Genomic DNA, 72,089 nt, shown 5'->3' on the forward strand with positions numbered 1-72,089 from the left:
TTTCAGTGTGCCTTTCCCACTTCCAAAAGTAGCCACAGGACCAGCTCGCTCACCCCTTGAAGCTGACTGAAGTTTCTTTCTTTGGGGCTGCCTGGGTTTTGCCTTTGAAGTTTAAACCTGGGAGCAGTTATCTGCCAGCCAAGATAAGCACTCCTGGGGCTTCCACAGGCAGCCGGTCCTAACAAAGAAGGGATAAGACCTCTGAGTGTGCTTTGCCATCTACCAACTCACAGCGGAAAAGAGAGTAATCAGGGTTCTTTCCACAGGGTGCTCCAAGAGTGAATCCAATCAAATTAAACGAAAGTCAAAGAGAAAAGATAAAATAGCTTCAAAAGAGAACCCACAGCTGTGGACTTGCCTGTCAATCAGCAGGAGCCACAAGCCAATCAGAGGTGAACTAAAAAATTGTTTGAAAGAAAATGCATTAGAATCAGTTGCATTCCACCAGAGTAAGAAAAAGAAGAAAAAGCTTGCCAACTGGTACAAGGTGCAGAAAAAGCTGATAATCAATCCGTACATCCAAGCTTATTAATAATTAAGACTACACATGCAATCTGAATTGGTAGGTTTTCCTGTGTCCAGCCATGATTTTAACATCTTTGTTACTATTCATGATCTCACAAAGCTAGTACATCTGAGACAATGAATGAAACTCTTAAATAATACGTATATTAATGACTTGGGTTGGCAAATTGAGTAACCAGCATGATTTTTTCCCCTGGATTGGTGTAAGATTATGCTTGCCCATCTTAAGAAGACAACTCAATCCTTGGGTCCCTACATAGAGTTTTATTTATGTTTTTTTTTTTTATTTTTTTAAATAGTGCCCGAAGTAGAATTTTCCATGCAATACGAGTCTTTATGTTAAAAAAAAAACAAAAAAAAAAAACAAAAAAAACAAAAAACTGACTCATTTCAGCAATGGAGCTGGGTAACCTATAAGCAGGAGGGAAAAGAAGGCGGGGAAAAGCCAGGAGTGGCTGCTAACCAGACGAAGTTGATTACTTTTGTGAAATGGGAAGATGATGAAGTTTGGGGAGTTTATGTGTCAGGAACCTGTGATCTACTTGCATGCAACATCATTGGTAGGGAAATGGTAACAGGAAGGATGCTTGCTAAGCACATGTCGAGGTGTTCACAATGCTTCCAAGTGGTTTATGGCTAGGTTTGCAGTTGGTGGGGAAGACAACCCTGTGGGGAATCTGTACCACTTGGAGTACCATAACCTGCCCTAAGGAGCAACAGTAAAGACAGAGATCATCAAGGACCCAAACTAGGCCAACGTCCTTTTTTTCTGGCATTGTGGCAGGCAAAGTATTAACCCTACAAAGATGCCCATATTCTTAATTCCAGATTCTGTAAATATGTCACCTTATGTGGCAAAAATGACTTTGCAGATGCGATTAAATTGAAGTTCTTGACGGGGGCAGATTATCCTGGATTATCTAGGTAGGCCCAACATAATCTCAAAGGTTGTTAAAAGTGGGAGAAGGAGTGTCAGAGTTTAAAAAGGTGATATGATGATAGAAACAGAGGTCAGAGAGGGAGAGAGGGATTTGAAAATGCTATGCTGCTGGATTTGAAGAAAGAAGAAGGGAGCACAAACCAGGGAATGCTATCTTAAAGCTAGAAAAGGCAGAGAGAAACAGAAACTCTGGAAGGAATACAGCCATGCCAACTCATTTTGGACTTCTGAACTCTAGAACTATAAGATAATATAATTGTGCTGTTTTAAGCCACTAAGTTTGGGCCTATTCATTACTGCAACAGTAGAAACTAATACTAGCATCTTTTGAAATAGGTATTCTTTTTTTTTTAATTTTTTTTTAACATTTATTTATTTTTGAGACAGAGAGAGACAGAGCATGAGCAGGGAACGGGAAGAGAGAGAGGGAGACACAGAATCTGAAACAGGCTCCAGGCTCTGAGCAGTCAGCACAGAGCCCGACGCGGGGCTCGAACCCACAGACAGTGAAATCGTGACCTGAGCCGAAGTCGGACGCTTAACCGACTGAGCCACCCAGGCACCTCAAAGGTGTATTTTAAAAAGCACAATAATAATCAGAGAAAGAAAATATCCTACAGATAATATCTGAGTTGTAACTGTTAAATATAAAACTAAAAGAAACCTTGCCCTACTGAGGAAAAAAAAAAGAATCTAGGTTTAAAAATCTTTTTTTAAGATAATAATTATATTTTGCAGGGAGACAAAAGCTAGGTGAGACTCTGGACATCTGATTTTAAGACTAATTCATTTTCTGTTTATTTTTGTGTAATTCAACTGAAAGCAATCTTCACGTTTGTGTGTACATGTTTGCTTTATTCTCTTAATGTTGATTTTAAGGTTGACTATAAAAGGGTCTCTAAAGGAAAGAGCGTCAGATTTCCCAAAGAAAAGTCAGTTTTTTTCCCCAAATATTGCCCGAGGATTATGGATGGTATCAATAACATTTTGGAAATAATGTTTCCTAATTTTAAGAGAAAATAGATGATTTCCCTGAAAAATAGGTGTAACTTGCAAATCCCTTAGCAGAGATTTGGAAACTTTAAATACAAAATGGATCAGGGTGATGAGTCAGCTTTTCCGAGGCATGATAGTGTGATATGGCAAGTATTGTGTCATTTTTCTTTCATCTTTTATAGCTAGAATGTCGCCCTTCCACCCCCCACCAAAAAAAGAAAAGCTGACACATTCTACCTAAGACTGAAAGTACAGAGAGGTTTCCTTCTGTGCTAGAAAGTGATTCCTGAAGCTGCACAAATACACACCTCCAAGTAGAAAATGAAAAGACATATAACTTGTTTTCCTTCCATCAATTTCCTAAGCAACTAAAACATAAAGTTTTATAACCTTGATTAGCATTGAAAATAGGTAAATCCTAGGAGAGCAATGGGTATATTATGCTCAACATTGAGGGCTCTTTATTCCTCAGTGGAGTCACAATAATTTCTTACAACTTTTTACAGAATGTGATTGCCTTTTAGAAAGGTAAATTAATTTCCCAGTGTAAGCTGTTTTTTTTTTTCCTCTGGTGAAGAAGATTCTCCTCAAATAAAATGAATCAAATTGCTCAAGTATAAAAAATACTTACAAAAACATTCTGACAAAGAGAGAGATATATTTCAAATACTACCAGTCACTCTCCTGCCCAGAGAAGTGGCCTCAAGTATGCTCGAGAAGTAACTGGAAAAGAAAACTCCTTTGAAATGTCTTTTATTATTGCAAAACCTAGATAATAGACTGCTTTATTTCTTTGTTTGGGCCAGCAGTACAGCTGGATATGATTCCCTACTACACAGATTCTATTTCTTCACGGTCAAAATTCAAACCCGCACTCTCTAGCCTCTTACAATGGGGATCAACCCATGGTGGTGGTATATATACGCTTGAATTCTTTCTAGAATGTAGCCAAATGACCTTAATACCTCATTTGAATTTATGTTTTTTTTTCTGCAAATGGGGCTCTTGCCTTGATAATAAACTACTATATTTCAATTTCTTCTAAGTAATTCCCAACGAATTTAAAGAAAAATCCCAGAAAATCATAGTGTACAGTGTAATCAAAATGATATAAAAATAAGGTTTAGTGACTTTTCTCAGGTGATTATGGTGCCTTGGTAAGACAATTGATTTTAACGTGTATGAGTTGAATGAATATTTTACTAGGGTAGAATTTTATGCTGTCAACATCTGCTGACAGATCAGAACTGGGGAGTGTTTAGAATCCAGTATATGAAAGATGTCATCTCTTGCTTTGCCATTTACTTTGACCAACCGAATTAAAAATAATAAGCATAGGGGCACCTCGGTGGCCCAGTCAGTTAAGTGACAGACTTTGGTGCAGGTCAAGATCTTGCCGTCTGTGAGTTTCAGTTCGGGCCCTGTGTCAGGGTTTGTGCTGACAGCTCGGAGCCTGAAACCTGCTTCAGATTCTGTGTCTCGGCCTCTCTCTGCCCCACCACCTCCCCTGCTCATGCTCTCTTTCTCTCTCTCTCAAAAATAAATAAACATTTAAAAAAATAATAATAAGCATAGGAGAACAAAGCATTATTTTAGCAAACATACAAATGTGTGTAATTATTACGTGGAACAAGTATTTCTTAAAATAGTCAGGAAGCATTATTTTTTTCCCTCTCATTGTCTCTTTAAATCTGTTGTGTAGGTTGATGCTTCCTGGTTTTATCTAGGTAGCTAAACTTTAAGTCATACAAAACAGTCTCAGTTAGTGAATAAGTTTCCAATCTCAAAATATAATCCAATTGAAATTCAATTTTGTTGTAAAGTTTGGTTTCTATCCCTTCTACAGCCTGTGTCCTTTGCAGTCTGAATTCTTTCATGTCCACTTTATTTGCCACAGAGAAACTCAGAATAAATCTGTAGTCACACTACTGATCTTCACATAATCGAAGACAATGGCCAGGTTTTTGGTCTTCTATTTTTCATATTAAAAGTTCTAAGGCCTTCAAATAGGGTGCAAGACCTTTTGAATACCGAGTTCCCTTTTCTTCATTTGTTCTAAGTGTGGTTGACATTTTAAAATCTACTGTGCAGGGGCACCTGGTTGGCTCAGTTGACTGAACAGCCAACTCTTGATTTTGGCTCACATCATGATTCCAGGACCATGGGATTGAGCTCTGCATCAGGCTGAGCATGGAGCCTGCTTAGGATTCTCTCTCTCTGCCTCTGTCCCTCGCCCTTGCTCGTGTGAGCTCTCTAAAATAAAATAAAATAAAATAAAATAAAATAAATAAAAATTTAAAAACCTACTGTCCAGAACTCAACATAATTACTCCAGATGAGGATGTATCCAGAGCAGAAGTTAAACATTCTGTCCAATATCCATTAACTTGATGCTATCTATTCAAATCCTTGGGGCTCCTCATTGATTCTTCCAAACATTAAAGAGTTCTGCTTTTAGTCTTTGAGGCAAAATTGTCGTATGTTTCTCTAAGTCTATGTCGTTGTACATTATTCATTTCTCCTTTTCCATTTGTTTTATAAATAACACAATAGCCATACACTGACTTACATGATGATCATACCCTGCCTTTTAAATTATCTATACATTTTAATAACATAGTAAGATAAAATTTACTCCCTGTGGGGAGGATTAAGGAGGAAAGTGGTGATGTGAAAAGTTGGGGGCAGGGGCGCCTGGGTGGCACAGTCGGTTAAGCATCCGACTTCAGCCAGGTCATGATCTCGCGGTCCGTGAGTTCGAGCCCCGCGTCGGGCTCTGGGCTGATGGCTCAGAGCCTGGAGCCTGTTTCCGATTCTGTGTCTCCCTCTCTCTCTGCCCCTCCCCCGTTCATGCTCTGTCTCTCTCTGTCCCAAAAATAAATAAACGTTGAAAAAAAAAAAATTAAAAAAAAAAAAAAAAGTTGGGGGCAGATGGAAGATACATGTTCATGAAGTTTCTTACTATCACCTCTGAACAGCACTGTACTCCCACTTTCTGGTTCTCCTTAGTGTCTCATTATTTCCCTCATTTCTGCCTTGGACAGATCTATCAGGTTTTTTTTTGTTTTGTTTTTATATTTGTTTTTTTATTTAGAGAGAGAGACAGAGAGAGCAGGGGAGAGGCAGAAAGAGAATCCTAAACACAGAGAGAATCCTAAGCAGGCTCCGTGCTGTGAGCACAGAGTCTGACATAGGGCTCGAACTCATGAACCCTGAGATCAAGACTTGAGCTGAAATTAAGAGTTGGCCGCTTAACCCCCTGAGCCACCCAGGCGCCCTTCTCGGTTTTAATGACTGAAAGTCTGCCACCTGCAAGCTCAGGTCTGCCCAGTTCTTAGTGAGGCTTGTGTCAGCCTCTGAATGTCTGGAATTGGTCAAGCTGACAATCATTTGAAACTCTAGAAACCCTATTTCCCACTGAGCTTCAATAGGAATCGTTTTTTTTCTAACTGGGTAACCAGGTCTAAACTGTAGGTTACTGACTTTACTCCAGTTCCTTGCTGAGCTTGAATCCTCGTCCTGGCCCTTACCCTTAGTCTGCTGGTTTGAGCTACGAAAAATTTTCTAGCTCTTGCCAATTTCTTCTCTCTTATTGCAACAAGATCCCACTCCCTAAACATTAGCTAAGATGTAGCTCTAATTCACATGGACTATCTGGGCTGTTAAGAAACCCTCTTCTTAACCATAGCTATTGCAATTTTATCAGCTCTCTGTTAGGAACTCCAAAACATAGTGGCGTAACGACACATTTACTTAGCTCACAATTCTGGGGTTAAGAAATTTAGGCTAGGCTTAGCTCGTTCTCAGCTGGTCACTCATCTACAATCAGCTGCAAATCAGGTTCTAGAGTGGGTGTACCTAAATTCTCCTCCCGCAGGTTGCTCAGGGCTTGTTCTTAACAGAAAAGGCAAACATTCCAGAGAAATAAGGGAAGTTCAAGGCCTTTTGAGGGATAGACTCAGCACTGATACACCATCAGTTCTTTTTAGCACAAACCATTCATTTTAGCGTGCCACATTCTTTTCAGCTAAATAAGTTAGCCGACATCAAGGAGTAGGAAAATAGATGCTACCTTTTCATGGGAGCAATTACAACCTTCACTGAAAATTATGTGCCTACTAGGAGGGTTGAAAATCTTGGAAAATTTTCATAATTAGTACACTATTGTTATTCAGGAACATTACTGGATTCTTACTCATCATGGACTGCTTTAGATATTAGTGGTGCTGTGATTCCACCTAATTTAACAGCGCTATTTTGGATACTATATTTGGACTTGTTTCTCCTACTTTTTAGGAGAATAGATGGAAAAAATCTGTACCATCACTGACTTATCGAGTTTTTATACTTTTAATCCAACTCACTCCTGGATTTATTATTTTCCCCAGTGCACCTTTCCTTGCAAAGTGCTACAAGGTAACTGTCAAACAGTAATTAAACATGTTTATATTAATATTTGGAGGGTTTTTTTTTCTCTCCTTTGGAATATCACCTTAGGGAAATTAGATCAAAATGCTTATAAAAAAATGAGTCAGTCAAGACAGCTATTTACCAGAACTTAAGATGCTAAGTAATTAAAATAGTAGTCCTATGGCCCATCTAAAGCATTCTGACATTCTATTCCTCCTCTACCAATATCATTTCTGAGGAATATTTGAAAGCTGTTATGTCTAAATATTAAAGATCAAGGTGGACAATCAATAGTGGTTCCTTATCTTTAGCAAACAGAAAAAAAACATTTTCCCTAAAGACATGGAATAAGATTCATCATCACTTAAACAAAACCAATAAAAAGAAAAAAGAAAAAAAGAAAGAAAAGAGAAGAAAGTTGTTTTTATTAATTGATGTTCCATCAATAATCTAATTAAATGTCTACACACTTAATGAGTACCTGGACATACTTGAGCAAATCTAAATATTAATATAAAATAGAATTAATTAATCAAAATTGGGTAACTAATTTATTTTACTAATAGCTATAGTTTTTGAGTAATACTTTGATCATTAATGTAATTTTTATCACTTAACTTTACAACCTTAAGAAGTAGGTGGTATTATAAACAATGACAGATCAGGAAACTGAGTTTCTAATAACTCAAGTAATAAGATAGCCATGATAGATAATAAGTGGGTGATCTGGGATTGGAAATCTAGGCTACTTATGTCTTGGAGCCTGTGCTCTTAACCATTGTGTAATAATTCTGGGTCCCTGTGAATTACTTAAAAACAAAGTCTTTTTTTTTTTTAACATTTATTCATTTTTGAGAGACACACAGAGAGAGAGAGAGAGAGAGAGAGAGAGAGAGAAAGAGCATGAGCAGGGAAGTGTCAGAGAGAGGGAGACACAGAATCTGAAGCAGGCTCCAGGCTATGAGCTGTCAGCATGAGCCCGACGGGGGGCTCAAACTCACAGACCTCAAGATCATGACCTGAGCCAAAGTGGGACGCTCAACCAACTGAGCCACCCATGCGCCCCAACAAAAATTTTAATCAAAGGTATATTAAGAAATGAAAGAGCCTTTAAATTAGTTACAATGGAACTGCTCTTGTTTTGAAATCTGTACTTTCCCATCTCCATGAAACTCAAATCCTACTTTTTTTTTTTTTTTAAATTTTTTTTTCAACATTTATTTATTTTTGGGACAGAGAGAGACAGAGCATGAACGAGGGAGGGGCAGAGAGAGAGGGAGACACAGAATCAGAAACAGGCTCCAGGCTCTGAGCCATCAGCCCAGAGCCCGACGTGGGGCTCGAACTCACGGACTGTGAGATCGTGACCTGGCTGAAGTCGGACGCTTAACCGACTGCGCCACCCAGGCGCCCCTCAAATCCTACTTTTTTAAAGAAATTTCTGTGTTGTGGTCACAGAGATTTTTCAGCCATAAATATAAGTGAAAATTCCCTTTCCTAGGCTTCTCACTTCTCATACTCATATTTCCAATACCTTCTTTCAGATTCTGTTCTGGCTCATATTGAAATTACTACCAAACTCTAAAGTTTCTAGAAAATGGGGAGCTTACATGGAATCCAGCCTTACCTGTCATAGAAAGTAATATATTCACATAGTGTGCACATACATGTTGAAATATGGCCTTTTGTAGCAACGTGGTTGGAACTGGAGAGTGTTATGCTAAGTGAAATAAGTCATACAAAGACAGATACCATATGTTTCCACTCTTAGGTGGATCCTTTTGTAGCAACATGGATGGAACTGAAGAGTGTTATGCTAAGTGAAATAAGTCATACAGAGAAGGACAGATTCCATATGTTTTCACTCCTATGTGGATCCTGAGAAACTTAACAGAAGACCATGGGGGAGGGGAAGAAAAAATTGGTTAGAGAGGGAGGGATCCAAAACATAAAAGACTTCTAAAAACTGAGAACAAACTGAGGGTTTATGGGGGGTGGGAGGGAGAGATGGGTGGGTGATGGGTATTGAGGTCACCTGTTGGGATGAGCGCTGGGTGTTGTATGGAAACCAATTTGACAATAAATTTCATAATAAAAAAAAAAAAAGAGAGGGAGAGAGCCAAACCATAAGAGACTCTTAAAAACAGAATAAACTGAGGGTTGATGGGGAGTTGGAGGGAGGGGAGGGTGGGTGTTGGGCATTGAGGAGGGCACCTGTTGGGAGGAGCACTGGGTGTTGTATGGAAACCGATTTGACAATAAATTCCATATTAATTTTTTTAATTAAAATAAATGTCTACATATACATGCATCTAGGGCATTTTCATTCTTGATTCTCATTTGCAGCCATTCTAGAATCCGTGAATTTCTAGTGCTATTGCTAATTCACACAGCTTTTAAGAAGAGGTAATTTTTTAAAAAACTGTTTATATAAAGAAATCATGGCTATTTAGAAATTATATAGAAATAAATTTCAGTTTCTAATAAAAAATACTAGTTGTAGAGAGTTCTTTTGTTAAATATTAAAAGCCTACCAGAAATGAAGGGCGATGATGAAAGTGTTTTTCACCTAGAAACAAGCCATTGGCTAAATGAGTGCATCATATGACATTCTTTTAATTAACACACTAAAATACTGTATAAACTAGTAGTGGTAACATATAGGTGGTGACATTCAGGGATAAACCCTATTCTAAGGGATTAATTAGCATTTATTCAAGTACATAATATAATGGAGTTTTAAAGTAAAATGGGCCCACTGGGCTTGTTTACCCACTTTTTAACATATAGAGGGCATTTTAATTAACTCCGTTGCTTTTAGTGCATTTCCCAGGTGCTAGAAAAAACATTCTAGTGCCTGGGAACATAAGATATGATAAACCAATATATTTTCTTAATCATTTTTTGTTGTTTCCCATTCTTTTAAAATATAACCATAATCTTATTTATTTTATTCAGTACAAACTAAATGAGTATGAGAGCATACACACAGTATACTTATGGAAATCCTCTCCATGGAGACAACTATTGTTAACAGTTTCTTAAAAAAATATTTCGGAAATATTCTTTGTGCCTTTAAAACAAAAAAAACATATACTTTTTTTAAAACTTTTTAAGCAAAGGTAGATTTTGTTTACATTTATTCTGCATATTGCTTTTTATAGTGAGTTATATATAAAGTGAATATTGTTCCATATCACTACAAAAAGAGTGGATTTTTTTGTGTGTTTAGTTGGTTGTGTAGTATTCCATTGCACAGACAGATGTAACACTTACTTGGTTCTATATATTGGTTTATTGTATCTTATGTTCAGGCACTAGAACTCCCTCTGATTCTGCCCCTCCCCAGCTCTTGCTCTGTCTCTCTCTGTCTCTCAAAAAATAAATAAACGTTAAAAAATTATTGTCATTTGTTAATAGAATTTCATTAAAATATTGATACTTTAAATTTAATCCTGCAAAATTCCTCAAGTGTGTGTCATCCTTCTTCCACTCTGAGAACCAGGTTCCCAACCAGATTTCCTCATTCGCTAAATCCCATAATACATCCAATTAGTCTCAAAATTCCTATAGCTATGCTACTTCAAAAGTAAAATTCAAAAGCAGAGTGCAATACTTATTTGCAGTTTGTTTCCTTTAAGCTGATGTATATGTGTTTAACTGCATCGTGAAGTCCATTTACATTTAATGTACTTAGTCATAGACCTGTGTGCATCTACCATATTACTATTTTCTATTTGATCCTGTTTTCCTTTCTTTTCTTGGTTTTCTTTTAATTAACCTGAACTTACAGATTTTAAAATGTTTTCTTAGTTGATACTCAAGAGATTACAGGATTTATCCTTGGTTATTTATAATGTAATAAAAACAACATTTGCCACTTCTCCGATAATGCTAGAACCTTAGCACATTCATCTCTCCTAACTCTACCCCTGACTTTCGATTTCTTTCATCATGTATTTTAATTGTACACATGCCGGTCTCATCATTATAGCTTTGTATACTCCATATTCACTTATAGTTATGTACATATTTACCTTTCCTTTGTACCTTATTTATTTTTGTATTTGCTGTATTGTTACATAGATTCAACATTCACTGAAAGACCTATTACACTTGATTCTAAGTGATCCTTCAGTCGTTTTGCCAAAAGCCTCATAGACAAAATATCCCTGAACTCTTACAGTTTTAAAATTGATTGCCCCTCTCATGTTTGAATGGTATTTGGCTTCACATACTAGTCTAGTCATAGGTTTTTTTCTTGCTGATCTCCAAAGTTTTATTCCATGCTTTTCAACACTGAATGGTGTTATGGAAAAGTCTGAGGTCAGCTTGATTTTTTTTTCATAAATAAATGAATTGATCTTTCACCTGATTATCGAAACCATTCCTTGTTTATCTTAAAAGTTAAAAATTACTTTTAGTATTTCCTGGAACTTAGTGTGCCATTTCAGTCTGTACATTTAAAATGTTTTATTTCTATTTCTGCAAACATTTCTAGTTTTCTTTCTTTTTTTTTTTTAAATTTGACTATACTCCTTACTCCATGAAGTCTGTTTCCTACATTGGGAATTCTATACATATATTAGATCTCATTTCCCCCCCCCCCCGATCTATATTTTTCTTTTTAGTCATTTCAAATTATTTCTGTTCACTTTTATTTCTATATCACTCTTTTTTTACTCTATGTCCCTTACTGTGTTTTCTGCATTAATTATAATTTATCCAATTTGCTGTGATTTTTTTGAAGTTTTCATTTTTGTTTCCACTTCATGTCTCAGTTTGCCAGCATATATTTTATTCCTTCTGTTTTCTCACCATTTACTACTTGAATCCTTGTATATATACTTTATACTCTTGTTTTACAGAGGTAATTACTTAAGTTTTTAATTCATGAGAAAATATAATGCTTTTCACCTGACTTATGGCAAATTTTTCTTCTGAGTAATTTTCCGATGTCACTTGTTTTCCACTTGTTTTTATAAGTGTTTTGACAGTATGTTTGTATTGATCCTGCATTGAACACATCCTCCAACGCATCTTTCAATAAGGTGAATTTTCCTGGACCAGCTATTAGCAGAAGGCTGTTGTACTGAACAGCCTGGAACTGTGGTTTTGGCCAACAAGAAATTTGTGAGTTAGTTTCATCTTTTCTTCACATTAACAATAGTGAAAGGCAGACAACTTTGAAACTTCAATACTTTCAGTACTTTCAAAAGTACTGACTTTCAAAAGTACTTAAAGTCCTGACAAAACTTCAAAACTTCAGTACTTTCTCTACTTCCCTAACCTTCAACATAAGCTCAGTTATTCCTGAAACTTTGGCCTCTTTTAAACAAAAAAATTCTTTGTTCAACTCATTTTTTTCTGCTTTTTGGAAGCAAACTGGTAAAGAAGATCCATAATTCAGCCCCATGCATCTAGTACCGGCTTCTGCAAATAGAACTTTCTGCTTTTCACTTGGTATATGAGCTTCACTTTCGAAGAATTGCAAAAATGTTTGTTCTTCCTGAGATATGCACTCATGCCTATCTTCTCTCTGTTTTGCCCACTGTTTTATCTTCAATTGTTATAATAGAATTTCCACCTATTTTTTCCCCTAACTTCAACAAAGATGGAATTTGTGTTTCCATTTTTTCATTACCCTTGCCGTGTGGGTAGTTTCTAAGGAAAGCAAAAGAAATACAGATTTTACTTACTTTCGTAAATTTGCATTTAATCCAACAATTATTTGTGTTTCCACCTGTATTTTTTAATATTGCTGTTTTTAGAATAAATACATCAAATGAGAATAATGATGCCACCTTGACAAGAAAATTTTCATTTGACTAATAAACATGAAAATATTCCAACTCATTCTAATGAAGTAAATAAGAATTAAAATGATGAGGCAACAGTTTTTTCCTATGAGATTAGTAATGCTAAACAAAGAAATTATGGTCAGATTAAGGAAAGGGGTTTCCACATAAGGTATAATTCAGAATGTAAATTGTCATAGGCATAACCTCTGACCTTTTTTTAAAATTAATTTTTTTGGCCACTTTAACTCAGAAATTAAATTTCTGGAGATTTATGCTCAGAAAAAGTGTGTAGAAGAATATTAATCACAATCTTGTCTATTTTAGTGAAGAATATCCTAAAGGTCTAACAATCAAGAACTGGCTAAATAAATAATGCTTTATTGATGCAATGAATGTTACATGGCCACTAAAAATACAACAGAGATGGTAGCTACAATTCTGGTGAACACAGCATGATATATGGAGCAGGAGATAACTTGTTGAATCACTTTGTTGATTGTTGTACATTAAGATATAATGTAAGTGTAAAATGAACTCCGAATTTCAAGGATGTAGCATAACAAAATGAATCTAAAATATGCTATCAATAATTCTTATATTGATTGCGTGGTGAAAGCATAATATTTCAGATATATATTAAGTAAAGTATGTTATTTTTTTAAGTTTATTTATTTTGAGAGAGAGAGTGAGAGGGGGAGAGGCAGAGAGAGAGAGAGAGAGAGAGAGAATCCAAAGCAGGCTCTGTGCTTACAGCGGGGCTGGGACCCACGAACCCTGAAGTCATGACCCCAGCTGAAACCAACAGTCAGAGGCTCAACCAACTGAGCCACTCAGGCACCCCAAACTCATTATTTATATTAAATATACCTGTTTCTTTTTACTTCCTCTAATGTGGCTACCAAAGAAGTTAAAATTACATATGTAGCTCATGTTATACTTCTAATAAAAAGTGCTGCCCTAAAGAATAAAGGGGTGACTTAATGCAGAAGCCATAAACTGGTTGAGAATGCTTAACCCACAGACTTCTATTGTTGGTCCATGCAGTGTTTTAAATTTTTCTCACATAATTGCCAACTATATATATATATATATATATATTCATACATATATGTATGTATACATATGTGTATATATAAAATATATTCATCTATATACACATATAGATGTACATATGTAATTTTTATGTTTTATATTATACATAATTTTTGAAATATTGTCACATCTGGCTTCTCTTGACAAATTAGAAAATTTGACAAAACTGCATTCATGGATTTATTTTTGAATAGCAAGAATTCTCTGGAACTGACAGTGGCTACCCTTAGCTAGCTCAGAGCTCTTTATTTTGCACAGCTCAGCTGCCAATAAAAAGTAAAATCACTCTTCCAGACCTCTGAAGACATTTGAGTTTGAAATCCTTGGGGCACATGATAGGATGATGTAAAAGAAGTGGGGATTTTACCCACTAAATTTGTTCCAGCAAATGTTCTCTACATTGAGTAGTTTCCCTTATTCTAGCTACAAAAATTGATAAACATTCTACAAGATGAAAATCCTATTGAACATTTTAACAGTGGCTCATAAATTGGGTAACACAACCAGAAAGAAGCAACATCTTGCATTGTGGTACAGAAAATCCTAGTAATGTTTAATGCAGATCTGCCCCTTTAAATTTTAGGAACCTCCCAGGTCCTCTCTGCACTATTGGCCTATATGACAGGCTTTAATTAGCACAGATTTTTCACGTTCATGGATAGATTAGAAATTTGGAAGTACTTAATGAAAAAGGTCTGTTACCTTGACCAGTCTGAAATTGCAGTTAAAGGACATTTGCTTGCTCCAAAGGCTGACTGCATACAAATATATGAATATTAACACTGTGCATACAAAAAATGAAGTTTTAGGCTTTTTACTAAAGGAATATTCATTTTGATCCACTGTTAATACCCCTGAAGAATGTGAGTGGCATCTTTATGTAATACCTATCAATTAAATATAACTAGATTTTTCTGACACTCATTTGGTCATCATAGCTTTCTTTTTGCACATTGAATTAAAGAAAATGGGGGGTGGGGTGGGGAATGAGCCTATTTCCCTTCTGTAGCTCACTCTCCACATGCAGTTTATGGTCTAATAGGATACAGAGACTAACAAATAAATAGAAAGACAAATAGAGACACATATATGCCTGTATGTGTGTATAGCACATATATACGTAAGTAAATGAGTAGAGTGGTTGCAAGTTATTGTGCAATGAAGAAACATGAGCTGAAGTAAAGAATGATACTAGAAGATAAAGAAGTGGTCAGGAAAGACCTCTTTGAAGAGGTGAAGTTTTCGGTGAGAGCTGAAGAAGGAGAAGTCGAGAGATGAAAAGCAGAAGAATATTCCAAGCAAAAGGAAGAGAGTCTGCAAAAGCCTCAAGGCGGGCATGTGTATTCCAGAGCTGAAAGAAGGACAGTAGGGATGTGATAAAGGCGACCTGGCCGCCCAGCCTGGGGGCCATCAAGTCCCCGGACACCATCTCGACTCTGGCATGGTAGCATCGTAGCAGAAGCAGCTAGACATCGGCAACCCCGGGAGACTCTCCACACGCTGAGCATAAACCACATAGCCCACAGCAGTCGCCTAAACCAGCAGGACTACACCAGCTATCCAGCCTGCAGTACCAGAGACTTTGTTCACTTGGCCCTGAAATGTTCCTTCTCTTCTTTTTGGCTTTATAAGATCTACCTTTTCTCCCCTTGTCCAACCTCCTCATCCAGAGCTTAGACTCTGCTAAACTGGGCTTCTTATTGGGCACTGAAATTTTCCACTCTAAGAGTCATTCTGTAGACTCTCAGCCTGTAGTTTTTCTTTAATGTTTAAATAGAATGATTTAGGTAGAAAGCAGTAGAGATGAATTGGGAATGTGGGAGCTATAGAACATAGGATTGAAAAAAAGTTTGGGTTTCATTTTAAGTATAAATTCAGATTACTGAAGGGCATTAGAGAATGTGACAAATACTATTTCTACTTTGAGATGATTATTCTCACTGTTACAAAAAGTGTTTGAGGGTGGGTAACAGTGGGAGCACAGGGAAGTTAGGAAGAGAGGTGGGTATGGGTGTAGGAGTCAGTGTGCTTCGAATGGATATGAGATCAACATGTTGAATTGATAGAATCATGCTAACAATAAATGTTGGCAATTTCAACAATGATAAGAAAAAAATCAATATTTATTAAAATTTTTTTCAATGTTTATTCATTTTAGAGAGAGAGAGAGAGAGAGAGAGAGAGAGAAAGAGCACGTGCAGGGGAGGGGCACAGAGGGAAAGGAAGACAGAATCCCAAGCAGGCTCCAGGCTCTGAACTGTCACCACAGAGCCCAACGTGGGGCTCGAACTCACAAACCATGAGATCATGACTGGAGCCGAAGTTGAAGCTTAACGTACTGAGCCACCCAAGTGCCCCCAAAGCCAATATTTATTGAATGCAAGCTACTTTATATTGTTTCCTACATCAGATCTTTACCCAAGCCTGTGAGTATGCGAGATTGAGCTCATTTTACAGTTAAAAAAAAAAAAAATGCAGACTCCAAACAGTTTGCCGAAAGTCACCCAACAAGTAGCTGAGAGCCAAACCAGATAGTAGGATTACTGACTTTGTACTCTCACATATATAAATTTAATTAATTAGCAAGCGTTGCTGAGAGCCTGTTGTTGGCAAGGTTATGCACTATTACTCAAAAAGAGAAAAGAAATGACTGAACAAAATCTTAAGTCTTCATTTCTTATGTAATAAAACAGGAATATGATTTTTTTCTGTAAAAATACAGAACGTAAAGTGATAACTCAAATATCCCAAGTTTTTAATTTCTCTTATTATCAATAAGACTTACTGGTAGATAGATAGATATAGTTCAGTTCTATATCTTAACGATAGCTTTACGTAAAATAAGAAGAAAACCACATTAAATCAAGCATGTTTGTTTGTTTTAAATCCCTACCTAGGTAATTCAGCTTCGTCAAAGATAGAAATGGGTAGGAGATAGTGGAAGAAATCAAGCCATGATCTAAATAAAGTACTATTGATTGGTCAGTAGCTTTGCTACAGCAACTTTTTCTTTTTTCTTTTTCTTTTTTTTTTTTTTGTAACTAAATAACATGAGCACTAGTCAGGAAGATGGATTACTATCCTCACAGTTACACAAGCAAGTCACATTTGGACCCGCATCGGGAACATTCACTACTTGATTACCCAGTCACATTGTTCTTTACTATTATTCCTCACTTGTTGGGTATGAGTGAGGAAGGAGAATTCATTTTGTGTACTAATCACATCCTGTTAGCACATCTTTTATTCCACCTGTCTTTGCTTTTTTCTTGCCTGTTTGATTTTTTTATTTCAGAACCAAGTTTTTGATACTTGTATCCTTTTAGTTCAAGGGAGTCATTTAACAAGGCAAGTTATTCTCAGCATTGGAATGGAGAGCACATTTTGCATTCTCAACCCCCACCCCCAACACACACTCAATTGCTGTGCTCTGGGCAATTGGCTACAAAAGTATCACTGTCACAAGGTGCCTTGGAGCATGCAAACCCACTTGCTCAAAAACAAAGAAGCTTTCAGTAACACTGAAACACTCATCTTCCTTTTTCCCTACCTCCTGCCCCTACTTCAAACCCCATTCTGGCAAGATAGCCCCAATGGAAATGTTTTCTTTCTGCCTCAACCCCCCACTTCCATGAAATTAATTAAATGATGTCATGCTTCATTTTATCTGATTTGGAAGCAATTCATCACCCTTTTGCTGGTTGTATTAGTCCAAGTGATCAGCATATTAATTCATTTGTGAGAATAAGCTCAAGGGTAATTACAGTGAGGAGGTTTAATGCCTAAACGTGTTAATGTCTGTAATCAGAAGTATTTTCTCAGTACGGAACAATTGTTAGACAATTACTGTTGGATATGATTGCCCTGGTAGACAACAGACATGTTGTCAAGAGGGAAATAGCAAAGGCTTGTTTTGCAAGTACTGTATTATCAGCAAGTTCTCTCTTTTTCCCCCCAACAGTATTTTCTACTATGTTCTGCTCATGTATAGTCATCCTAATACTTACTCTCTACATTGTTGATTAAGTAAAAAAGTTGTATTTGTTATGTAAAAGAATCACAGGAGACAGCTTGGCACTTCTTGAAAGTCTTACCCTTTTCTTATTCTTTCTCTTCTGGTGCTTTGATTTCTTTCTGCATAAAATTACCAACTTAATAGCTTCCTTTTATTTCCCAATATGCCCCAGAGTCTCCATTACCTATTTTTTTTTTCCTGTAGTGAGAAGATTCTTATGTCTGACTGAATATCAAGACCCAAACATTCTTAACAGGGAGCAATCCCTCTCAATTAGCAAGTTGCAGTGAATTGGATAAACACAGTGGAAGAACTTGATTATTGATTATCACTCATTACTCAGCTGGAGTGATTCTGAATGTGAATTTGGATTTAGTCTCCATTACTTTTTATTCCTTTTTCTTCTCCTCAAAGCTTTATGATATAATTAAAAATGGAAACGCAGTCATAGCTTCTTCACTATATGGTTTTTTGCTTTCCTAAACCTCTTCTCGGCACCTATGGTATAGGATTGCTTTGAGGGGGAGCAGAATTTGTGACCCCAAGATATGCCACTTTGGCACAGATTATTTTGAGCTGAAGGCAGTCAAGACCTAGCTGGCTCAAGAAAATCTTTAACTTTTTTTACTCAAAAAAATTTTTTTTTCAGGCCTCTGGCTGCAACTGCCTCTATAAAATAATGACCTTTCCTTCTCTTTCACCTTCCAAATATCACTGAGGAGTCTCTCATTGGCATGTTCTAACCAGGAACTGAAAGGCGGGAGATTGCTTCTGTTGTGCAATACCTTGTAATGGAGTGGTGGCAACACTGAATTGAATTGACACAGACAATCCAACACACTTGACATCTTTAATGAGTCTTTAAAAAAAACAAAACTTATTGGGATGCAATTTACATAGCACAAAAGTCACCCACTTAAGGACTACAATTCAGTATGTGTATATATACATATCCAATCACCACCCAAATCTAATTTTTAAACACTTTCATCCCCTTAAAAAATAAATCCTATTTCTATTAGTAGTCATTCTCCAATTTCCACTATCTCCCACATCCCAGGAGTAGGCAACCCACAATTTTTCTGTCTCTATATGTTTGCTTATTCTGTACATTTCATATAAATAGAATTATTACAGTATCTGATCTTTCGTGACTGGTTTCTTTTACTTAGTATAATGTTCTCAAGTTTTATTCATGTGCAGCATGTACCAGTACTGCTTTTTATGGCTGAATCATACTCCATTTTACAGATACACTGTCAAACCTTGGTTTGTGAGAATAATTTGTTCCAGAAACATGCTCGTAATCCCAAGCACTTGTATATCAGAGCAAATTTCCCCATAAGAAGTAATGGAAACTCAGATGCTTCTTTCCACAACCCCAAAATATTCATATAAAAATGATTATAGGACTATAATATAATACAAAACCATAAAGAAAATACAAAATATAAAGAAAAATAATCAAATTAACCGGCACTTGCCTTTGAAAACCTTTGTGACTGTTGTGAGGGAGACAGGAGAGAGGAAGGACTTTCATTATCACTAACGGAATCACTGCTATCTGTTGGCTCAGTGGAATCTTTCTGCATGGGGGCCATTGTATGAACTCACATGGATGTTGACTACAGCACAGTATTAATAAACTCTTGTCATATACTGTATTAATATACATGTATGCAAGTTAATTAATATAATATATAATTAATATATAATATATTATATTATTATAAATAATATATTAATATATTATTATATATTATATTATATATTATTATATTATATTATAATTATATACATTATAATATGTATATGTTATATACATGTATATACAGGTATATATACAGGTATATAATATGTATATTATATGTATTACATGTATATACAGGTATATATACATTATATATTATATATACATTATACATGTATTACATGTATATACAGGTATATATACAGGTATATAATATGTATATAATATATAATATGTATATAATTATAATATAATATATTATATTATATACATTATATTATAATATAATATAATGTAATATATGCCAGTTAATATAACTGGCAATAAAGAGCAGAGGAGAGTCTATATCTTCAGGCAGCCTGACCTAGAATGAAGCAAAACATTCCTAAGTTTACTCTTGTATGGAAAAGCAAAGGACTGTCCAGAGGTGCTTTGATGTGACAAAAAATACACTGGTGCCAGTTGTGGGCACCTTCCAATGTTCTGAAAAATCCCTGATTTCTGCCAAACACCAAGGCCTGAGGCCAAGCATCGGAGCATGGGAGACTATCACCCACAATTCCACAGTGAGAGAGAGAGAGAGAGAGAAACCACCGGCTTAGTTGTAATCATGTGGCATTCGGCATCACATACTACTCCTATTGCAAGACATCGCTCGTTTATGTTAAATTTTTTTGGAAATGTTGGCTCATCCTACAGAACACTCACAGAACAAGTTATTCACAATCCAAGGTTTTACTGTACCACATTTTGTTTATCCATCCTTCAGCTGATAGACATTTCAGTTGTTCTCATTTTTTGTTTATTATGAACAATTCTGTTATGAACATGCAAAACGTACACATTTTTGCATGGTCATACACTTTTATTTCTCTTTGCTAATGATGCATTATATTTTTTAAGTAATTTCTGTTGTGAGGGAGTCCTGCATGGGCCTTTTGTGCTCCAAAAATTTATACTGATTGCATCAAAATTAAAAGACCCCGACTTCTCTTTCAGTTCAGCCATTTTCCAGGATGGTTTATGTAACTGGCTTGCTTATGCTTTCTATAAAAGCAGGGATTCCTTGAGACCCAGATTTCTCAGCAGCGTTAATCCACCACATGTGGCTTCCATCAAGGTCCCTTGTGCTGTCCTGTCAACTTGGGGGTAAGGCAACTGGAAGGATCATGTGAATGCTATTGCATTGTTGCAGTAGTTTTCCTCTGATTCCTTATGTCTCTTGTCTACATTCAGTGCTTGTGGCAAATTATCGCAGGTTAACTACCTGCCATGCTCTATGAGGTTGGAGGTATTGACTACTTCATATCAGTTTTTTCACCACAAGCTTATTAGATGGAAAGTTGAGTAAAGAAGTCAGGTCTCTTGCCCTAGGTCCCAAACAAATTGGATCACACCTATACCTACTGTTTCCTTCATGTAGTCCCTAATTAGAAATAAAGAGGAACCTCAAGAAGACTAGGTCCAGATAACCAAACCCTACAGACTAACTTTTACTTAAGAAGGGATTATAAAAAGAATTCAGAGGGCAAAAGTCACCACCCTAGAAATAGGCATATGGAGATTATTCGAAATTTTTTTTATATCTCTGGACTCCTGGCTTTGTCCATTTGATCTGTGTGTTTATTATTCTCCACCTCATGGAATCCTTAGATTTTATTTGACTTACTTTTATGGAGAATAAATATGTACATTTCTGAACTATGCCTCCATTTTTTGATTATAAGACCTGTGGCTTTTACCTATCCCCAACATTTGCCAAACCTCTCTTGATCCAATACCCCCAAAAGGAATAGCATTCTATATAGAGTTATGATTACCTGGCTTACAAAATCATTAAAGTAATGAACCAATAACCAAAAACAACTTCCACGTGTCTCTATTACTATACAAATCCTTTCATATCAATATTTATGGAAGAACATTTTCTTGTGAGAAAGATTTAAATTATTCGAGGAGATTTCTTATTTTAGTTTGAATTCTTCAGCCTTCGGGGATTTTTGTGGGACAAGGGGCCTCCCATTTGGCTGCATGACACCAGCTCTGTACTGCTGTTGTATAATCATGTTGCTTTGCTTTAGATCAACTAATGTGAAAAACATTTGCACAGAAGGATATGCAAAACAAAATACAGGTCTTAGTGGGATCTTTATTTAAGCTGGAAATTTTAATGGCTCATACTTAGATTCTTTGAAAATATTAAATTCACATGGCAGTTCTAAGAATGTAAACCCATGGCTAAAGTATAACATAGTTGACAATGAGCTTTATTTAGCTATCAAAAGGTGTGTCATTTTTGTGGCTTTGAGTAAATCATTTAACCACTCCAGGAGCTTCATTTCCTTATTTGTCAAATAGATATTCATTCATTCATTCATTCATTTGACACATATTTATTCATGTTTAATAGGGCAAGACTCTGTTGAGGTGACAAATATAACAGTATGTACATGATGACTAGCTTAAGAATTCATTACATAGTAAGAGACAAGTTCTATAAATAAATAATTCAATACAATATGATGACAGCAATCAATATATGAAAAAGTGCTTTGGAAATATGAAATTAAGAAAGGGAGTGAGATAGCACAAATTCATAGAAGAGTTTAGTCTTTTTTTTTTTTTTAATGTTCATTTTTAGGAGAGAGAGAGAGAGAGAGAGAGTGTGTGAGCCAGGGAGGGGTAGAGAGAGAGGAACATAGAATCTGAAGCAGGTTCCAGGCTCTAGCCCCTGACACAGGGCTTGAACTCATGAACCATGAGATCGTGAATTGAGCGGAAGTCAGAGGCTTAACCAACTGAGCCACCAGGCACCCTATAGTTTTAAATGCACGTTACTAATTTGCAAAGAAAGGAGAGACTTCAAAGAGTTATTGTGACAGTTAAATGAGCCAACAAATATGTCACTACTTTAAATTTTAAAAACTTTAAACAGAGATTAACATAAATTAAAAACAATTGCATGTGAAATGAACTCTGATCAGCCTTAAAAACATAACTTATCACTTTGTATATCCCTACCCCACTTCCCCCCAAATTTCTTTCTATAAAGTTCTTTGTGCTCAGGGTCTTTGCCACAACTATTTAAATAATGAATGGATTTGAATATTGTCTGAGCTCCTCCTGTTATGTTTTGGGTATAGTTAGGGCTGGGGTTTAGCAATTTGTAAATTGTTTCTACTATCATATAGCATAATTTTAAAGAAAAGAGATAAATATGAAAAAGGAAGGAAGGAAGGAAAGAAGGAAGGAAGAGAGGAAGGTAGGGAGGGAGAGAGGAAAGAAGGAAGGAAGGGGAGAGGAATCATATAATTACCAAATCACACTTAGGCAAGAACTAAAAAGAAAATAAATTATATTAAGTATAAAAAAAATCAAAACAAGAAATAATATTCGAATGGAATCATCAGGAAAGTACTCTGATAAAATGACATTTGAGAAGAGATTCCCATAAAGAGAGAAAGCAAATGCAATGGTTTTGGAAAGATAACGTAGCACATGACAAGTCTTTCATCTTTGCCAGCATCTGCAATTCCCTGTCAATGTATTAAAACTCCAACCGCAAGTTTCGTCAGTAGTTTGTCTCCATTCCTACACTGAGCTACTGAGAGCTACTGGAGAATATTAAATGACCAAGGAGCTAGGTCTTCCACTATCAATCCAGTCTTTTATTCAGTTGATCCTGGACACTCCCTATCACTTGTTTTAAGTTCTACAGAGTTCTTCCAAACTCTGTGCCCCCATCTCCTCCTCTCTTTCCTCCCTTTTCTATTTTTTTTTCAGAAAAAAAATATAGGATTTATTATTATGTATTATTGCAAATTCTTGTAATAACCTAGCAAAATTCTTACATCTGCAATCCAACTTTCTTTCTTCTCTATTTCTAATGGAAAATTTGTTATGTCTCCAGTGTCAGCCCAATCCTCAAATTTATGCTTTTATTGGGAGCTTTGCTCTTCCTTGTATCTTTAAGCTTTTCCTCTCTGCTGGCTTTTTTCTATAAACACATGCACACTTGAATTTTTGAATTTTAAATCAAACACTTCCTTAGCCCCCATTTGTATCTTCCATCTAGGCACGTATTCGTCATTCCTTGCATTTAATTCAGTTAAGTAATTTAATGTATTTAACATGTGATGGCATTGTGCTAGGCTCTGGAGATACACTGATAAGTAAAATATCAAATAAAATAAGGACATGATATACACCAAGAAAATAATAACACTAATAGATATCCAATTTAAACTGTGATAAGTGTTTGAAAGAAAAACAAAACAGTGTTACAAAAAGAATCTCTCTCCTTTAAGACCCGACATGCTTTAGAAATTCAGAGAAGTTTCCCTAAAGGAACAATACGTTTTGAAGCAATGGATTTTTGAGGGACGGTTTTTCAGATGCAGGGAGCAGCATACATGGAGTCCACAGCATCGGAAAATTCTACAGCAATGTAGCTGAGAAAGCAAAGACAACTATATATTTTATTATCCAAAATTGGACTCTTTAGACAGTAAAATGGGGTCATGAAAATATTTTTAAACATATAGTTAAACTATATATTAAAGAGCAAGTTGACCTTAGTTTATTTGTAGACTTGTAAATTCTAAAAAATGTAAAAATAACATAATGCTGTAAACATTAACACAAAAGTCTCATTAATGGTGTATGCTATTAATTTTTAATTAACAGGGTTTGCTCTTTAGCACTTGATTAAACGTGAAAGGTAACCAGCAATAGGCCATCTCTCTTTGCCCACCATGTTCCAGATGAAACATAACACCTTTCTTCAAAGACAGTGTGCAAGATGCCCACTCGTAAGCATCCCTGGGTACACGCAGCGGAGAATACCTAACCCATTCCAATCTAAGGCAGTGAAGGTAGAAGTATTTAAAGCTGCTTGCCTTCCTGGCCTCTTGTTGCACCACTTACACCCACCATACCCTTAGAAACGCACACGCTATTAAAGCACCAATCAGTGAGAAACTCAAAAAATTATAGTTTACAGGTAGATGAAATATGTGTGGGAAATAGAGGATGAGCAATCCTTTAGAGTGTATTGAAAGTAGTTTACATGTCCTTGCTGTAGTGGATTGTTTTTTATTGTATTACATATTTTGTACCTCTTTATTTAATTGTCCCTTAATGCTCTTTTATTTTATAGTAATTCCTTTTGGCAACAATGGACTAAAATAAAAGTTTTTAATAATGAACTGTTAAGTAGTGACTTTCTGTTACTCAGAGGATGTCTAGGATAACTGTGTAATGATTTCCAACAGTGTCCGTGTCTGTATGATACAACTATTTGCAAATAACTTATTTATTTTAGTCTTATAAGGTTGGTTACCTTTGGATAATTGTTGTAGATGGCATATCCTAGTACAAAGAAGTAGGTTTCGACCTACTATTTGAACAGTAAGTTCTGTTTTAAAATAAATAAACCAGAGGGAATAATTATGGGTTTTACGTAATTTAGAGCTAGTGTTACTTTAAATAAACAAAAACAAGAGCAGAGGAAAATAAGATTCCATATCTAAAATAAACAACAAACAAGCAAAAGTTTAAGCAATTTCAGAAGGAAAGTATTGTCTATTGGCCAAGTAGACCCAAAGTAATGTAAAGTGTTATCTAGTACTGAATATATCCTAATAGCTCGTTAGTACATAGAATGGAATTTCCAAAGACTAGGTAAAATTTCCCAGTAGGGTGCATTGACATGACTTTGAGAGTCTGAACTCATATGGCAAGACTGACTGGTCTATTTAATACTGTATCAAAGCTTTTGATTCTTTTTGTACTCTTGATTGTATTATGCTAACCTCCCCTGAGATATATAGTTCATCATCCCTTTAGTGAATATTATTGAAATAGGCCCAATTTATAATAAAAATCATATAGCTTAAGTTAAACAAAGAAAAAGAAGCAAAAAATCTTATCTAATATATGTGTGTGTGTGTATATATATATATATATATGTGTGTGTGTGTGTGTGTGTGTGTCCACCAGATGAGTTAGATTTCTTTAAACCCAGATCTGACATTAGTCAGTGTTTCTGACTAATGTTTCATAAATCTTAAAAATAAATTCATGACCGCATTTTAAAACCATCTTTGCAATGTTCACAGAGGCTGTCTTCATTACATTATTTCTGAATTTTTCATTTGTTGCCATAAGCTGTTCACAATTTCTACATCCATTTATTACTTCCAGACAGCTTACTTCAGTAAATTGAAGTGATTGTGTTTGTATGTGTGTATATAATTTTTGTATATATTATATATATTTATATATATAAATATATATGTTCATATATATTTATATATAATAATAAATATATATTTATATATTTATAATATATATTATAATATATATTTATATTTTATATATTTATATATAAATATATATATTTATATATAATATATATTTATACTATCTATCTATCTATCTATCTATATATATATAAAAGTTGCTCTAGTCATGAATGTCTAGCCTTCATGTTATCCAAACTTTTCTGAAAAGCTGAGAAAGTAAAGATATAGAATTTTTCTTCAGGAATAGCATTGAAGATACAGAATGGGTTTTATGTGCTAACTAGTCACTGTTTTCATGCCTCAGTGTTAAGATGTCAAAACCATTTACAAGAGTTACCCTGGAGTTCTCCTAGATTCTGGCCAAATTGACCTTTAAAATTCTTTCCTTTACTGAGTTATTCTCTGATCATAGGCAGAGCCACTACCCAGTCAAGTGATGTACTTTGGAATATGTGTAAGATATTCAAGGTCCTAAGTATGGACTAGAGAGTCAGGTCTTCACTGGCACATCAACTTTTCCTCTCAAAAGTGCAATCCATCCTCACAATTTTCTTATCTCTATTATATTTCATGGTTATTTTTTTAAATTTTTTTTAACGTTTATTTATTTTTGAGACGAGAGAGACAGAGCATGAACGGGCGAGGAGCAGAGAGAGAGGGAGACACAGAATCGGAAACAGGCTCCAGGCTCTGAGCCATCAACCCAGAGCCCAATGCGGGGCTCGAACTCACGGACCACAAGATGGTGACCTGAGCTGAAGTCGGACGCTTAACCGACTGAGCCACCCAGGCGCCCCTCATGGTTACTATTTTAATCACACTTTTTATCATTATTGTTAACTCTCGTTATTTTATGATTTTTTTTTCCGGCTTGTTGAAAGTACATGTTTCAGTGGATCCAGTGATCCTTTTTCTCCAGACTTAGACTTGAATAGCCATCATTACTAAAACCAGGTCAGAGTGATTCCACTAATAACTCATTATCTCCTACCTGTGCTGGGACTTCCAGGGGGCTCATTCCTGGGTCTCCCACCTCTGTCATTTTTAATTTCTCATCAGGGATCCCATTCCTGACTATCACTTCAACTGCCACCTATAAAATAGATTGTCCTTAAATTTGTATCTTCTGCTCATACTTTCCTCCCAGCACTGAACTAGCATATTGAACTGCCTAAGAAAGTATCTCAAGGCATCGTCTACTAAACTGAACCTATGGTTATCTCTGTCAAGCAATAAAGTACTTCATTTTTTTTTCCCTATTTCAGACAAAGGCAGGACCATCTATCCAGTTACAATAACCGTAAATTTGGGAATCATCCTTAACACCTTTTTTTCATTAACAAATCCAGTTATGAGGATATATCTATATCTATATCTGTATGTATATGTGTATCTGTATCTATATTTGCCTCTGTATCTATCATCTTTACTCCCTTATATCACCATTCCCATCCTAGTTTAAGCTCCCACCATCTCTCAGATGGACCACTGCAAATAGTCTCTTAACTGGTCCAGCCTCTACTTTGGCACCCTTTAAGCTCTCCTCTGCATAGAGATAGAGTTGTAGATTTCCAATTCAACTGTGGGGCACCAGGCTGGCTCTATTGGTAGAGCACACAACTTTTGATCTCTAGTTTGTGAGTTGGAGGCTCATACTGGGTGTAGAGATTACCCAAATGGAAATCTAATCATTTAAGTCATCTGCTTAAACACTTTAATAACTTCCCATTGTTCTTAGAAGAAATATCAGAATCCCTAACCTGATTTCTAACGGGCTATGTGGTCTGGGCTTTATTTATTTTCCAGCATCGTCTCAAACTTCTCTCTGATTTCTTCTTATTGACCAATAATCTTCTGGGCTTGACCCTTTATATCTTCTGCTTTCTCTCACTCGTGTGCCCTTTCTTCCTTTATTTAGTCAAATAATTACAACTTACCCTTCCATATTTTAACTCAACCATCAATTCCTTGAGATCCTTCCCTGACCACCCTGACTGGCTCTAATTCTCCATTACAAGCTTTCATAGCACCAGATAACTCTTCTTTATCACACTTAATACTCTTGCAAATTGACTTTTGTGTGTTTCGCCGCTAGACTATGAGCTCCACAGCAGCAGGAGATATGTATGTTTCATACAGCATTGATTTTTATCCTTGGTCTCTAACACAGTGTTTAGTTAACACATCTGCAAGGTGTGTGAGTGTGTGTGTGTGTGTGTGTATAGATGGAGAAGAAATTGTTGAAAGCAAAGATGGAATGAGAATTCATATTTATGATGTGAAACCTTAACAAATTATTTTCTCTTTTCCTTATCACTGTTATCATCATCACCCACTAATACTCACTGAATGTTTGCTATGTGCCAGGAATTATCCCAAGGATTTTACCTACATTAATCAATGCAGTATCTCATTTGTCCCTTTTTTTTAATTTTTTTTTTTATTTTTTTTTAGGAGAAATGGAATCTCATTAAAGGGAAGACATCAAGGTGGGGTTGTAAATTCAAATCCAAAGTTTGATTTCTGAGCCTTAGGCCACATTTTCTCCCAATCCCACAGACCAGTGTAGCTCACCTTCTCTAGGGAGCTGTCTCTAGGTTTGCCCATGAATATCAGTACATGCTTAATCACCACTGATATCACAAGCTAGTACTTTAGCACTTATTTCTCACTTTTATCGTGGTTAATGATTGTTACTTAAACCTTGCTCTTTAAAGCAGTTACCAAGTCTTGTTCCTCTCTGTATCACCACATAGTGCCTAGAATAATGACTTAAACATAACAGATGGGCAAAAATATTAAAGAATTAGGGGTGCCTGGGTAGCTCAGTTGGTTAAGCATCTGACTTAGGTTCAGGTCATGATTTTGCAGTTCGTGGGTTCAAGCCCTGCGTCGGGCTCTGCACTCACAGCTCAGAGCCTGGAGCCTGCTTGGGAGTCTGTGTCTCCCTCTCACTCTGCCCCTCCCCCACTTGCACTCTGTCTCTCTCTGCCTCTCAAAAATAAAGAAAAATTAAAAAAAAAATTTAAAAACATATTAAAGAATTATATAACCATGCTTATGAAACTAGGTTGGGTGTGCAAAATTACAATTATTAAAGAAATCCAGGGGCTCCTGGGTAGCTCAGTCAATTGAGCATCCAACTTTGGCTCAGGTGATGATCTCACAGTTTGTGGGTTTGAGCCCTACATCAGGCTTTATTTTATGATATAATATAGGATTGTTTTCCAATATAACATGAAAATACAAAATTTCATTCTCTTAAAGTTCTTAGAAGTAATACTTCATGGATAGTGTATTAGCTTTCCAATTGCTGATTTTGTAACTGCTGCTTAAAAAATAAGAAGAAGAAGAAGAAGAAGAAGAAGAAGAAGAAGACAACGACGACCAGGGTGTATGGGTGGGTCAGTTGGTTAAGCGTCTGACTTCAGCTCAGGTGATGATTTCACGGGTAGGGAGTTCGAGCCCCATGTCGGGCTCTGTGCTGACAGCTCAGAGCCTGGAGCCTGCCTCAGATTCTGTGTTTCCCTCTCTCTCTGCCCCTCTCTGTCTCATGCTCTGTCTCTCTCTGTCTCTCAAAAATAAATAAATATTAAGAAAAAAAAAAAGACCACAACCTTAGTGGCTTACAGGAGCACATATTTATTTTCTTACAGTTATGGAGATGAGAAATCCTAAAAGAAGTCTTATGGAGTTAAAATCATCGTGTCAACCTTCTGGAGGCTCCCAGGAATAATTTGTTCCTTACTTTTTCTATCTTCCAATGGCTCATGGCCCCCTTCCAACAATGGAATCACTGTGACTTTGCTTCTATCACCACATCTCCTTCTCTGACACTATATTCTCCTGCCTCTAATTTATAGGGACCATTGTGATTTCAGTGGGTCCATCTAGATAATCCAGAATAATTTCCTCATCTCAAAAATCCTTAATCAAATCTTCAAAGTCTTCTTTGCCTTGTCAAGTAAAATATTCACATATTTTGAGGGTTAGGACATGGGTATTTTTTCCCTATCTCAAACAGCATCTCTAATGCTTCAAACTTCAAATCAAACTCAAGAAAATCTAGTTTTCAATTTATTGCGGTTAATAATCTTTTTAAAAATGCATAGATACATGAGATAAATGCATAGATAATAGATAGATAGATAGATGTAAATGATGATATTTTGATGTACAATAAAAATATATATGTTTGGTCTTTATCCCTGTTTCTGGCACAGAGCTCCTAACTACCTTGAAATTTCCTAAGTGGTAAGAGCTATAAAAGTGTCTTGATATTCACAAAAGATCCCTTTCAACCACACCTGGGTTTATGTTAATTAGATGACTTTTGTGAAGTACCTAACGATGGGGGCTGGTTGCCACGGGAATCAACCATGTGATTGGAGGGTTACAACTTTCAGTCCCATCTCTCTACCCTAAGAGGAGTGCAGAGGGGCTGGAGGTTGAATCAATTCCAATGGCCAAAGATTTAATCAATCATGCCTAGGTAATAAAACCTCCTATGAAACCCAAAGGTTGGGGATTGGAGTGCTTCAGAGTTGGTGAACATGTAGAGATTGGGAGACAATGGTGTTCTCCAAGAGCACGGAAGCTGAACCCCTTTCCCACATACTTTTTCCTATGCATCTCTTTCATCTGACCATTCCTGAGTTCTACCCTTTTATAACAAACCAGTATTCTAGTAAGTAACATGTTTCTCTGAGTTCTGTGAGCCTTTCTAGGAAATTAATGTAACCCAAGGAGGGCATCATTGGAATTTCTGATCTATAATAGCATGCCAGTCAGAAGCGCAGAGGCACTGGACTTGCAACTGGTCCAGTCTGAAAGGACATTGGTTGGGGTGGGCAATCTTGTAGAAATGAATCCTCAACTTGTGGTGTTAGATGCTATGTCCATGTAGATAGTGTCATAATTGAGCTGAATAGTAGGACATCCAGCTGGTGTCCAAGAAGTAAGTGGTTGATGATGTAGAAATCCCACCCCAACCCCCTCCCATACATTAGAATTGAGTGCAGAGTATTAGATAGATAGATACATAAATACACATGCACACATACATATACACACAAATATACACACAGAGTTTACAAGTTGCCCAAATCTACTTGAACAATGGGCATTGAGGGTCTAGAAAAGTCTCAATCAAAATGCAAGAATTATTCACCACAATCAATTGTAATTTATTCCTGGGATGCAAGGGTGGTTCGATATTCATAAATCAATCATTGTGATACACCACATTAATAAAAGAAAGGATAAGAACCATATGATCCTCTCAATAGAGGCAGAATATGCAATTGTCAAAATGCAGCATCCTTTCTTGATAATAACCCTCAACAAAGTATGTATAGATGGAACATACCTCAACTTCATAAAAGCTGTATACTAAGACCCACAACTAATTATCCTCAAAGGGAAAAACTGAGAGCTTTTCCTTTACAGTCAGGAAAAAGACAGGTATTTCCACTCTCACCATTACTATTTAAAATAATACTGGAAGTCTAAGCCTCAGCAATTAGACAACAAAAAGAAGTAAAAGGCATCCAAAATGGCCAGGAAGAAATCGAACTTTCACTATTTGCAGATGATATGATACTCTATAGAAAACCCAAAAGACTACACCTAAAAATTACTAAGACTAATACATGAATTCAGCAAAGTCACAGGATATAAAATCAATGTACGGAAATCTGTTGCATTTCTATATACCAATAATGAAGCAGCAGAAAAAGAAATCAAAGAATCTATCCTATTTATAATTGCACCAAAAACAATAAGATACCTAGGAATCAACCTAACCAATGAGGTAAAATATCTGTACTCTGAAAACTATAGAAGATCTATGAAAGACATTGAAGAGGACAAAAAAAAAAAAATGGGAAAAAAATCCATGCTCATCGATGGGAAGAACAAACATTGTTTAAATGTCCATACTACCCAAAGTAATCTACACATTTAATGCAATCCCTATCAATATACCCCCCGCATTTTTCACAGAGCTAGAACAAAAAAATCATAAAATTTTCATGGGAACCACCAAATACCCCAAATAGCCAAAGCAATCTGAAAAAGAAAAGTTGGAGGCATCACGATTCCATACTTCAAGTTATATTACAAAGCTGTAGTCACCAAAACAGTATGGTACTGGCACAAAAACAGACACATAGATCAATGGAACAGAATAGAGAACCCAGAAATGGACCCACAACTATATGATCAACTCATATTTGACAAAGCAGAAAAGAATATCCAATGGAAAAAAGATTATTCAGCCAATGGTGCTAGGAAAACTAGACAGCAATATGCAGAAGGATGAAACTGACCACTTCCACTCAAAAATAAACTAAAAATAGATGAAAGACCTAAATGTGAGACAGGAAACTCAAAATTCTAGAGAAGAAAATAGGCAGCAACCTCTCTGACCTAGGCCAAAACAACTTCTTACCAGACATGTCTATGGAGCAAGGGAAGGAAAAGCAAAAATGAACTATTGGGACCTCATCAATATAAAACCCTTCTGCACAGTGAAAGAAACCATCAACAAACCAAAAGGAAGTCTATGGAATGGGAGAAAATATTTGCAAATGCCATATCTGATAAAGGGTTATTATCCAAAATCTATAAAGAACTTATCAAACTCAACACCCTTTCCCACAAAGAACAAATAAATAAACAAATAATCCAATTAAGAAATGGGCAAAAGACCCTAGGAATAGGCACTTTTCCAAAGAAAATATCCAGATGGCTAGCAGGCATATGAAAAGATGCTCAACATCACTCATCATCAGGGAAATACAGATCAAAACCACCTCATACGTATCAGAATGGCTAAAATCAACAACCGAGGAAACAACAGATGTTGGCAAGGATATGGAGAAAGGGGAACCCTTTTGCACTGTTGATGGGAATGCAAACTGGTGCAGTCACTCTGGAAAATAGTATGGAGGTTCCTAAAAAAGTAAAAAATAGAACTACTCTAAAATCCAGCAATTTCACTACTAGGTATTTACCCAAAGGATACAAAAAAACACATTCGAAGGGGAACATGCACCCTGATGTTTATAGCAGCATTATCAACAATAACCTAACTGGAAAGAGCCCAAGTTTCCATCGACTGATGAATGGATAAAGAATATATATATATATGTATATATATATATATATATAAAAAAATATATATATATATATATATCAAAAAGAATTGAAATCTTGCCATTTGCAGCAACGTGGATGGAGCTAGATGAAATAAGTCAGTCAGAGAAAGACAAAGACTATATGATTTCACTCATATGTGGGATTTATGAAGCAAAATAGATGAATATATACAAAGGGAAAAATACAAGAGAGAGAAGAAAACCATAAGAGACTCTTGACAATAGAGAACAAACTGAGGGCTGCTGGGAGAGAGGTGGGTGGGGATGGGAAGAATGAGTGATGGGCCTCAAGGAAGGCACTGTTGTGTTGAGCACTGGGTGTCAAATCTAAGTGATGAATCACTGAATTCTACTCCTGAAACCAGTATTACGTTATATATTATCTAACTAAAGTTTAAATGAAATTAGGAAAAAAATTCTCAAAAAGTGCAGTTGAGACTTAAGAAGCCTCATGAGAGCTTCTCTCAGTGCAATGTATTTCTTCCCACAGAAGCAGGGGGTCCTAACTCTGATTATGTACATTGTAATTTCATAACATTAGGAAAATTACATTTTATAAACATTTGTTTTTTAGTATCTAAAGCAGTTTCTTTAAGATTAGGTGTGAGGAAGAGTAACATATCTCCCAATTTGTCAGGTAACTAAAGATCATTCAAAAGAAATCAACAGTCACTGAGAAAAACTTCTTTATTTTGCATCCTCAATAGACTGTGACCTGAATTTTATACTTGACTCAGTATTTTTTTCTGTTTATTTGTTTGTTTTTAATATTTAAATGTCATGAGGTTTTATATATTTTTCTACCCCCTAAAAAGCCTGTTAATTTAAGAATTAGACAATGAGGGTGTACATGAAAGGGCTGTATGTCACCAGGCTCACAATTTTTGTAAACATTCTTCCTTTTCTCCCCTTTAACTTCAATTTTCTTTTCCTAATTTTTTTTAGAAGAAAATAATATTTTGAGAAAGCATAAGGAAGAGTTATCCTCTAATCTTTATATAAATTTTAGGGACAGAAGTCTTTAAATAAGCCAATGAATGTCCTGAAATTCGGACTCAACAACATGCAACAATGCCCACTGAAGTTGACTTGCTTTAACTAAAATAAGAAACTGTTTATTGGCTTCATTACTTATCCATGTTATTATAAGAGGCAGAGTTTTTCTTTTTCCCCAACCAAAGCATGTTGTGGAAATTTACAGAAGAGCCTCTGAAAAGTAGAGTATCCATCATTCTGACAAGTTCTAAACCCATAGCCTGTTTTCTGGTGAACACGTAAAGATCCGTTTTTCTCTAAGAGTTAACATTTTTATAATGTTCCTTGCTGGAAGTGTATGCTTATTAAATTGATAACAGAGAGTAACCACATTTTAAACCAGTAAATTTTCCTCTCTGCCTTCATCAGAGCACCCACCCTCTCCCTGCCCCTCCCTCCTCACACAACCCCACCACCTTATCATTATTAATTTTGGCCCAGCATTAATGTTAACTGATATCTAACTTTCAGTCCTACAATGACTGAAAATGTAAACTAAACCCCATCTTTCAACAAACTGGTTACTGTAGAAATCTTTTATTGGAAATCACAAAAATATGTAGCTTATTCTGCATGTGGAATCTCCTGTGGTTAAAAAAATATATTTATTTGGAGATTCATGAGTACAAGGAAAAAGAACCCTATAATAAATTTTATTTGTATCATTGTTTCTGTATGATAATTTTTATTGCAAACTTCACTGAAAAAAAAAACATCAAAAGTGGTTGTGATTATAGCATTCATGTTTGCTGATTTGTTCCAAACTGCTTCTCTTTCAAACCATTGATTTTCTTTGTCTTTTAAAATATTATTGTATTTTCAAAGAACCAACACAGCTTTTCCTTTCCTGATCAGAATATTTAATACCTATTTTGTTTATGCAAAATTCTAGGATTATAAATGCATGCTAGGAAATCATTGCATTTAACTGAAGTGTGAACTCCCACTTAAAATACGCTGGTCTTTAGGAAGTGTAATTTTTTTCGGGGAATCCTATTAATAAAACATTACTCGAAACTCTTCTAAGGACAAGAAAAAATATTTCATCATTTACATATTCATATATTAAAATATTTTTAAACATCAGAGCAACAAAATAAAAAGAGCTCTAAGTGTTAATGACCATCCCTTTACCCCCATCACTTGGGATAGCATAGACTATGGCACAAATCAGCCATGACCACTTTGGAGTTACGTTCAGCAGAAGGTACACTGCAAAATTAGTTTTCACAAAGATACACACTATTAAGAATGTCAATCCATGCACGATAGACTGTTGGAGATCTTTGTTACAAAATATACCACATATTGGCTTCTACTAAAGGTATGTAATAGCTTGGGTATTCAACTTCCCAAGAAGAGAAAAACATGTTACATAGTGCTAGCAGAATACATTTTTGTTGATTTTCTTTGTTAGCAATTTATGATTGCATATAACAGACATAGGTCAGAGGTTACTCTTTTCCTAGGGAAGAAATGCACCAACCCAAGTTATTACGATTTGCTAAAACTTAGGACTATTTTTTTTTTGAACAGTCAAGTGTAACATGTGGCTGAATATTAATTAGTCATAAAGTATTTTCATTAGTTAAATCTTGACATGATATTTTTCAAGGTAATGCAAACCTATCATTGTTTATGTTATTTTTTTGATGATTTCTTGTTTGTTTTTTGTGTTTTGTACAGCTACATCTGGGACTCTTGGGATATCTACCCCTGCAAAGACAGTGCTGATATAATTCAAATCTGGCATTGTTGGCTACCTTACATTTAAGCAATGGAGTAAAGATGATGCCAAAATTTTTCAGTGATATATCTGGTACATGGGATTGTTGTTATGCATTCTATTTTTTTTTATCACTCAAAAGAAACATAATCCACCAACAATCCCTGTGTGTGTGTGTGTGTGTGTGTGTGTTTGTATACACACAGAGAGACACAGAAATATTTGTTAGTTTATTTATTTGTATTTAACCTCGTTGAATAAAATTGTAAACATCAGTGTTCACCTAGAATATCAACTAGTAGCTTCCAGAGATCTGATGTGAATGTATGCTGAGCATTAACCAAGCAGTATTCTTTGGCTCGTACACTAAAACCTAACCTTATTTACACATTTCTCTTTCTTTATTTAACATAGTAGGAGTTTCACTCTTATTACTAACAGAGAGCAGTTTTCCGGTAGTTTCTGATTTTTCAGAGTATCTTGAGAGGCAAATCAGTAACAATAAAGTCATCAACTGATTTGTTCAAAATCCAGCCATGAGTCAGTGACAAGAGTTAAAAACAATAGCAAAATGTCAAACTTCTGAACTTTCAGTCCTATAAAATATAAACACAATTATCGTCCCAAAAGAGCTAAAAAAAAGACAAAACTACAGTCTGTCCATTTTGGATGATGAAATAAAATACCATTAAAAGTTAATGGAATTCACCAATTTTGGACATTAGAATCAAAGGCTAATCATGATAATCCCTTGAAATTAGCCATTAAAATGAACTGCTGCCTCTTAGGCCACAAATTATAAAGGTTTTTATTTTTTTTAATTTTTTACCTATTAGGAACATCTCCAGAAGGAATTAAAGGATCTGAGTTTAATGTTTAAAAAGCTAGATCCTTTTCTTTCAGACATGCAAAATAGAAATTAAAATGATCATTTTTCCTCTTCTAAAAGTATGCTATTGTGGATGTTAATAATTGATGGAAGTATGCCAGTATTTTTCTTCAGTGTGAATAAAAATATGTCTTCTCAAATAAAGAAATATTCCCACCTTAAAAGATTTATTTGGCAGGCACATACCTGTTTCATGTACCATCCCAATACGGAGTGGGAAGATTTTTCAAAATGTTTATTTAGCACCTGCCACAAGAAAAGTTGCACCAAGTTTAAACAGGCAAGGAAAACTTTAATCACGGCTATTGCAAAAGGGAACAGAAGCCAGAACTCAGTTTGAGCTCAACTCCATGAAAACAAAGTGCTCAAGAGGTCTTAGGAGCTGGGGTAGTTGTTGTTTGTTTTTTGTGTTTTGTGCAGCTACGTCTGGGACTCTTGGGCTATCTACCCCTGCAGAGACAGGGGTAGAGGTGGGGTAGAAAGAGGGGGCCATCTGTGATCATTAATTGGCCGTATCTAAAGGATTATAAGTTGTCTCTTATCTTCATGAGAAGGGGTAATTTTATAATTTGGAGCCAGGTGTCCACTGCAATCAGGCTCCCACCCTCATGCAGAGACCAGGGGATAGAGGCTGGGAGACGGCACGACCGTTACCCTACCGATTACATTTCAACAGGTTGGTTCCTAGATCCTTGAAAAAGACTGTCTAGAGTTGTGAAATGGGCAAGAGGCTTTTTAAAAGATTCACATCTCAAAGGGGCAGAAAAAGAATTTGCAATTATAAGTTTTCCAAAGGAAATGCTCTAAGGAAAGGCAGGTCAGGGGTCTAGAGGCAGAAGGAAGCTTGGTCAAGCTGAGGGAAATATTCAGGACATATTGGGCACATCTCACCTTCAAAAAAACGAAAATGAAATGATAACCTCACATTCACATTTTCTCAGAAATTTTATTGCAAAGAGAATATGAAGCATCTGCAAAAAAGATGTTTAGCCTCTGTTTTTTGTTGCATTGTCTAGAATTTCATAACCAAACTTATGTTTTCTAAGGGGAAAGAAAGGCATTGGGTCAGGGGAGGGGCCAGTGTACAGAACAGTGAGGGTTGGTATGAACTTGGGCTGGAAATGGTCGGTGTTAGGTCAAGCCTTAAAAGCAAGGATGGGCTGGGTGAGGTCTCCATGGACAGTGCAGCCAGCACCTGGAAGATGAGGTTCATTTTCAGGCAATTACTCTGAGGTATGGAGAAGTTCCCTGAGCTTCAGCTGGTGTTAATTATGTTAAAGGTTAAACTGAACCAGAGTCAAAGGGTGGAAATCTAAACAAGAGCAAATAAGTATGAGAGAAAAACGGCTAATAGCAAGCCTTTTATGGTTTTCTAAGATCTGTAGATCTCTACCTATATTTATACATGTCTATATTTCCAATTTTAAAATTAGCTATCACTCCAATACGTAGCAACTTCTCTGGGCTTTTTCCATAGCAGTGAAACAAGGGATTGGACTCTCTAGTCTTCTCAAAGAATGATTTGGGGATCTTCGACTTCTGTATCAACTGAGATAGTGGTTAAAATGTAGTTTCCTCATCCCACAGAGACTACTGAATCAGATGGGGAGTGGGGAGAGAAGCAGGACAAACAGGGGACCATAGGGAAGTGGAGGAAAAACCATTAAAAAAAAGGATGAAAGAAAGTATATATTGGAGAAGATGGAGGGGAAGGTTAAATTTTTATTGATCTATCGAGGTGATTCTTATGCATAGTAAAGTTTGAGAACTGCCAAACATATTCTCCAAGATGCCATACAACAGATGTACAGGCTTTCACAGTCTTAGTATAAAATAAGTGGGAAATAATCTAATGCAAATAAAACTGTTTAACATTTAGTAACTGGTTTGTAAGAATTCAAGAACTAGGAGTAAGAAAAATCATAAGATATGAGAATGGCAAAAATCGTTAAATATCCCTCAGTCCAATCAACTTAATTAGCGCTGAATTTCTAAAAGACCCCAGTAAAAAAGCTAGCTTCCCATTTCACGTATTTTAATAAAGCAATTCTCCTAAAATATTATCTTTTTAATAACAGCGACCTGGGAATGTGCGCACTGTCATTAACACCTTAAGATGACTTACTTTGGGGACAGTCTTTTCCCCTAGAAGCTTGCTATAATCTTATAAATAAAATAATAGTATTTATAATAAGGGAGGGATAGTGAAAATGAAAATGTATGGAGCTTTATGAGCCTGGGGCAGATTTAAATAGAATATCACAACTGAAACATTTGCTTTCCAGAAGGTTATAAAGAGGAATTAGAAGGTCAGAGAAAAATAGAGAAAAGAAAAGTGTGAAGGAATGAAGGCAAATTATTTTGATTTTCCCCATTACCAGCTCTTTGTCTAATGAGGTCTGGTTTATAAAAGATGCACTTTTGTTCATATTCAAAATGACTGTGTATATATAAAAATTGCAGTTATTTTATTGATGAAAAAAGTACTTATTATTTAGTGAAAAAAAGAGCCAGCATAACAATATAATAGCACAAGAGACATACACAGCAGTTGAAGCAATTCAATAAATGATTGATATATTCTGTTTAAACTTAATCAAACCTCTGTTTTCCTGACAACATATATCAATTTTGTACTTAAAATGCTTTGTGTGCCACTATTAGAATCTTCACACACTTTAGGTATTCCCTTAGAGAGAGAGAGAGAGAGTGTGTGTGTGTGTGTGTGTGTGTTTTCCTTGCAAAATGTGTATTAGTGAGGTTATGTTTGGTTCCAAGTCACGGAAGCACAACTTGGGTGGCTTGAGAAGCATGAGAGGCAAGGAAGAAGGAAACCCCTAGCAAGGGTGGCTACCGGGAGGGAAAAGTAGTGCCCCTGCTGATACTGATTTTGGGTAATTTTTTAAATGTTTGTTTGCTTGTTTTTGAAAGATAGAGAACACAAGTGGGAGAAGGGCAGAGAGAGCAGGAGAGAGAGAGAATCCCAAGCACACTCCATACTCAGCATGGAGCCTGACCTGGGGCTTCATCTCACATACCATGAGATCATGACTTAAGCTGGAATCAGGAGTCACCCCCCCCCCCAAACTACTAAGCCACTCAGCCACCCATGAGCTTGGGTATTTTTTAATTTTTTTAAATCTTTATTTTTGAGAGAGAGACACAGTGCAAGTGGGGAGGGGCACAGAGAGAGGGAGACACAGAATCTGACGCAGGCTCCAGGATCTGAACTGTCAGCACAAAGCCCCACGTAGGGCTCGAACCCTCAAACCACAAGATAGTGACCTGAGCCGAAGTCATACGCTAAACCAACTGAGCCTCCCAGGTGCCTGGGGTAGTTTTATGTTTTAGTTTATTTACTTATTTTAAGAGAGAGAGAGAGAGAAAGAGATTGAGAAAGTAAGTGGGGGAGGGCTAGAGAGAGGGAGAGAGAGAGAATCCCAAGCAGGCTCCCCACTGTCAGTGCAGAGCCTAATGTGGGGCTTGAACTCAAGAACCATGAAATCATGACCTGAGCTGAAGTTGGACCCTTAACTGACTGGGCCACCCAAACACCTGAATTTGGGTATTTTTAATGTATAATATTTCTTAATTTCCACAACTATTCTGTAAGGCAGAAATAAAAATAATATTTATACATTAGACAACCAGGGTATACTCCTCTGGTTAGTGCTGGGGTGGGGAGCCTTTCGACAGCGGGGCCTGTTTCCTTAACCACTCACTGGTCCATCTCCCACAGCTCCAGCCCCACACCATCCTCAATCCTTGGGATCTGAAAGACTCTACAAACATTCCTGGAAGGGATCTTTTTTCTAAATTTGTTATCAGCTAGCATTTTATCCAGATAATATTAACAATTGACAGAGGAAGAACTATGTCAGTCCTTTAAAGAAGTAAAGAGACATTTGCCTGATTTTGGATTTTCCATCCTTGTCCTGACAGAAGATACCCACAAAATGAAGCACAATTCTTTTACCTCAGCATAGAGATCAAGAAAGTCACACATCTAGGCATTGATTTAGCTTTCAACTGGCATCTTCTAAACTAGATGTGAAAAAAGGGTTTAAATTCTTTGGGATGGCTGGTGAGACCCTAACTTCTTGCTTATTGATTTTTATGTTATTGCTCCTGGTTATGAATTGTGGATTAAAAAAAAAAAAAACTTTTATGATGGCTAATAAAAGAGAAAGCCAGGGGAAAAATCTAAGCCCCCATCCCACACCACTCCCATTAGTTTCATTTTTTTTAATATAAATCTATAAACAGAATTCAAAAAAAAAAGTATATAAAAATCCAATTTGTGTCACAGAAAGGTATGAAGAAATTCCAAGATATAAGGACTCTGTATGATAAAGTAAAAGACAGAGACTCCATTTCACCTGGAGACAGAGGCAAGCAAGAGAGGGCATTAACCTTTTCTTTGCTGAAAGGGATACCTGCTGATCAATGATGAATTTCAGTCATTAGTCACTGAAAAAGGAAGGACTAGGGTTTTTGCTTTCATATACCCAGCCTATAATAAAGCATCAGGTTTCACAATTTGTTTTATTGTATCATTGCAGGCAGCTGGAATATGAGGTGTTGAATTGCTGCTCCTTTGCAAAGAATTACAGCTCATGTGTTGTTTTTATTATGGTTCATTGGTGATCTAGGTCAATCCGAATATATAGCTTTAGTGTTTTCAAATTCCAATTTGACAAATAGTGTCCTGAAAAGTATGTACATAGGGAGAAATCAAATTCTCTATATGCATACATTAAATAATGGGCAGGTTTTATGCTAGGAAATGCTAACTCCTAAAAACCTTTTCTACTAAATAAATAATACGGCCATTTAATTCAAAATCTTGGGTGGGTCCCATTAAAGTAATAAGGTCTTAAGAACAGACGCCATTGCCCCAGGACTTAATTTATGATTGGAAAGGAGGTCTTCTAGTCCCCTTTCCATCAGTACATTAAAATTCTCAGAGATGCCATTGCTGATCTCATGAACAGCATGGGTCAAATGGAAAGCAATCAAAAAATAAAAGATTGAGAAGCACCCTGAATGCAAGGGATAGTGGAATTAACAACTGTATGATCTAGAAATTGAAATACTAATAATGACCACTTGCTATAAAAAATGGGGTGCACTAAAATTTCAGAATGAGCATTGTCATATTCATTGGGGGAAGTTCTTTTTTGTAGCAAATGGTTGCTGCAGAGAAGGGAATACATTAATTTAAACATTTCTGTGTACTTTTTAGTAAGCATAGGATATAAATCAGAACTCCATAGACACATGTAGGCCTGTATGGAAAATGCTGGGAGACTTTCATCAGGCTTTCCTGTGAATGCTGATGGGCCCACCACCATGCAAGTTCCTTTGCAGATGCTAATTTTAATACATTTAACCTGGAAAGAAAGCTTTATTCTTAAAGTTTAAAATACAAAACTGTAATTCATGGATATTATTAATTTCTTAAACACCAAACTGGGATTCCAAACAGGTATATTGGATTCTAATACTATAGCCTTTTCTATCATGCTGCTGCTGCTCCATTAATCAGACTTAAAAAGAAAGGCAAATGAATCTCTGACATTTTTCTACTTTTTTAAGCATTTTTCTGCAATTTCCACTTCTCCTCTACCTCCTATAAGAAACCTTTCCTTTACACTTCTTTTCCAATCCCATGCCCACAACACACACACGTGCACACATGAACACACTTATGCACACACACATATACACACACACATACATATGCACGCATCCTTTGGACCCTGACCTGTGTGTATAACCTTTCTTTCCCTTGCTTGCATTTTCCTTTCAAGTTACTAGTACTTTAACATATTCCTCAGGTTTCTCTTCCCTACTGGGTGACATGGTTAATGCAAAGTCCAGGCCTTAACCAAATTTCATTATAAATTCCTTCCTTCTCAGAGCCAGTAACCTCTGCAATATATCTGCAAATTAATTTATCCAGGGCATCTTCAATTACTCTTCTAGAATCCAGTTTAACAACTTTTCAAATATAGCCCATACTTGCCCTCCATGTCTTTTGCTCCATTTCCCAACCCTTTGAGTAGTTATCTATCTAGTTCTGCAGTAAATGCAGACACACCTTAATGAAATCACAACACAACATGAAAAGTGCTAGGGAATGGGTTGATTATTATTTTATTAAATAAGAAGTGGACTAGTATTAGTATGGAAAATTAAGAGACATAGAGGGTGTATTAGTTAGACACTACTGCCGCATAACAAATTATCTCAAAACTTACATCTTCAAACAATAAATATTTATTATCTAACACAGTTTCTAGAATATTTATTATTCTAACACAGTTTATTATCTAACACATTCACTTCCAATGTGACTGTTGACAAGAGCTCTCAGTTACTTACCACATGGGCCTCTCCATAACTGCTCTATGACATAACCATTGGCTTACCCCAATAGGGTGAGAAAAAGAGGGAGTAACAATGTAACAAAGACAGACATTGGATTGTCTTTTATAATCTAATCTCAGAAGGAATACAAATATCATGATGTTTGTCAGATCTGTGACATTGTGGGAGGGTACAACCTAAGAATTTTAATAAGAGGAGGTGGGGATTACTGGGGGCCATCCTGAAGGCTGGCCACATCACAGGGGGAGACTGGAGTGAGAGACATCAAGGTACTTATCTCTTTTAAGCATAAAATGATAATTAGATGGTTGTGAGACAAATCAAAAGAACAGTTTGAATGCAGAAGGTTGAAAAAGAGGAGTAGTTAAACACGAATCTCAAATTTGTAACCTCAGGCCCCGACACTGATGTTACTAACCACAGAACAGAGCATAAGCAGGAGAAGGACCTGTGTCCAGATTTGTCCATGTTCTGTTTCAGAGGCATGAAGATGTGCCTCCAGATGGAAGTGTAAAGTAGGAATGCCTTATTTTCAGCTGCAAGATCTTCTGAAATTCTGTTTATCTTGCAAAACTTACTTCAGATACTTTCTGCATGAACACTTTCTTATCTCCAACACTAGAAGCTATATCTTCTCCTCCTTAGAATCTATGTGCATTAAATTCCTTTCTCAGAGTTTATTTTACTCTTTTTTACATTCAACTATTCATTCCTATTCTTATTTGGGTGTAATCTGCTCAAATTTAATTTTGCTAGAAGCTTTCGAGGGCAGTGAACATGTCTTCAGGCAGCACTAAAACTCTTTAGCACTTGGCCACATAAGTCTTCCCATGAATATTTGTTGAATGTAATTAAAAGCATTTAATTTCAATGAAGTCCTTATTGGGGCAATTTCAGGCAATATACAGTCAGTTAAGAAGATATTGTTTATTGAACTGTACCTCCTTGTCTTCACACGGCTGTTTTCTTATAACAACACCAGTCATATTGGATTAGATGCCTACTCTACTCCAGTATGACCTCATCTTAACTAAATAGATCTTCAATGAGGTTATTTCCAAATAAGGTCAATTTATGAGGTAAAGGGGCTTAGGATTTCAATATTTCTTTGAAGAGACACAATTCATCCACAATATTAGATATCCAGGAAATGAAAATTAAAACCACAATGAGATACCCTTTAGTTCTCTGAGAATGACCAAAGTTCAAAGGGCTGAGAATACTAAAAGTTGTCAAGAAGCCCTCATATGTTGCCGGTAGAAGTGCAAAATGGTACAACTTTAAAAAATGGGAAGCCAATTTCTTATAAAATAGGCACACATGAATGCTACAACCCAGCAATCTTACTCCTAAGTATTTATCCAATAAAAAAGGAAAACACAAATACTTGTGTACAAATATTCAATATATCATTCTTCCTAAAAGCAGAGAACTGGAAACAACTCAATGTCCATCAACTGGTAAATGTTGGTTGTTATCTATATTACATAGCATCACTCAACAGTAAAAAGGAGCAAAATCTTGAGACATGCTACAATATAGATGAATTTCAAAAAAAACACCATGCTAAGTGAGAGAAGTAAAACAAAAAAAGTCATATTCTACATTGTTCTATTTATATGAAATTCTAAAAAAAGAAAAACTATAGTAATGGAAGATCAGTAGTTGCCTATGACAGAAATGGGGAAGGGGATCCTCAATGAAGAGTCACAAGGAGCAGTTTTAGAATGCTGGGGATTTTTCTATATCTCCTTTTTGGTGGCAACTATAAGGTTGCATACAATTATCAATGTTTATCACAATGTACACTAAATGAGTACATTTTATTCCATGTGAATTATATCTCAAAGTGAGGGAGAGGTGAAATGGTAAAAACAAATATCAAAGTTGTGGACTCATCTATGTGATCCAATACCATGACTAATTTAGCTTTAACTCTTTCACAGTTTTAGAATCCAAATTTCAAGACTCAAACAAGGGACAGCCTTTAAAATCAGTAGGTATCCTTCCCATGGTCTGAAGAGTTGGCAGATAAGATTGGAGTGCTAATTCTGTTTAGAGAAAGCATCAGCTAATAGTAGTCTTTGTAAATTTTTTATTTTTATTATTTCATGTGTGAAGACTCTTATTCTCTCACTGCTATGCTGTGGGGCCAGAATGGTGTTATATAGGCACAATGGCTCCTCCATGAAAGTCACCTTCTATATGGGTGCAGTTGCCTGAACTAGCAGGTGCTGATTGGATCAGACATTTATCTTGCCTGTGGTTCAGAGCCTGTGCAACTACCTTATCTCACTGCTAACCTAAATTTTGTTTGACTAGTTGGGGCCAACCTTCTTTTCCCAGAGCCTTTATTACTGAGATTGAGTGTAGTGTCTTCCACATTACCATTTCCTTGGGGGTCTGTGTCTACGTGATGCTTCTGGATGAGGGCATAGAGATTTTTGTTCCTAATTCTCAGGGAAATCAGAAACTCATACAGAATACATTAGGAACAAAGAAACTGACTTTGGAGAACAACTTGATGTTCTATTATCGCCTCTCATCAATCTCTCAACCACAGTCCTCTCAATCTTCTGGAAGCCATAGAGATAAAATATTCTACGTTTCTTCAGTTAACTCTCCTGTAATATTTGAAATATAAATAAAAAATATTGAGAATGAAGTTAAAAGGAAGCTATTTTTAAAGTCTTTTTAAAGTGCTCTTTATCATCAAATCTGATAGATTTATTCTACATGTAATTACTGCAAAAAGCAGATATCTTTGTTTACAATAATAAGTCAAAATCTAAATCTGTTGCTAAATTTTGGTGTAATTTGTGTTTCACTAAGCAATAGAAAATGTAGTTGTTTTACCTAGTTTATTTAAAATGTAAACTAGGGGCGCCTGGGTGGCACAGTCGGTTAAGCGTCCGACTTCAGCCAGGTCACGATCTCGCGGTCCGGGAGTCAGGCCCTGGGCTGATGGCTCAGAGCCTGGAGCCTGTTTCCGATTCTGTGTCTCCCTCTCTCTCTGCCCCTCCCCCATTCATGCTCTGTCTCTCTCTGTCCTAAAAATAAATAAACGTTGGAAAAAAATATTAAAAAAAAATAAATAAAATGTAAACTAGAAGAATTCTCTGGAAATAATGAAAGATTATACCTTTAAGGTAACCTGAAAGGAAGATACCTTAAAATGTATATAATCTATATATATTTAATCTATATTAATTTTATATATATTATACACACACACACACACACACACACACACACACTTTCTCTCCATTTTATACTTTCAGGCCTTTTTAACCCCCTAGTCTTATACCTATACTCATATCATTTTCTTTCCTCTTTCTCTTCCTCATAAATGAGGAGGACTTTTCAACAAATGCTCTTGCCAAAACTGGACACTTCTTCAGTGAATTTATGGATATGTCATCTTCCAGAGTCATTTTACTTAAGAATGTCTTTTCATCAATTATATAAAAATAATAATGATGGTTTTCAAAATCAAGCAAAGCTTCTTCAAATATACCATTTTCCCTGCTTTCTCATTGTCACCAACTTCACATTATCAAAATAAAAATTGTTAATAATTGTATTGTGGTGTGCAAATATTTTTAATGATAACTACTCTTACATGTTCTTGAGAATGATTGATTCTGTCAGGGCATTTTTTGAGAGAGATTTCATAGGTAAAAGATAAAACCAATTAGTGAGAGTCCAAGAATAAGGTGTCAGAGGAAATGTTAATTAAATTAGGTTTTTAAATATATCACTTATTCTATATTCCTATAATAATTCAACATCCAGGTGGAAGCAGATGGTTTGATTATATTTTTATGACACCCTTAAATGGTACGGATTTTTTGTTTTTCTTTTTCCTTTGGGTGCTTGAGGGAAGATAACAATCAATGTAAATTCAATTTTCTTAAATGTTTGCTAAAGTTCATAGAATTATTAAACATGGTTTAAATTCACCTCACTGAGAGTTTCATTCAAATGATTAAGCTTGAGCTTTAGCTGACCCATAAGGGATATCACATAAAAAGTTAATCTTGACTTAGGTAAGGAGATGCTGATTCAAAAAACCATTGAAACAAAGGAGGTGAATTATTGCAACAAAGAGGCAATATGGCGATAGGAGAAGGAGGATCCTGAATCTAAGAAGGGAAACTATTTTAATAGAGGGAGAGAGAAACAGAGGAAAAAAACACTCCAACCATAAGATGTAGAATTATCTCAAAGGCCAGGTAGAAAGGGCTCAGTTGGGTTAAGCGTCTGACTCCTGATTTCAGCTCAGGTCATGAGCTCACCTTTCCTGAGATTGCACCTTGCGTTGGGTTCTGTGCTGACAGTGTGGAGCCTGCTTGGGTTTCTCTCTCTCCCTCTCTGTCTAACCCTCTCCCACTTGTTACCTCTCTCTCTCTTTATAAATAAATAAATAAGAAAGAAGGAAAGCAAGCAAGCAAGAAAGGGTTTTTCCTTTATGAAGGGAAGTCAATAAGACTAGAAAGAACCAGAGGTGGGTATGTACGATTATCAGGTGGCACAATCAGATAGTTGAGCAGAATATTTTTTGTTTTTGTTTTTTGTCAGCTCATTTTCATTAAGTAATTGTTCTGTAATGGTTGCTTATGCTTAAGACTGGGCCAAACTTCAGGGGTCTTGGAAAAGGAGAAGCTCAATTAAAGTGTGGTTAAATTCGAGGGTGTTCTGTCAAGATTGAACAGTAGGGACAAACAATGAAGCTAATCATTTATGAGACAAAGTATGGTAATTTTCAGGGTCTTAGGTAACTAGGGCTCACCTTGGAATCTTAGCTAAGTCATATGTGAAAAGTGGTTCTTGGCAGGAAGCCATTTTCCAGAAAACGAAAAGATGGAGAATTTCCTGCATGTCACTGTTTTCCAAGAATGCAGGGCTCAGGTAAAATTCAACATTGCCTGAGCCCACTCAAGCTAAGCAAGACTGAAAATGCTCTCTTGTTAATCTAAGATTTGTATTTGATGCATTGTTCATAACTGCAAAGATGTTAATTCCCCCATGAGCAGTCAATGTGACTGTATATGTTAGGAATTTCTTATTTTTCTCTTTCTTCTTTTACATGCTCAGCTGTCAAGAAGAAAATAATAGATTGTCTGAGTGTGCCTTTGTTCACTAATTTATTTGTTCAACAATGAATCTAAGATATTGGTGTAGGAAAAAAGTCTGGATATGGATCATGTTGGGTCATTGGACTGTAAACAGGAGATGGGAAGATTTTTCAAAGGAGACTTGAGATTTATTAATGAAAGCAGGTTTTGGCTTCCCCACTGTCCTTGAAATCACTTCTTAAGCCTCAGTTGTTAAAGGACCCTGCTTTAGTGCCTTCCACCCCCTATTGGTGTGAGCTTTGGTCTGAGTAAGGAGAAGAATATCAAAGAAGAGCCTGCCAAGTACTCTCCAACTTTTTTCAACATTCTAGCATAACACCTGCTGCTCTTCCTGGGGTACAGCCACTTTTCATGAGAAGTAATATTGAGAAACTGATGGGCCCAGGTTCACCTTGGATTTTCATCATTCTAATAAACACATAATTAATATTGCTTTTTTTTACTAGTATGATAATCCAAAGTTTTATTACACAATGTTATACCTTCTTTAAAAACTTTTAAACAATAGTGATTTGCTTCCCTACCCCCATGTTAAAGGAATTATTTGTTTTATGAAGAAATTTACCACAATATTTATTCGGAAATAAGTGTACCCTATATGGTTGTAATTTAGAATTGTAGTAGTGTTAGCTGCACTTGGGTTGAATAACTCCAAATGCAAAGGGTCACTGAATGGTAATTTAATTTGCTAGCCACAGTTGGGAGACTGGCTTGTTTTGTTGTCCATTTGTCCAGCCTTCTTCTCTGTCCTATAAAGAGATGGAAGACAAAAAAGAAAATGTTTGGTGTGGAGAAAAAAAAATTAATGTTAAGTACAATGAATTTTTCTCTCCTCCAGAAGCAAAAAGAATATGTCAGTGCCAGCTTCAGGAACTTTATGAACCAGACATTTAGATGAGGGAGTGTCAGACACACTTTGAAGGGAGTAGAAAGTTGAGTCCCTCAGCCTTTGGGGTGGTAGCATAGTTTAGGGCATATGAATTTACAGCTACATGTACAGGCATGTGTGAAAGCTTATGGCACTTCATTTCTTTAGATAAAACTAATCTGATTTCATCTCTGCTTTATGATGCCCTGAAGGTAAATTTCAGGTCAGTCTTTCTAAAGATTCCAGTTGACCTATGTAGTTTATGCAGAGCAAAACATTCATGAATGACCACTCCACTTTCAGTCCACACACATGAACCCAGTGTGCTCATTACTGAAATCCACATGGTTCTGTGATAACCATTGGTTCTTCTACTTCTCTGCTAATTTGAAAACAGGGAGCACTGTCAAGGCCAGGAGTCACAGATCAGCTTTCCTAAGTGTCTGGTGTATCCATTCTCCTGAGAAATTGTGCCATTGTCTCAAGCCCCTATGAGGATACCTGTGGTTTCCAAACACTGCCCGTTTCCTAGCCTCAAACATTCTCCCTGTTGTCTTGCTCTGAGTGTGCCATGAAAGGAGGAGTTCCTCTGTCTTATGAGAAATGCTTCAATTGATTTAGATTTTCATAAATGCTATGAAGGTGAATGTGTACAAGTCCTTGAGAAGAAAAAATAAGGCGGTAGCCTTCTGGAATGGCAGAGGAGAAAATCCAGAGAACAAAGTACAAATAGCTCTGGTTCTTTCACAACAGAGAAAACAAAATATAAATTAGCATCCGAATACATTTTTCTGTCATCTGGGATAGTCAGAAGTTGAAAGATTACCTGAATTATCATTTTCTTCCTTCATCCACTGTGAAGGAGGTAGATGGGTGGGGAAAAAAAATCATGTAATTGGATTCCCAGTTGGGCCATTTACTTAACGTTTTGTACATAAAACACTATATATATATATATACACACACACACACACACACATATATATATATTTGAATATATATATATATACTTAAAATATTTATTTTATATATATATATATATATAAAAATTGATTAGAGTAATTTCCAGAATCTAGGAAAAAATAATATACGCCACCTCCAAATAATGGTAATTCCAAGGTAGGCTGGTTAGAATATGGCAGCAGGTATGGAAACTGGGGGTTAGGAGCCAAAGCGTAAACTCTACCCATAGGAAGAAACAAATATTTGGCATGTTGTTAGAACATAATCAATCAAATGTTAAATATAATGAAAACATTATAGAAATTGCATATTTTCTAATGGTTTGGAGATATGCTTTATGTTGGGAAATACATTTAATAGTTAGAATCTTTAAAACTTTTAGTGCCTTTCAGAAGCCAACAAGAATTTTCTGACAGAAATAAGACAAGCATGATATATTTCCTATGGGAGGCTTCAGGTATGACTCAAGATCCATGAATTTGTACACAATACTTTAACCCAGGGATACAGCAGTATGAGTTTAAGATTTTGGTGCTTACACTTTAAGCTTTAAATTAAAGGCCAGCTTACTTGTTTATGAAGCTTTCCTTATGCCTTTCTTTCACAGGTTGAACCTTCTAGGTGTTAAAAATAATAGCTTATACCCAGCTAATTCCTGTGGGGAGTGTGAAGATGACAAAGAAGGATATTTGGAAGAGGAACTTCATATCCTAATCTATCAGCTGATCATCCTTGTTTCATTCTTGTATCCTTTATGTCTCTCAGTGTCTAAGAAATAACGTTTCTTCTTTATATCCAGTCAAGCAAAATTTAATTGCTCATGTTCTGACAGCTTAGCTCATTCAATTTCTCCTGCAAGTGAGCCAATGGCCCCTTGTGGCAAGATGAGTAACAGAAGTGCAGGGGGTTGAACCCAGAATCTGAAACCCTCTTTCCTGTTTCTGTACCTTAATAACTTTGAGATTGTTCAGTCATTTAACATTTCTTGATTCTATGTTTATCTTACTACAAATAGTATTAGTAATCTGTTGATAATGCTTGCATTCCATATAGTACAGGATGATCACAGTGACCAATCAATATATGGTATACAAATGCCTGGTACAGTTGAATAAAAGAATAAAAGAAACAATTGTAGTTTAAGGTAAAATACATCTGGCTGGATAAATTTTGGTTAATAGCCCCAGACATTTTAAAATTTCCTAGCCAAAATGATCCTGAAAAGATAAAGCAAGAAAAGACATTTTTTTTTAATTATAAGCATTTTTTCTAAAGTTTATTTATTTATTTTGAGAGAGAAAAAGAGAAAGTGTGAATTGGAGAGAAAGAGAGAGAGCAAAATCCCAAGCAGGCTCTGCACTGGCAACGTGGAGCTCGACATAGGCCTCAAACTCATGAACTGTGAGATCCTGACCGGACCAAAACCAAGAACAGGAGCTTAACTAACTGAGCCACCTAGACGCCCCCAGAAAAGAGAGTTTTAAGGAGAACCTTGAACAAATGTTACCAGAGGTCTCAGTGGAAGTGACTTAATGGATATGTACCTGTTGTGGTAAAATCATTTTTAAAGATATTTATTTGCGTTTGCTTCTAGTATTTTCCTACTCCCATTTAGTCCGATAGGATGCTAAGTGCTCCCTTGCCTCTTGGGAGGGTTGTGATAGTGTAACATGTAGGGTTCGATTTTACTTCCTGGTTTTTGTTTTTCAGAACTTTAAGTCACTGACAGGATTATGTGAAATAATCTTCAGAATTATCTGAAGAGCTAGTGCCTCTGAGGGAGTCATTAAGTTAGTTCTAAGGGATTACTGGAGACCAGCAAGGGGCCAGAGATCTGGGAGTTGGGAAACTGGAAAGCTGACACTTTGATTCTGGCACCACATTGAAAAGTGGCAAGAACTCAGAGAAAAAATAGCTGCCTGGCTCTCCAACTGTACAAAGAGCCTTCTTCCTCAAGCATGTGCAAACATTGCAGTCAGAGACCTGAGGACATCATGTGACCTGGAACAATACACGATTTATCAATAAGGTGTGGGCTGTTGATAACAACCAAAGGGGTTTCCCCAGGGCCTAAGCCAGAGACAGGTCCATTCCTCCAAGAGGGGACAGCTCCAATTGGCCTCATTTGTCTTCTTAACCAGCATAATCAGCACTTATTGTGAAAATTAGATTCACTTTACAAAGTGTTCATTCTTGCCACTTGAATTATGATGTGTCTTAAAAACTAAATTAAATAATAAAAAGGAAGTCTATTGAATTGGCAAATATACCTCTTCTTACTTGCCAAAACTAAGCTACACCCAATCTGATGGCTTCAGCAGATTTAATTATTATTAATTGGTCAATCAAATGTATTTAAGATATCACACCAGTCAGTTAATATGTATTGAACATCCTCCATGAACATAGCATGGAGCATGAGAATAATTTAATTATTGCATGGTAATTGAATTAACTTATAATTTAAATAGCTGTTACTCTGTGGGCCTACCTCCCTTCCTGGAAAATATGTGCCCAAATAAAGAAATGTCCAAACCATGCCTGAATCAATCATCATTCTCCAGACAACATTTTAATTACACTTGTTAATAAGTAATGATATAACTAAATGGAATCATCACTTTTCATGTAAAATCGTGGAATTTTAATGCTGAAAGTGACCTTTGAGAGTGTCTAACTCTGACTCCGGTCTCCAGGAGTATGAACAACTGAACCAAAAACTTAGCTAATTTATCTCAGGTCACAAAGCTCATGACAGAAGGATTTGAATCTGGGATTTCTAACTTTCAGCCTTTATTCTTCCTCTCGTGTTGTGAAGTTGTATTCCCTATCTCTGTAAAGATGATTTTATCCAGGGTAATTATACCTGGTGAAAAAACTAGCAGTGAATGATAATATTATCTTAACTAATATTTACTGAATGTTAACTATATGCCAGGCACAACTCTGTCTGGACTTTCTCATCACATGTTAACAGCAGTTCTATGAGATAGGTAACATTAGCTTTCTGATTTTGTATGTTAAACTAAGCTGAACTAAACCCCAGAGAGAAGGAGTCAAGTCATATGTCTAGGAAGAGGAGGATTTCCTGTCTAAACACAGGCAGTCAGTGAAGAGCTCAACTTAATGGGGCGCAGTTTCTTGAATTATAGAAAACTGACCAAATTAATGTGTTAGTTATTTATTCATTTGGCAAATATTTAAGTTCCAAGATTCCCGGTATTACACGCTGATCTAGGCACTGGAACTAGACTGTAAATGAGAGGAATGAAGTTCCTCACCTTAATGGATTTTGTATTCAAATATCTGTTAGATATTTTTAGAGCGTAAGGAATAAAGCCATGTGTGATTGTCTCAGTTGATAGGATGAAACATAGAAGGCAAAAAATGCCAGGGAGGATGCGAGCCACGCAGCTGCACAGCCAGCCTTCCTGTGTGGGCAGGCCACAGCAGCAGCTCTGGGACCCTTGGGAGCTTAGTAATCTGATGCGGGGTTCCCTAAACTAGTGGTCTGAGGTGTTGAGGATTCAGTGCAGTCACCTCTCTGCTCTGACTGATTTAGTCTCTGGATGGTTCTGAAAATTCCCGGGAGACTATTTGACTAGATCACCTGTTGCTATATGATACAGAGCAGGCCTGTGAAGCTGAGCTTCATATCAGGTCACATCGCCGCTTGTGGCCAGCTCCTGGATGGCCACATTCTTGTCAGATGCCAACTCTGGTCAAGCCAACTCTGGCAAGGGTGCTGGATCATGACAGATGGAACAGAAAGTGAGTTATGGAGTGACACGGCTCGAAAGCCATGCCCGGCATAATTGCAATGTTCCACTTCTGTATATGACAAAGACTTACTCATGATTACTTTGGCTACAGAAAGCCATTCCTTCTTTTCTTTTCTTTTTCTTTTTTAATTTAAACATTTGCTGAGAATTAGATGAGACCTAGGTAGGTGGAATTGCACAAAACCTACATTATTTGCATTCAAAGTACACTTATATTGGCCAGATTCATTTTACTGACAGATAAAATATAAATTTCACGCAAATTGGCAGTTTATTACTTTTACAGAATCTTTCCTGACAGCCATTCTTTTCGTTTATATACAGTGCATTTTTAAGTATTAGAAGATAAGGATTCAAAAATAAAAAAGACATAGTCCCAGTCCAAAAGTGCCCAAGAGAGCCAGGGGGAATATGCAAGGTAAAGCTGCAATCTAGATACTAAGGGAGTGAAGTTAGTGGTATCTCCTGGGGCTACTGCTGGGAGCCAAGGAGAGATTAGAAGAGGCTTCCCAGAGACAGTAACACCTAAACTACACCCTGACAGACAAAATAAGGGAGAGGAGAGAAGCTTCCTAAGCAGAGAAAGTACACAGATTATTAGGCAAAAAAGAAAAAGCAATGTACTATGGGGAAACAGGAAGTAATTCAACATAGCAAACATGAAGAGTTTGTGGATAGTGGTACTAAGATCACAGTACGTTCAGAAAGTTCTGGAAAGGTGAAGAGGGTGAATAGGAACAAGGATGCTGAGAATACATTCAAGGAAGAGGTTAAAATGATAGACTTTAGAATAGATAAGAAGGAAATGAGGAGAAGGCACTACATTGATCAACTGGGAGAAAATGAGAGTATTGAGATCTGAGAACAAATGTATCGGGCAAAATGGAAAAGGAGAGCTGCAGTGTTGGGCCCTGGATGAAGAAACTTGAAGCATAATTTTTTAGATGTGGAGACAGTTCTAGGTGATGCCAAGTGTTAGGATGTGATTTTATTTTATTTTTTTTAATGTTTTTATTTATTTTTGAGATAGAGAGAGACAGAGCATGAGCAGGGGAGGGGCAGAGAGAGAGGGAGACACAGAATCTGAAACGGGCTCCAGGCTCTGAGCTGTTAGCACAGAGCCCATCGCGGGGCTCGAACTCACGGACCGTGAGATCATGACCTGAGCCGAAGTCGGATGCTTAAACAACTGAGCTACCCAGGGGCCCCTAGGATGTGATTTTATAAAAAGGGTGATAATGAGGATGAGAAGCTGAGATGAAAATACTAAGGCTGAGATGTTACAAGAAATACCACATAAACATAAACTTGAGAGTTAATATGAGGGCAGGCGTAGAAACAGAGAAAACTGTGTTCCAGTGCTAGAAACTTCAGTAGAAAGTGATCCAGAAATTACAGTGATAGGTAGAAGGTGTCTGGTTAAAATGCCTGATTCTTGAAAGAGGAGGAATATTTGCATAAAGATAGAGGGAATTATTGTGTGGAAATAGTGTGTAGAAACAAGAATGAAGGAGGGCTACAAGATAAAGAAAGCAAGGTTTGGTTACATCCAATAGGTAGCAGCCATATAGAAAAAGAACAACAGGGGCACCTGGGTGGCTCAGTTTGTTGAGCATTTGACTTAGGCTCGGGTCATGATCCCGTGGTGCGTGAGTTTGAACACCCCCAGCCACATAGCATAGCATAGCATCTGGCTTGCTGCTCTCAGTGAGGAACCTGCTTTGGATCTTCTGTGCCTCCCTCTCTCTGCCCCTGCCCTGCTCATGCTCTCTTTCTCAAAAATGAAAAAAAAAAAAAATAAAAAGGAAAAAAGAAAGAAAAAGAACAACAAAAGGTAAAGAATAACATCCATAATTCCTGATCTGCATCCCTTGGAACCAGATGTATTGTGGATATCATACTTTTTTGGAGTTTAGCTAGATAATACTGGGCAAATATGCTGTATATTATGCACACTGTCGCAGGATTAGGAAAAACAAACAAAAACTTCTCCAAATACTTAGTATGTCTGTAGGAAACTTTATGGCCTTTTACACCAAATAAGAGAAAAAGCAATTTTAACAATAGCCTCTTATCAGTTTAGGCCAATTTTTCTCACCAATTGATTTTCCATAAACTCAGAAAATGTGTCTGATTTTCCAAGTTTTGAAGACTTGGGAATTTGAGGATTTTGGAAATATGGGTAAGAGCTTTTGGATCTGTAGGTCTTAAAGCTAGAAGCTTTCATAGACAACTTTCTCCACAGAAGGCCTACCTTGTATTTCAGCATTAATTGATTTAGTCTTTTTTAATTTTCTTTTGTTTTATTTCTTTTTGAGAGGGAGACAGGTAGAACACACGTAGGGGAGGGGCAGAGAGAAAGAGAGAGACAGAATTCAAAGCAGGCCCCAGGCTCTGAGCTGTCAGCACAGAGCCCGATGTGGGGCTTGAACTCACCAGCCGTGGGATCATGACCTGAGCTGAAGTTGGATGCTTACCCAATTGAGCCACCCAGGTGCCCCAATTCAGTCTTGACTGCTGATAATCCTTCTGTAGTTTAGTCCCTCTGTAGAGTGGGTATAATCTCATATGTAAGGAAGATATAACAATGGGATGTATTTTATTAGATTTTTGGGAGCATCAACTCTGACAATTCATATAAACCACTTACCTCAGTGTATGATACATACTATGTGCTCAGTAGATTGTTATTATCATTATATTAATAAAAGTCCTGAGCAGCCAGGGCTTCCTCCTTTCTAAAATCTGCCCTGGCTCTACTGGCTTGGCAAAGCACAGCCATCTTCCCTAGAAAAGGCAATCCTGCTCTGTACTCCCTTTTCCCAAAGTAGAGGAAGACCACTGCAGAAAGAATCTCAAATTAGCTCCCAACTAGTAGAGACAGCCATTCAAAATATGACCTTGTCCTCCATCTCAGGTAATTTATAATTTTTTCATAACTTCTCTTCAAAGGAGCATTCCTCAGTTATGGGGGAAAGACAAGAGGGAAGGGAAATTTCTGGTATTTTTATTATTTATCATGAATGACATTTATTCTCGACTGACTTGTTAATTCAACATTATTTCTTGGTAACCTCTTTATGAAGCATTGAGTGAGATGTTGCAAATTTAAAGTTGAAGAGAATAGATAGTCCTTGGCCTTAAGTAGGTCACAGTACAAAGAGATTGAAATGTAAATAAGTAATTCCAGAGAAAGGAGTACTTGTTCCAAGTGTTGAATACGATGTGGAGGACAAGGAATCATGGCACTATAGCTGTTAGTGCAGGTTTTGCCCATAGTGACGAATGTAGGCTTTATTCTGTCGGCAGTGGCCAGTACTGAGCAGATAAATTAAACAGAGTAACTTGCAGTCTCCTTTCATTGAAACCTCTGTCAGCCCTAAAATGCCATGGATTCCTTTGACTGGCTGCAAAGTATTATTGAATCATAAGTGAACATTCATTTCCTCTCTCTCTTTCTCTTTCACACACACCAGATACCATGAATGCTCATTGTACATACTACAAATATTTCCTAGTGTGAGATCTAAGAATCCGCTGAGCAGTTTTTTATCCACATGATTTAAAATGCAATCACTTCAGCTCACCACAGATAAATGCTTAGGTCTACCCTCCCTAAGTCAGGCACTGGTGGACACACCCAGAAAGTCATGTGACCACTTTAGACTTGATAATTTAATCCTTGAATTGAGAAAGACAATTGTCATTGATAGTTCTGGTTGATTGTGAAAATTACCATCTTCTTAGGACATAAGAGAAATCAAGCACAGCTTAACATAATGAGTGGGACTTTATAAAAATTTTTACTTGTTAAAATGATGTCTTGAGGACATAAGAAGTCCACCCCTGCCCCTCAATATTAAAAAGTATATAAGCCTTGAAATAAAAAAGATCGGGTTAAAATACCAGCTTTTACCCTTGTTTTGTTGGTGCCTTTGTAAAAATGTGTTTTTACTACTGACACTTAGTATCTTCACTAGCAAATTGAGTGTAGTAAACACAGCCTCATAATATTGTGGTGGACATTTAATAAGCTAATTAAGTCTATATTAACTGTTAGGGTTATTTATAATTATGTAATAAATAATCTCAAATTTTACTGGCATAAAACAACTGTGAGTTAGGGATTTGGAAGGGTTCAAGCAGGATAGTTTGTATCTGTTCCATTGTCTGGAGGCTTAGCTGGAAGGACTCAAAGATGGAGTGGAATAACATGTCTGCTGGAGGCAGGAGTTGTCAAGAAGTATCTTCATGTGAGTCACATATGTCAGTTTCTTATGTCTGACAGTTGATCTGTTGGCAGGGACTTCAGCCAGTACTGTGAAGCAGAAGACTCATGTAACCCCTCCATGTGGCCTAGGCTTTTTCATAGCATAGTGACCTCAGACTTCTTATATGATAGTTCAGAGATCAAAAGATGAGTATCCCAAGAGAACCAAGTGGAAGAGTGGCATAATTTAAGACCTGACTGAGGAGGTCACATAGCTTTATTCAGTTCTAGTAACAAACTCATCCAGATTCAAGGGTATGAATATAAGGACCCACCTCTCAATGGAAGGAATCCAAAGTCAAATTGTCAGAAGACTACATATGATAGGAAATACCGTTGTGGCTAATTTGAGAAAATACAATCTGCCATAATAACTGACACATGGTAGTTCCTAATAAATATGGTTTCCACTTTTGTACTCATCTTGATCATTTGGCTAAGTTTCTGATTGAGGTAATAATCATTCTGTGTTCCTTAATTCAGCCAACAAATATTTAATACAAACTATGATCATTATTATAGGGGATCAGTGTTTACTGAGTATATAATATGTAGCAGACACTATTTGAAACACTATACATGCATCATTTATGTGATCCTCATGATATGCTAATGAGGTATCTTACTGTGGAAAGATAATTAATATTTGTTAGATGCATTTAACATGTTTAAAAGTATGCTACATTTTTTCTTCAAAAATTATTTATTCTTTGGAGAGAGAGAGAGAAAGTGGGGAGGGAAGAAGAGAGGGAGAGAGGGAATCTGAAGCAGGCTCCATGTTCTCAGCACAGAGCCTGATACGAGGCTTGAACCCATGAACTGTGAGATCATGACTTGAGCCAAAACCAAGAGTCAGATGCTTAACAAACTGAGCCACCCAGGAGTCTCTTTTCTTGGAAATAATGTTGCCTGGTAGCTATGGTGATTCCCATTTCATTGGATGCAATGTTCTTTCTTTTTCATCTCTGTCTGTTTCTCTTTTTATTCAATAACTATTATGCTCAGTCTTTGTAGTGTGTACTGAATCAAGATTACAGACAAACACTCTCAGATTCTAGCATATTTATGGTTCTTGCCTTCAGAGGTCTTACAATTTATCAAAGAAGATAAAGAAGATAGATAATTAAAGAAGTGATTACAATAAAGTATGTAAAAAATGTTATGATGAGGGAATTCCTGGGAGCCATGGACCCCATTGTAAGAGACCTGGTCTTATCTAAGCATGAGCATGAAAGAAACCTAGTAGAAATAACATCAAGATATGATTATGAATTAAGGAACGAGATTAATGAAGAACAAACAGGACTTATATGTACATTTTAATTTCTGTCTTTCCCAATTCCTACAATAAATAAAAATATTTATTCTGTTGAAGAAATAAGAATGGAAAGGAGAAGTATTCCAGGCATATCCTGATATAACATTAAAAAAAATGGAGATACAAGTCCAGACATTTCTAACTCTAAAGCCAAGAGTTTTACTGCACAGCAGGCCTTTGCAAACTATAATTCCCTAAACACCAGCACACTAAGTACTGTTAGATTGTAGAAATACAAATTTATTGGCCCCACCTGACCAACAGAATCAGAACCTCTTGGGGATAAGTCCCAACAATCTGTTTCATTCTACCCTCTAGTTGATTCTGGTGCTCCTGAAGTATGAGAACTGCAGCTCTAAACATAATGAGGGAGAGTGAATAACAGTGAGTTGGATGGGTAACACTCCCCAAGGAGTTTAACATCAAATAGAGGTATAAGAGAAGCTCACACACACACAAAAATCAAAGTGAAGGCCATAAAGTTGCCATGTAAGTAATCCTACAACTTCACAAGAATTCAGTATAAGAGAATTCGGTGTGTTTGAATGATCAAGAAAGTGATTAGCAAAGACCTACTGAAGAAGATGACACTGAACTGGAGCTTGAAGGTTAGGGATGATCCTGACAGAAAGTAAGAGAAGTCCTTCCAGAAAGAAGGAGCAGCCCTGATCATACAAGTTTGGCAATGAGCAAGTAGACAAGTAGCAAGTAGAGCCTAAGGGCATTCTGTGGACCAGAACAATAGCAGGATGCTTTTGCCTTGCAACATATCACTGGGAAATGCCCATGCACAGTAATACTTCAGAAGAGCTGATCTTGTCCACACTGAGAGGTCAGTTGGGACTAGTAGGGATAATAGGTTGAGAAGCAGTGATCTAATAAGCCTCCAAAGTTTTATAAATGAGTGTAGGGGAGGAAAATGATTTTCCCTCTACCTTTATAAGTTCTTAGCTGATACCTCCGCAATAAAAGCCATATTAACAAGAGAAAACTAAAAAGTTTATTAACATGCGTACCTCGTATATACCTGGGAGATACTTAGAGGGAAATGAGTAACTCTCAAATATGGCTTAGATTTCAGGCTCACATACCATCTTGATGGGGAAAGGATAGACTTCTTAGGAGAAAGTGACTGATTCATAGAAATGAGCCCTTAGAAAAATGGATAGGAGGATTGATAGTTTGTGACAGTTTATCCGGGTGTGATGTGACTTCTAATCTTCTCTCCTGTGATATGACTCAGTCTTCATTGGTTGATAAACCTCCAGGGGAGAGGAATTATGACATTTGGGTTGATTTTGGAGAATCTGTCTCTAGGCAGATAAGGGGAGTTCAGAGAATTTTCTCCCTCCATTAGTTATTTTTCAAGTGCCTGCAGCTCAAAATAAGCAATATATCAAGATGGTGTATTTTGGAATGGCAAGTCCTATACCCCCAAAGTCATATAAGTACATATATATCTTTTATTTTTTATTTTATTTATTTATTTATTTATTTATTTATTTAGAGAGACAGAGAGAGAGCGAGAGTATGTGCAGGATGGGGAGAGGTAGAGTGAGAGGGAGGGAGAGAAAATCTTAAGCTGCCTCCATGCCCAGTGCAGAGCCCTATTCAGGACCCAGTCTTGTGACCCTGAGATCATGACCTGAGCTGAGAATATTGCCTGAGCTGAAATCAAGAGTCAGACACTTAACCGACTGAGCCACCCAGGTGCCCCCAAAAGTCATATTTTTGGGTGGCATATTTTACTACCTTCATGAGGAAACTGAGGCTCAGCAAGGTTAAATGATTTGCAAATATCACACAGAGATTAAGCAGGGATTATAACCAGGACTTCTTGTTGCATTTTTGCATCAAAGTCAGGGAAACAACTTTGCAGGCTCTAATGCTACAGGTCAACTTTTCAGGTCAGAGTTACTGAGCATAACAGAAAAAGTAATGGAAAAGAGAGATGGGGGGAGCAAGGTGATAGAATTTATTAGAAAATAAATTCTCTACAAGCCTTCAGGCAGACAAGTAGATCAGAAATGAATTTAAAAAGTCATATTTAAGAATTTTCCTAGAAAAATATCCCCACCCAAATAATATTATTTGAAAGAGAAAAATAATTCAATAAGCTCAAGTCATCTTGAGATGAATTATATGCCAAAGTTGTAGACCCCAGTGTGGATTGCAGGGGATCTATTTCTCCCTCAAACTGAAGACATTCAATATTAATAGCCGCCTAATTACAAGGAAATTTTGCTATCTTGACATGTGAAGCAGAAAGTGGTACTACTAAAACAAACAAGGGCAGTGGCAGTGCCTTAGGCAGCCCAGATTCTCAAAGACTCTGGCCATACTGCACCCCCCCAACCTTCATAACTTTTGCCAATGGGTCCAAAAGGAATTTCAAGTCAGTTAAGGGGCAGTAAAAGGAGAACCCAAGAGAAGAGGGGCCAAAAAAGCCAGTGGAAAAAGATAAATCATCAGACAAGAATGTGCAAACTAAGGAGAAAAAGGGAGCAAAACGAAAAGAGGCAGATAGGTCTGCAAGAAATCAGTCTCTGAAGAAGCAGGAGGGGAAGAAGCCACATCTGATGCACATAGGACTTTTCAGCGTTATCCATGCTGCCCTTACCTCACTTCTTGTGCAGTCCAAAGTAATATTTTTATCAACTGTTTTGCAAATACAGGTTTTAATGGCACAGAAAGACATTTTTGTCATCTCATCCCATTTCATAAGTATATTCTTAAAGACTTTGCGTAACTGCTTTACGAAGTGAAATTTTATGCTGCTGGGGTTTTCTTGATGCATGTGCATCCAAAAACGATAAGGATGTGTAATTAACAGAACTTTATCTTGTGTGTCAACTGAACATTTCGATATCAGATGACTAAAAGAACAAAGTTGGAAAACCAGTGTTCAGTAGGAAAGAATTGTAAAGATATGGAAAAAAAAGGCATAAATTTCATCCCACACACAACTTGGGGCTGTGAACTTTGTGTAAATTAGCACCACATCTATTTCTGGCATGTTACATGCAAGTTAACATATTTTATATTTCGAACAAACAATGAGAAACGTGGACATTTCCAGTTAAGAGAATTACATTCTAGGAAATGACCTTTCCAGGCTAGTGAATGTAAAATATCGAGGTCGTTCAAGAAACAAATAGTTGGCACCTAGGGAAATTGGAATATTTAAAAATATGCCTTGAAGAGCTAAATGACCTTTACTTTTTCTCACTAAATATAAAATACTCACCTGCGTCCAGATTACACATTTACTAGGAAAGTTTGATTTGAGGTGTTCAAGCATTTAGACTTAGGGCATTTGACTTACCAAAACTCATAGCATTAAAAATGAAGAGGAGTTTGCCTGGGAAAATTTTTATCTGTAGAGCTAACGCCCCAGGAGAAAAGCAAATGGAAATTCACTATGATCTAATGCACTTACATAAAACACAAAACAACCTCCATCTTCACTTGCAAACAACTTTGCAGTTAAAGGATGTAGTTTCCCCTTTTCTCTAATTTGGCCAGGTAATTAGGGGCTTATATCAGCCATTGGAGCTATTGCATTGTTTCAATTTTGTTAACACCACATTTTGATCAACAGGTAATTAGGGGTCCTTCTGTAATGCCTCTATAATTGGGTCATGGACTGTTTTTCAAGCATTTTCTCTTCAATGTCATAAAATTATTATGTCTCACTTATATGCTAAAAATCAATGATGCCTACTCAATAAATAGAAAAAAATAAATTAATTTAAAAAATTACTACAAAATCCAGATTTCGTTCTTGCTGTCTTAGAAAAGAACGCTGTTAGAGTTTGAGTAGTTCCCCTTTTCTCCAGTGTTTTGCTTTCCTCTGTTTTTTTTTTTTTTTTTTTCAGAGCCCTTTTGGTGTGGACCATAATGGAAATGGACATTTATTTAGATAATTTGAATGTTTCTCATCTTAAATTCTTCAACTGATACCACTCCTACTGCATACTTATCAATGTGGAAAAATTATATAATCTAAAAATAGTAGCTTTGTCTACTATTGGAAAAAGGTATATAATGGAATGGAAGCAGTCTTGGGGGTAATATGAAAGGCTGGCAAGCTCAATTCCAACTCCTTTCAAATGGATAGAATGGTCTCATTGGTATTTCCAATACATTATAATTGTTCGTGTGGGCTTGATTTTCTGTTGGGAATGAGTGATGTTACTTTTCAAAGAGCTCTAAGCAATTAAGACTATCAGAAGGAGAGTGAATATATTTGCATAAACTGTACAGTTCCACTTTTAAATTATGTAAGTAAATGTAAGGACCTGGTCTTCAAAGTACAGCTAATAAATGTCTATTTTTAAAAAATAGAACATTAAGTGTAATCTGTTATCTTTTCTGATTTGCTGCAGCAGCAATAGTATCTTTGGTGGTGATTGCAGGTGGAAATTAAAAACAAAAGGATGGACTCCAACACAAAGTAGCATCAATGCCAACTAGCATATTTAAGACATAGCAAGAGAATGCTGAAGGAATATATTTCACATCCCTGAAGGGAGAACCACAGGGTCAAAACACAAAACTAATGCAACTCTTGAGTTACTATTTGTGGTTGGTGATGAAGTATATCAAACGAGGAAAAGACATTTCTATGATTTCAAAATCTGTGTCCCTGTTCAATCAGCTCCTGGGTTAAAGACAACTTTATGAGGAAAAGCATCTTGGCCTCAGATCTCAGATCAAATTTCTCTTGCTTTATTAACCCATAACTTGCTCATTTCTCTAGTACTGGGGGGGGGAGTCAAAATCAGGGTCACTAGGGTAAAATGTTTCTAGTGAGGATGGGGACATGCTCTGTAATAGAGAATGTCTCATCATAAAACGTTGTCTCTATGAAAAGGAAGCTCAAAGTCAGCATCTTTAGCAACACTGGCACACAGAGTTCTGGAACTGAATTGGTAAAATTGACACTCTGTGGGAATTTATTTTGTTTTACATGATTCTGAGTATGTCCACAAATATTTCCCAAAGTCAGATGTGTAAATTATGGCAAACTAAAATATTCTTTCACGGTCTCTTAATAAAATGTGCACATTGATTGACTCCAAAATTCAACTTCTAATAATTTGTCCTAATAAAATAATGTATGATGTATATGAAAGGCCAGAGCAATGTAGATGTCATCAATAAATAATTTGGTTAAAAATATAGTACTTCCAGACAATGCAAGAATGTGCACCTGTTATAAAAAAACCTTTAAAAAGTATTTAGGGGCACCTGGGTGGCTCAGTCAGTTGAGTGTCTCTGACTTCGGCTCAGGTCATGATCTCACGGTTTGTGAGTTCGAGCCCTGCGTTGAGCTCTGTGCTGGCAGCTCCAAGCCTGGAGCCTGTTTCAGATTCTGTGTATCCCTCTTTCTCTGCCCCTCCCCTGCTCATGCTCTGTCTCTCTCTCTCTGTCAAAAATAAATAAACATTAAAAAAAATAAAAAAAAAGTATTTATGGACCTGGAAAATGATTATGATATGTTAAGGAGGAAAAAGTTAATGGAACATATATAGCTGTCATAGACTCTAAGTCTAAATTTCTCTTTTGGCCAGCAAAAGAGCGGATGCAGGATTAAAGCAAGAGATGGCTGTCCGGGAAAAGACAAGAGCCCCAAATAAGGGTCTTTGCCCCGTATTTATTCAGATAAGAAGGCTTACAGAAATGATGGGCATGTACAAAGAAACAAAGAAACTATGAACATTAACTTGGGGACGTGAGGGAAAAAGGGGGTTTTGAAGTATACAGTGTTTGGGGTTTGGGTCAATATAAAACAAAATCCAGGTGCCGGGCAGTCAGGAGGAAGGTTGCTTACAGCAGACATGAGGCAGCACATCTGTTTATCTTTACTAGCCTAAGGGATGAGACAGGTGGGGTAACCTCAGGGTTGACAAGGCACCTTTTCCTTTGTTAACCATTTCCGCTCTGAGTTGCTTTGCCTGCAGCACAGCAGTCCATAATCCAATTCACCAATTTATCTAACCTGGCCCTATCCTCTTGTGAAAGTACCTTTTCTGCTACACTACTAAATTGGAGGTGCTTCCACCCTGAATATCTAATCTTGTTTATTTCATATACCTATGTATTGGGAAACTTTATGCTCACTCCTATTTTAGGCCTTTGCCACTCCCTCTCTATTCTGGGGATCTGCACCCCCTCTCTATTTTGAGGTGCCTTTGCACCTCCCTATTCCCGACACCTTTGTCCCTCCCTATTCTTGGGGTGCCTTTGCACCCCCTATTCTTGGAGTGACAATCTGGTTTACCCAAACTCAGGTATGAGCATTTTATGACTTTGTATTTCTTTATGCCTTATTAATCCATTGATGTAAGCCTGTGGAATTCCTAAACTTATCCCCCACATATAGCAAACAATACCAATTTGCAAAATAGTCTGTTTGGATTTAAGAATTTATGTATATGATACGCCATATGATGACTTTTAATTTTTATTCTCTGCATATGTATTTTCTCATTTTAACCAATAAATATGAAATATTTGTAAAGCAAAAACTAAAGTAACTTAAAAAACAATTTGCCCAAGATAGCTAAAATATTGAGTTTGTGTTATATCTGCTGACTTTCTGGGATCATTTCCATCATGCCACACAGAACAACCTGGCTCTCTCTCTTAAGAACTTCAATACAAAGTTGGCATCCTGGGTTCATCTGTTCATTGGGAAAAAAAAGAAAAAGCAGCTCTCCATAGCACCTTCCTCTAGTTTACCATCCCCAAGTAGCAGGAGGAAATTTTCCTAGATATCAGACCTGCCATATTTTACATCAAAGAATAACACTCAACAATGTCTCCCTCAAGCTGTGGGTTGGGTAAGAGAGCAGGCAGGGGAATGTAATCTTTGGTCACATTCTCATCCTGTTCCCAAACATGTCAACACTATCTGGGGGAAGAGTTAGAATATCAGGCTTAATCATTCATTGCATGTTTCCAGGGGAGCCTGGAACCATGATTGATCCTTGGCTAAACTCTGGAAATGTGGCCCTCAGAATTCTTTTATGTTACTAATTGATGATGTTGTTATGTATCCCTGGAGGGATGGGGCATACTGCACCAGCTTGTCAGGACTTGTCAGCATGGATTCATGCAAACATGAAGATTGGGGATGCTCCTCATTTCACTATTGGGATTCTGAATTTCAGTTACGATGGTTGATTGCATAGCAGAGTGTATCAATTCTCCATGAAAACCTTGGATCTCAAGACTTGAGCAGGCTTCCTTGGGCAGAGACATTTTGCATGCATCTCCACAGTTTCCGGCTAGAGGGGAAAATGCATCTTGTATGATCAAAGAAGAAGGACTCAGAAGCTTGTGCTTGACTTCTCTGGACTCCTTCCAATGAATACCTTTGTCCTGCTCCTGGCTGTGAATATAGCCTGCTGTTGAGGTTTGTGAGTCCTGCTAGTGAATCAGAAAGCTTCAAGGTAGTAGTCAGACCCCCACAATATAACCTCTCCATTCCACCCACAATTCCCAAGGCACATAGTCTGTTGTCATTTCTGTTCCCTACCAAGATGGCATTTGATATTTGCCTAGAATTCATCTGTTTAATAATCTTACTGAGCAACAGAATCTAAGAGGCTTACCTCAGTGGCCTTCTCTTTTTGTCATGTGAGGAATTTGCACTTCTACACCCCCAGATGAAGACCTCACTGAGACACTTGAGAAGCAACATGCTATTGTGAACTAGAGAGCAGTATAAACAGTAGTGAGATCTCCATCCTGAATAAAGGACAGAATGCCAGAAAGGGGCACAGGCAGAAGACTGACCGTGGTGGCTGTAGAGAAAAACCAACAGAAATAAGCTAAGTATCTAGTACCCCAGCAGCTGTTTTGGTTGGTTCTTTTGGTTCTTTGGTGTCAGTTGATTTGGGGAATTATTTATACTAGTCACTGATGCTATGTCACTCATCTGATACCTTTTGTCCCTGAAGAATTATTGGTTACTTCCTCCGAGTTTTATCCCTTGCTCTCTATATTCTGTTCCTTCAGCTTTTCTTCCTAGGAGACAATTTTAAGTCATTAATCATTTGTTGAACGTCTCTGAGATGTTTTGAAGTTTTATATACTATGCTTCAAGTATAATGCTCCTTTGGGGCACCCAGGTGACTCAGTCCATTAAGCATCTGACTTCAGCTGAGGTTATGATCTCGCAGTTCATGAGTTCAAGCCCTGCATCAGGCTCTGTGCTGACAGTTCAGAGCCTGGAACATGCTTCAGAGTCTGTGTCTCCCTCTCTGTCTGCCCCTCTCCTGCTTGTGCTCTGTGTCTCAATATATATAAACATTAAAACTTTTTTTTAAAGTATAAAGTTCCTTTAATAACATAACTTTATTTTAGCTATTGCTATAGATCTATTGGAAAACCAACTTCCATTTATATGTTTCCCCTTTGCACACAGATCTTTCCTATGTCTCAGGTAGTTGGGTGAATAGAATTTTCCTAAGTATTTAGATTTCTGGGAGTCTCCTGAAATAGGAAAATCAAGAGTGGGTGACTAGACAGTATAGTTTTGCTTTGTGGACATTTGTAATTTGAATTCTGTGGATCAGATTATAATAATGAGTTTTACTGTCACAATGGTGAATTTAGTCATTATTCTTAAATAAATTTAAAACTTTCTCAGAAAACTAAAATTAAAAAAAAAGTAAAAGCAAATACTCATGCTTGAATAAATTTCTTCAAGCTGATGAGTTCATTTAGAGCCATTTTATTTTTGTTAAATTGTCTCTATCTTATTCCTTTGGTTGATATTACTTGAACTGTTTTCTGGTATTTTCTCTTCTCTCTTCACCTTAAAATTCAAGATGAGTTCCTGAGTATGCAGGGAAACAGCAGAACATCTGATTAGTACTTTGTTATCTGTTCTTTGACAACAATGGTTGAACTGTTACTATATTTAGTGAGACTTCCAATTCAATCCAGATCAGTATTAAAATCTTTTACGCAATGTCCCTTCTATTCTAAAAGGAAGATACAAATGTTTTTCATCTTATAATTCTTCAACTTCCACAATCTTTGAATTAGGTCAGACAATTAAATAACATTGGAACAGAAACGTATATTTGTCACACAATAGTAAAGTTGACCCATCTGACCATTTGAGTATTAAATGCCTTGAGGATGGTTTCTACTGGATCTGTCACTCACTGAGTGTTAGGGGGGAATATAGCATGTAACAGAATGAAGTCAGTTATTTTCAATAGTGTTAAGCAATTATGTTCTTATTGACAAAGATAAAATGCTTTAAAATTACCCTGCAAAGTAACAGATTATATCTAACCCATTGGATAGTAAAATGCTCTTTACCAGATTTATGTCAATAAACACAGTATTTTTATTATTAATATAAAGATTTTTTTCAAAAAAGTTTTGAATTTATTTTAAAAATAATGTAAGAGCAGTTTCTCTTCTTCCTCCCAGACACATTCTTTACCACCTGTTAAAATCCAGGGGGACAACTGGATACCACGCACTGAGAGTTTGGAAAGCAAAATGTGCCAAGGTAAAGTTTAAGTCTGGGCAGACAACCTAGAGAGGTAAATGCATAGAAACTAACACATGATATCTTCTAGCAGTTATGCAAATGACATGGTGTTCAAGACAGAAGAAAGATCCAAGCTGAAGGGTCAAAAGAAAGCCCAATAAGGCCTTCCTAGAGAAGGTGTAAAAGAGAACGTCTTCACTTAGCGGTAGAGCCAAAATCCACCTGCGCAACTTTTGGTTAAGCAACTTAATATGTCTACATTTCAATTACTTTGAAAAGAGGAAACATGACAGCTTGTAGTAGAATATTTCACAAGTGCTGTCTGACCCAGTTTTGCGATCATCCCTAGAAACTCTCAATATTCTGTGAGAAGTTTGCCAATCTCTTTCCTTATCAGACTCTAGCACTCCTGGGTTACAACACACACATCCAACTGACTGAGCCCCCAGATGATAAACATACCTCTTTCTTAGGCCTGAGGAATTATTCTAAATGATCTACAGAAAGTCCGTGAAACTTCTCCAACTCCACCTCGCTTGCCACATATAAACTTTGCCCTAGAGTTCCAGGTTGCTATTATTCTTTTCTCTAGGTGCACCCTCCTGTGTGGCCCTGCATGGCAGTATTCTCACAGACAAAACTGTAAGTAATAAAGAGTTCTGCCTTTTCTCTAACTGAGGACCATTTGTTATGTCCCACTATCATCTGAACCTAACATATTAAAATACAGCACTAACTTTATAATTTATAAAGATTATGTGACATGATGCATGTAGTTTGCTTAGCATACTATCTAATACATACTTATTTTCCCCTAAGCACACACAATTTTTGTTGTGTTTTGTTTTTTACCCAGTGAGAAACTCTCCAGGCCACAAGATGGGAAACCTCCATGGTTCCATAGAGGAACAGAACCAGAAAAACAACAAAAACTTGGCTTTTAAATTCACTATTTAGAAAAATATTGATTAGATAGAACCAATACTTCACATTACTCTTCCTTCCCCACAAATCCCACTTTCCAATCAATAAAACTCTGACCTGGAGAGGAAAAATTAAGATGAAGAGAAAAAATGACAGGTTCTGGGTGAGTGCCCATGAATAGAATTCGATTCTATGCATAGAAATATGATTTGGTTCTGCACCCTCCCCGAGGTCAAATTTGGAAATTAAAATTATAACTCACTTTCTTCTGGAATCCTGAAAAGTGACTTCACAGAATTGCAGTTGCCCTTGAATTGTGAGTAAGAGGGTAGATGTGTTAGCATGGGGAATCTCAGGTAGCAGAACCAAGTTTCTAGAGCCTCAAAATAATCTGAGCAAGCAAATTTTACTGTATTCTCTAGAAAGGTCCAGGAGTCTATAGGAGACTACAGGAACCATGGTCACATTCAGGATGTATGACAGTGGAATATGTATTAGACCAAATAGCTGGATATCAGATAGGAATGTAGACATTTTGGTGTAAGTCAGAGTAAGAAGAAGGATCATGATCAATAATATGAACTACACTGTATATCCTAAAAGATGCCATCATCCTATATTGGCCAAGGACTAGATATTTCCCTTCATTGACATAATGCTACATTAGCCATGTGTCAGAAAACTTTATGTTCATTCAGTATCTATATATGTATGTGTTCCCAAAACTACCTTGAACTTGAGTAGGACCAGGTGACTAGTTTTAACCAATGGTCCATGAAAAGAGGTGCTATGCCACTTCTGGGCTATGACAGTGAAAGCCCCTGTCTAACCCCCAACATCCTTTTCTCTATTACAGCAATCATAGAGGTAACATGTTGAGATAGATGAGCCACAGATGAAGCTAGAATGGTGAGTCTCCTAAAGAATCATTTGGAAGAAAGCTGTCAGACCCATAGCAGAAATCAGCCTTTAAGTGATAAGCCAATGATGTTTCAGGGTTAATTTATCTTGCAACATGCAACTCTTTATTAATATAAGCCCCAGAATTTAGATGTCTCCCCTGAGATAAAGTAATTGGAAAAAACCTTAAATTGGTTGAGTATATTTTGAATTAATTCTGAAAAATCCTTAATTGGTCAGTTTGTGTTTGCTACTTCTGGATAAACTTGAGAGTTGGAAAAGACACTTAAGTTTTGTTACGGAAAAAGTAAAATTGCATTTATTGCACATCTGAGTTTAAATGAAGAAACCACACCTGCTTCATAATTGTTACTATTACAAGATAAATACAGTACGGTTTAAGGGATAAAGTATTTTTATGTCAAGTGGCTAGGTGGCCCAGCTATGCCACTTTTTGTGTGCCTTGTACAAGCTTTTCAACCTTTCTAAGATTTTGCTTTTCTCACTTACAAAAAGAGGAATGATAGCACCCAACTTACAGTGATGTGGCGAACATCAAAAGAGACAATCTATACAGAGTGCTTAATATAGGGCCAGACATATGAGAAATATTCGATCAATGTTTATTATTATTTTAATGTTGTTGTAATGGTGAGAAATCCACATAAATAGAATAGCTTTGCAGTGAGTAAAGGCAAGATGAATCAATAAATCCCTGTAATACATGGAAGAAGATGACATAAGAAGATATTTAACATAACTGGAATGACATATTAAGATTTTATCTTCAAGATATTTTATGGTACATATGTGCCTCTTATAGGAATCAGTGGGCAGTTAATAGAATATGTCTTTAAAACTTGGAATCTTTGTTTTTCTTTGTTTCTAAAAAAGGCAAAACACTTGGATTGTAGCATTTTGTATATCATGCTACTTCTCTTGGAAGTATAAGGAGGTATAAGCAGGTTTGCAAGATAAGTGTATTTCTTTTAAAAATCTGTGGGTAACTTGCAAGAGCAGGTATTTCAATATTCGCTTGTCTCATGTGTACCATTTGGTTTACAGTCTCCTGATTGCTATCTTGTGGTGAATTGTTCTGTTTACAGCTTTAAAATTGCTATCTGGGTGACAGTCTTCTGTTTCTAATCTTAAGATGGTTGTCTAGTGGCTTTGCTCCCCATGGTTTATCATGCAGCTTGATGATACTGTGGAGGGAAATACAATTAGCAAACTATGCACCTGCTCAGTTTACAATTTTATGAGTGTAAGTTGTAGTATGATATACATCTTGGGGCTTGTAGTAAAATCACTTGAAAATAGAGATTCTGTATGAAATCTGTAATACATAAAAATATCTAAATATACT

This window comes from Herpailurus yagouaroundi, unplaced genomic scaffold, assembly GCF_014898765.1.
Source record: "Herpailurus yagouaroundi ecotype Mexico unplaced genomic scaffold, PumYag 140, whole genome shotgun sequence".
Lineage (NCBI taxonomy): Eukaryota > Metazoa > Chordata > Mammalia > Carnivora > Felidae > Herpailurus > Herpailurus yagouaroundi.